The sequence below is a fragment of the Trachinotus anak genome, unplaced genomic scaffold (assembly GCF_046630095.1).
Source record: "Trachinotus anak isolate AG129_WGS33_773 ecotype Australia unplaced genomic scaffold, CSIRO_AGI_Tana_v1 ptg000009l, whole genome shotgun sequence".
Classification (NCBI taxonomy): domain Eukaryota; kingdom Metazoa; phylum Chordata; class Actinopteri; order Carangiformes; family Carangidae; genus Trachinotus; species Trachinotus anak.
In genome coordinates this window covers 16,183,705-16,255,793 of record NW_027273860.1, presented here as the reverse complement: position 1 = coordinate 16,255,793, position 72,089 = coordinate 16,183,705, and the positions used below count along the sequence as shown (strand labels likewise).

Below are 72,089 nucleotides of genomic sequence, written 5' to 3'. Positions count from 1 at the left end.
ACTGACATTGATTTGTGTGTGTGTGTGTGTGTGTGTGTGTGTCCGTCCGTGTTGTGTCGTTTATAGCTGTGAGCTATTTTCCCTGTGCTGTTTGTTACTTTGCTCATAACCAATATCTAGTTACTGTACGTCAGCTCAGTGGAAGAAATGCAAAGGTTTTCCACTGCGTTGTTTGTGTGTGTTTGTGTGTTTGTGTGTGTTTGTGTTTGTGTGTTGGTGTGTGTTTGTGTGTGTGTGTGTGTGTGTGTGTAAAAGCAAATCTGTAGTTTTTAAGTCCCGTAATAAAATGTTACCTGAGTGAAAGCTGAAGTATCGTGAGCAAAATATATTTCAGGGATAAGTCTAAGATGCTATATATTTTTTTCAGATTGACAGCAAATCCCATGTGTAGACTCACACCAACAGTGAAAACAATTGTGTGTGTATCTACACTATGATATATCATATTTCTCTGTGCCATAGAGCTCCAAAAACTGTTAAAAACACATCAATGAGCCACTCTATGGAAGCCCTGAAAGGCAAGTGACATTTTTTTTTGCAAGGATCACTTTATTTTCTATATCTGTGAAAACAGAATAACAATTTTTCTAAGTTTGGGTTATTTTCATTGGTAAAAACAGGCAATTTTTTTCTCTTTTTTCACTTACCTCTCAGGTGTTTCATCTGTTCATCTGTTTTCACAGATGAAAAAAAGAAATTCACAAAAGAATGATCATGGCAAAAAAAACAACAAAAAAAACACCTGCCGTTTCGGGCTTCCGTCGGCAAACTGTTACACTGGGTGATGTATGTTCATTACCATAAACACACACTGTAGTTTATTTTGACGCAGTCCCATACACACTGTCACTCTGCTACTGACCAAAGAGCCAAATGTGTATTAATCCACAGATGTAAATAGTCCCACAAAAATGCAGTATTAAATTTGTTTGTAATCTTCAGTGACTGACTATGTTAGGAAACTACCGAGCATTTTCTAAAAAGGGAAACTGCTGTATGTATTTGTAAGATATTTTTAAAGATTTATATCTTCATCAGGAACTAGTGGGTTCTGGGCTGAGAGCTGCAACCGGAAGGGTCAGACAAACATATAGAACAGCGTACATCTATCCTTAAAATATTAAAGATAAAAATCCTTACTCTGCAAAATGACCCTTTTATCGTTAGTTTATCTTGTAGCTGGTTGAGGTGGAGCTCATTTCCATTATCTACAAGCTACTTTTATTAGAAAAGCACTTGGCTTGGTTTTTGACTCATCATCTTCCAACAGAGCGAACCAAACAAATTTACTCATCCACAGTCCCTCGGGTGAGTGCAGACAGAGGTGAAAATTGTGCAGCAGTAACATTCACCTTTGCCAGTGCACCAACACATCTGTGCATTTCCACATCTCCCAGTAGCAGGATAATGGGATTTCACTCCAGAAGCACATCATTTAGGAGGGCTCTATTGCACTGCAGCAGTCTGGATCATAGAGCAGTGCTCTGTCTTCTCACAGTGTAGCAGCTTTGAAGATAAAGGTCCACTGTGCATATAGTCTAATGTCTAAAAATACACCAAACACTGTTACCCATTCTAACAATAGGTTATAAAAAGAGAGCTGGCTGAAATTGAATGGGTGGGTCATATGTTGAATAAAATGCAAAAGAAAAAAAATAGCCTTACCGCCTCACAGTTGTATGACTCCACCACTCAGACTAGTTTCAGACTAGTTTGTATATGACACTAGCCAGTGTCATATAAAATAATAACCATTTCTGTGAAATTTTGTCCTAATTGTTGTGTGAATTCTTGAGTTATGCCTAAAAAGTGTTTTTGCAATCACACTGACCTTGACCTTTGACCTTTGACCCCCAAAATCTAATCATTTCATCCTTGAGTCCTGATGAATGTTTTATACCAAATTTGAAGAAACTACCTCAAGGTGTTACAGAGATATGTCATTCAAAAGACCAAAATCGTGTTTTGTGAGGTCACCGTGACCTTGACCTTTGACCTTTGAGAGCCAAAGTCTAATCTGTTTGTCACTTAGTCCAAGTGGACATTTGAGCCAAATTTGAATAAAATCCCTCAAGGCGTTACTGAGATACTGTGTCCACAAGAATGGGACATGTGGACAACTTCAATAAAATATACCTAGGTATAAAAACAAATGAATAAAAACAGTGACTTATTTAAGTAATGTTACATTTAAATTGGTTTTCTGTGGGAGTAAGACATTTATCAAGCCTCAATAAAATGGATATAAAGAACAGAAAAATTTAGTTCACGCAAATCATTAATGACCAAGAATGAGCTTTGAAAATGTAGTTTAAAGGAGCAGTTAGACATTTATGGATTTGTTAATGAATCTTCTCTCAAGTCGTAGTCCACATGAGAAGATCAATAGTAATATATCATTAATTATGAAGCTAGAACCAGGAAGCAATCAGTCCAGGTTAGCATAGAGCAGCGGAGAAAAGTTAGCCTGACTCAGTCCAAAGTCTCTAAAGATTCAGCACCTCCACTCCAGCTCACTGTTGCTGTATCTCATTTTTTAAATTTTATTTCACAGACTGATGTGAATATGCACATTTCACAGCAATAAAGTTAACTGCATCCTCACCATATCATTTCATTTTCTCCTTTCATTCTCTTCCTCTCTGCGTGTGTCTGTTTGTCTCCTTAACATATGCATCACTCTGATCCTTCTCCTGTAGCTGCTGTAATGAAGAATTGCAGAATAAAGCGAGGACAAGTTTACTGTTGCCGAAGGCGGCGTGTCTCATAGTGTGTCTTGGTGTCTTTAGAGAGCGGTGAATGATTCTGCGTATGTGTGTGTTTGGCCGTTGCTGAATGGCGAATGAGGGAATGCTTGTGCGCATACATGTGTGTGAGCATGTGTGTTCATCTCCGAGAGATAACAGCTGTTTTGCCCGGAGAGAGATTGAGAGGGAGACAGAGAGAAGGGGACAGTCAGAGAGAGAGAGAGGTAGATGTAGACATGAGAAAGAGAGAGAAAGCGAGAGACTCCCGGTGGTGCCTCTGGGTGCCTAATAGTCTGAGAGATTCTGTCACAAAATATTGCGCCCACTGTTCTACAGGGGAGCTTTAGGGAGATTGCGCAAGTAGAGAAAGATGAGATGGGGGCGAGGCTGTGGAGAACTTAACATCCCATGTAAGGCCCTGTGTAATGAGACTGGCTTCCTGCTGGCACACCATGCCTTTCTTAGGGGCACTTTGGGGCATTGTAGACAAACTCTCTCCCCCTGCTGCTGGCTTGTCACTGCCATTAGGACAACAATTGTCTCACTTATCTTATAGGACTATAAATGTTTCAATAAAAAAATAACATTTCTTTTTCGATTATACAAGATGCTGATGCTAAATTTCTTTTCTGTGTAAAACGCATCGAGGTGCATTACAGGCAAGATGCGTCTCATGCGATCGGGACACAAAGGTTTTGTCTTCATTTGGTGTTAGGCTGTTAGGCAGGGTTTCTGTGCTGTACTTCAGACCTAAGCCTACAGTGTATGGTAAATTCTACATACTCATTTAACTCATGTTGAACTTTTTTTTTTCTGGGAGCTTCTTGGAGTGCTTTGACCACCATCCACAAATTGCATAGATTGTTTTGGAGATGTGAGTAAGAACAGGACAATGGCAGATCCATGCAAACCTGGTTGGAGACAAATGTAATGAAAGCCACAGATTCCTGTGTCAAGTGGTCTGTGCTTGTTGAATAAAAACAATAAAACTGTGTGGGAATATGTAACTATTGGTGGCCAGTCTGGCAAAAAGATCATCTGACTTCTGGGTAGAATCGCAATCCACGCTCTGCATCCAGTTTCCACTCTGATTTTATTGTGAAAGTCCATCTTCCTACTGCTTTGACACTTCTTTCAGGTATTTGTTCAGTCACCACTTCTCTTCACCCAGAATGCTGTCTTCTGTTTACTAATTGTATCTCAACCGATCACACTTTTTGCTTAGTTCATATGGACTATTCATATGAACTATGAATACATATGAACAATGCTTGTACGTCTCTATGAGGTGCTATATGTAAGTGTTTTGATTTGAAAGTTCAGAAACGCTGCTAACCAGCTCACCCCGGCTTGTGTTTCCCTGCCTGCAGGCAGCGGACTGTCACTCCATCACCATCTTGGTCTGCAGCTGGTGACGACAGTTCTTGTTCTGCTCAGGTGGAGAACTAGTACATGGTGCCGAGCTTGCTGAGCCTGCAGAGCAGACCAAGGACTGCTATCGCCAGCTGCAGTGAGCGAACTAGCTGTTTAACAGTTAACGACGGGCTGGTTAGCAGCACTTATCAAATATCGAAATATAGCAACTTTAAATGAGAATATATGTAACGTTACCCCAAAATATGAACTGACAGGTGTTGTCTTATAGAGTCTCCCTGTGTCATACTCCATCAGTAAGACCTTCATTCTTTCAATTTTCCTCTTATTTCTGAGTAATTCATTCAAATTACAATGCACCAAATCCACAGACAGTGAGAGGAATGGGGGACTAACGGGGCAGAGCTATTCATTTATGCCCTAGTGTATACCTCCTTTAAAATGAGCTGAATGGATTATATAAGTGTGAATACCAACATGAGCTACAGACATGTCGACAGAAAAAAAACAAAAACAATGTCTCTGACTCATCATTACAAGTCAAAGGGTAATGTGAACCGTTCTTCCCAGCTGCTCATAATTATGGTTTAAGTCATGTCAACACTGAATGATAACTGATGTAGTACGTACTGTATACTTAGATGATTAAGTGTGCTCTAGTGTGACACTTATCCACTGTGAAAAACACCACACGCTCACTTAGATTTGCATGCAGGATATGCATGTTAAAATGTGACGTCTCGAGAAATTTAGACTGTGTCTAAAAAAAACATTATTAAGCTGGGGAGAATTTCTCCTTGAATATCTGGAGAGACAATAAACGGTAATATTGAATGATTAACTAACCTACTTATAACGTGTTTTGCTGCATATGAGTCAAGTGCAGCGAAACCCATGTGTTGTGCTTTGTAGAGAGGATCCGTTCACACTGTGCTGAGGTGGAGCTGGGCGTGGGTAATGAAAGGCTGTGGACTGCTGCTGGCTTCCACCTGCGTCCAGTGTGGCCACATCAACTCCTCCTCTTCTTTCCTTCGGCTTCTCCCTCCCTCCCTCCCTCCCTTCCTCCGGCCTTCAGATGGATCGATGAGTGCAAATGAAATGGACAAGAGCGATTTCCTTCTATCTAGCCTGGATAACATGTATCAATCACCCAGCAGGCAGCTCACTTCATAGCTCGTCATGTTGCAACCACAACACAGCCCACTGATGCCCAATAAGCTGCAGTGATCAGAGCCAGTATCCACCCACTACTGGAGAAGTTGTAGCAGATCTATGTTCAGTGCAGTAAAATATTCATCAGATGGATTTTCCTCTCAACAAAAAGCCTTTAATTAGCCACGTGGCTGTAGTCAGAAAAATCTCAAACCTCTTTGGTCCCTGTCATTATTACAAACAAGAATATTCTAAATCATTTTAAGAAACGGTTCGTTTTTGATCAGTTTTATTGTTAGTATTTGTTTTAGATTATTGTGGTTTCATAAGCTATAAAATGAAATGCATACAAATTGTTTATTACACCAGCTCTATACTAAATCATTCTGGCATTTCTAATGAACACAAATATAGTATATTCAGCTTCTACTGTCTAACAAGGCATTCTTTATGAATGGTTTATGAATTGTGACTAATGGCTTTATTAATAGTTACTGAGCCATTTAGTGCTGGTTTATTTATCAGGCATAAATAAAGACATCTATTTGGGTTGGTTGGTTGTGGCTGGTTTATCCACTTCAATCAAGACACTTGGTTTGTCTTTTTGGCTGGAACTGACTGAGTAATGATAACGTTACACCATTGGTTGGCCGGCCAACTGTTGGAGATTCCCCATTGGCAGTTGCTCTTTCGAAATGAATTGTTGTGAAGTGTGAGTCTTTTACATCATTAGGGGAGCGTTTGCAGGCATTTTTCAGAGTATCTGGTACAAAATCAATTTGAACAATATAAACTTTTGCAACTGCATCATTTTTGGGTTACAGTAAGAAAAAAACTTGAATGATTTACCAGCATTTGTGAGTGTATTGCAGAAAACTGTAGTAACCATTTCCATTATCCAGCGAGTTCTCCATCACCAAGCTTTCAGTCACTTTAATACTATAATAATAACGGTGCTCTGTTAATTATTGCATCTTGTTGCACTCTCTTCTTCTGCAGCAGTATAATGGCACCTGACTGCTTTACTGCCACCGATTGCTTTCCTTAATGAATCTTCTCCTAATATTGGAACAGCAGAAGTGGATGGAAATGCACATAAATTCACATTTTGATTTTGCAGATTTTCTGAAAATTCTGTGTAAAATCGGTGGTACATTTGGACGGAAATCCGACCTATGAGTTATATTAAAGGTGCCGTTCATAGTTATGAACTAAAATTTGCAAACTGAGGAAATATTTTAGCGTCTTTCAGCACCTTGTGTTGATTTGCAACCCACTGTTATCATTGTTGTTTCCTGCCATTCTACACCACCCGTTGTTCATTTACTGGTTCCAGCCCTGACTCAGCATGATCCTGATCGTTCCCTAACCGTGGTTATTACTGTAACCTCTAACCTTAATGATCTTTCCTAAAAGATAACCAAGTTATTTTTATCCCAAAACCTGACCTTACATTAGCCTTCCACAGTGTTGTCACATTATAAATCTGATTTATTATTCATGAATGAAAAGAAAAGGTTTTGGAAGGCAGAGACAAATGCCCTGCTGTTAGGAGCCAGAGACCAGAAAACAAGTCTTTGTCTCATTCTAGAGAGCATGGACTGTTGTAATAGCTTATGACTGAGCATTATTGACAGATTTTTTTGACCAGGTACTTAATTAAAAATTTTAAAAATGACCGCTGAAAGTGACAGTTTTCAATCAATGTGAAATCACTAATATTAACTCAACAGGTCCTCCTCTCAACGATAAATGATTTGGTTAAGGTTTGTGGTAACCAAAGCTACTTGGTGGTGCTCGGTGAGGTTGGGGAAATATTCTGGTCATGGTTAAAATGAACAAATCCACGCACCCACAAGAGGTCACTTGTCAGCAAACTGTGACAACAGCACTGTTGTTTTGTTCTGGGTAAGACAAGTCTCCTCCTTTTTCTCGTTTTGTCTCAATATTTTTCATTCATAAAGGATTTAGTACAGCAAGTCTGCAGGGAGATTTTCTAGTCCTCAGAAATATTTTAGCTTTTATCATACTAGACAAGACCAGAAAAGGCTGTAATGACTCCAAGCAATACTTTCCCCCAGATAGAGTCCTGCAGCTTTGTTACAGTCACATCTGAACCTTCCTCTCAGTGCCTGCAGGGGATGTTAACAGTTGCCAGGATGAATGCATAGTAAGTAGCAGCGAAGGAGAAGACACTGTGTGAGCTGTGTGCGGTGTGGAAAACACATTCTTATTCAACTCTAGCAAATGTTATGTTAAAGACTTTACTCCCTGCCTTTATTCAGGATTCCCCCTCAGACCCCCAAATGTCCTCACAGCTCACTGCTGATTTTCTGAAACTATGAGTTTCGAGAGTGTTTTTACTTTTAGTCAGTGTGTGTGTGTGTGTGTGTGTGTGTGTGTGTGTATGAGACAGACCAGACAGACCGATTTCATAACTTACCAGGAACTCCAGCTGCGTCTTTTCTCTTTTTCTCCCCTGTCTTGTCTTTGGAAAGAAGGCAGGAAAAAGAGAGATAGGGGATGGCATGCAAAAAAAGTCCCTGGCTATACTCTTAGCTCTTAACTTGACTCGTCTTTGCCAAGAGCAAAACCATGTCTGTTTGCCTCTTTCTGTGTGTAACTGAACCTCTGCATTTTACATTATGTTACACTGGAATTATACATGTAAACATCTCTAAGATCCACACAGAGGAGGGTGTTATGAGTAACTGTAAGTTCATTGAACAAGCTAACTGGTTTGTGTTTGCCAAAAATCATTCCATATTTTATTCAGAGAGGGAAAGCCTCTAAACTTTCTCACAAACACAGCATAGTACTTAGAGAGTATTGCTAAAAAAACTGTTTATGATGGCAGTCATCCCAGATCTGGCTCCCGACCAAATGAGAATAAACTGATCTTTGCGCTGAGAGCTCTGTCCACCACATTCCAGCCAAATCTGTTTGTAACTTTTTGAGATGTCTCGCTAATAAACACACAGAAAGACAGATACAGAAACGGAGGAGTGAAAACACAACTTCCTTCCAACTTCAGTGGTGAACTGAATAAATCTGCTTACTGTAAAACTGCATGATCATTGTTTCAGAGGGCGAAAGAACTGAATGGTCTAGATGGGAATTTTAAAGGTCCCATATTTTACACTTTTTTTTTGTTTTACACTTTTTAGTTGAAGTTTTGTTTTTGTGGTTTTAAGAACCAAAAACCATCTGAAATTAGTTTTACATCTCCTCCTCTCTCTGTAGCTCTACTAACAATAGAGTGGTGAGCCAATCAGAAGAGAGGCTCTTAGGCTCTCTTCTGATTGGCTGACTGTTTTCTGAGCAATCAAACAAAAATATAGTAGATTTCAGGTAAACACTCAGAATCCAAATCCTGCAAGGTTGGATGGTGAGTCCAGGTGGAATGAGCTCGGGGCATGGCTGAGGCTACGTCCACACCACTATGTTTTAGTTTTAAACCCCATCTCTTTTGCCACATTTTCACCTGCCGTCCACAATACTCCTGAGTTTTCAAGTGCCAAAAACAGAGCGTTTTGGAATCACGGTTAGCCCTGTTTTAGTCTAAAAACTCCAGGGTTGCACTGTTATCTGGACGGGCGGAAAAAGAGCCCTTTGGAAATGATGGCATAAATGCTAATGGTCCCTTCGCTAGCAGCCGTTGTGCAGTTAAATTCTGCATTTTAATGCTACAGCAGCTTTTGTTGTTCCTCATTTATAAAATTTTCCACAACTAATCAACTAAAGAGTAGGCAATCTGCTTCCTGCGCATGCCCAGTGTATATGAATGGTCACGTATGATCGTATGGACGATGGGTTGTTTTCGTTCAAAAAAGTGGTTTTAAAATGAAAATGTTCATGTGTGGATGTAGTCTGAAAGCGATGACTGATTTGTTGTGAGGACACAAAGGTTTGTTAGTTTCTGAATATGGTGTGTGTTTCTCTTTGGACTGAGTGCTTTAATATTTTCACAGAATTAATATAGAACCTAGACCTGCTTTACGATCCAAAAAAGACATGGAAATCTTACATTACACAATAAGGGGCTTTTAAAAAATACCTATATTGACCTCGTATATCTGCAAGCCACTATATCGGTGTATTACTAGATGAGACTGGCTGTTCTCTCCAACAGCATCAGAAACAGCTTTCAGTGGCAGAGTGGGTAGAGAGCAGTCTCTATATATGTATATATGACAGATCACAGGCATTGGCTAAATAGGAAACAGAAGGCTCCATTTGGGGTTCACCCAAAGGTCTGCCGCGTCCCGCTGCCACAGCCATGCATTTATTCTAAAATGGCTGCCGGTTATTTGTGCATTACAGGCTCACTTTGAGTGATACCATTCTCAGTTTAATGTGGGAGAGGCGGGAGGCGGCGAACCATCCGTCATAAGCTCCTAAAAGTCACAGAGTGAGAAATGACAGAGTGCTCCCAGAACATTGTTCAAACCCCCAAAAAGGCCAACCCCTCCATAACTGCTCTATAAAAAAAAAACAGTGAGGCTGGTAACCCGTCTGTCTTTCGCTGCCTCTCTCTTTGTGACAGGAATTAGATGGTTAGATAAACAGCGTGCAGAAGAGAGCTGACATTTCAGAAAACGGAAAAAAATTGTAAAAAAGAAGGGCACTGAGCCCCGTGTAAAAGGCCACACAGTTAAACTAAGCATTTGTTTATTCGCCCTATTTGTATTCCCATCAGAGTGAAAGCGGACGGAGGTCAGCATGCACCACGTCAACATGGTACTGTTTAAAACTCTGGCTGGGTATTAACATCTTCAGGGCAGCTCTCCGGACTCTCGACACTGTACACTGCGACAATAGGCAACAGTCACCCCTCACATATTAAACCTTTTTTGGTGAATCAAACATGTCAAGATGCTTTAGAGCTGGAGCAGTTTACAGCAGGTTCTCACTGATGAAACACTGATAGTTACCCCAACATGTAAGTTGATTACAGGAGTCTCCTCCAAAAATCAAAGATAATTGAAGTTTTTCAGTTAATGTATCCAGTGTTTGTGTGACCCAGATGTCAAGTTTGGAAAAAAAAACAAAAACAAAAAAAAAACTTAAGTTGTTTTTGTGCCAAATACCAAACCAAACCGTGACAGTCCCATAACCTTAACTAATTAAAGTTGCACCTATTGATATTTTCAATTAATACATGGAGTGGAAAAGCAGAACGCAAAAAAATTAATTAATAAAAGAAATAAATAAAAATATCACAAAAAGTTTTTTGGCTTAGAAGAGGGAGGAAAAGTTGGTGCACCAACAAAAGGTAAATGTGACTAAATGCAATGGAAACAGATTCAGGGTTTAAATGATGATGTAATAAAATCACCTGACTGACTGAAACATTTTCTGAATTAATAAAAGAAACAACCATTTCCAATGTCCAGTGTGCTCTCAGTCACCAAGCTTTTCATCGCATTAATACCATAATAATATTGGTGCTCTGTTAATTACATCCTGTCCTTGTACCCTCTTCTTCTGCAGTGGTATAACGACACCTGACTGGAGCATTACTGCCACTAACTAATTATCTCAATGAACACATAAATTCACATTTTCATTTGCAGATTTTCTGAAAATTCTGTTAAAATTTGCGATACATCTGCATGGATACCCAACTTATGTGTCACCTTAAAGGTGCTGCCCGAAATCTTTTAGCCTCTTTGTGCACCTTGTTTTGGTTTTGCATTAATAATTTTCATCCGTGTTGTTTCCAACAACAACAGGCAGCTATTTTCAGTAAAAAAAAAAAAAAAGCTGTGATAAACGCACTTTGCACTACCTGCTCAGCCTCAAACAGCATCAGGCACCGTTAGACACTGGCTGGAGAACATAGTGGAGCATTAAGCAGCTAAAGGGCCAGATTTGTCAGGAGCTGGTGGAGACCAACTCTGAGCTAAATCACAGATTCTGGTTCAGTGGGAGGAATAAGTGGATGTTGCTTTCATCTTCAATGATTGTATGTGATGTGCATTTAAATAACATGTGGACCGTAACGACTATGATGTGAAGGTTTGGACGAAAATGGTACTATCTGACCTTAAAGCAATATATTTTAATTTGTTATACATTTTTCCACTAAACTCACAAATTGCTTAAAATATATTAATATATTACAGTATGCAAGAAAAGTTATTTTATTCACTCATAATTTTTATTACATTACATGTAATTTTTTTTTCCGATACATTTTCCACACGAGGAACCTGTTTACATTTAAAGTGTGCTGAATAGTTCTCTCTGACAGCACCTCTACACTGTTGTGATGTGATGAGTGGGGACATCAGACTTCTGGGTATTTTAGTTGAAAGATCAGAGTCGTGGAAATAGAAACTTAGGAACACCATGAAGCGAAAAAGAGAGAGTGACAGTAAATTTCTTTTTAGTTTGACCAAACAGATGCTGCAATCTGCTGTAATGTTTTTGAACAGCTGAGCAGGTGATATCTCACAGAGAGGGAGGGAGAAAGGGAGGGAGAACGGGGATTGAAGAGCAATCACAGTAGAGAAATGTCATATTTGCATATCTTAAAAATACATCACAGGACAGCCATAAAGGGGCCTGTGAACACAGGTTTGCATATTGAGAGAAATTTCCTCTGCTTTTCAGAGAGCACTGTTTATGTGCAATTTTAAGAGGAAGATAAAGGTTATATTGGAGAGGAAGGAAACATATCACTACCACTTGTAAAAACTAAAAGCTGGAATCCAAGAGAAGACATTTTTTTTTTCATAAAACACACTACATAACAGCCACACACACAGTGACACAGTGCCCGATGAGGGCTATCTGCTGGGGTGATGGTGTCCTGTCTTGGACTCCAGACAGACTGAAAACCTCAGTGTATTTTTGGAGCTGCCAAATCATTTTCACTGGATGAACCTAAAATACGAAATATGCTGGACTTAAAAACTTCCCACGTTGCCAGCAGGTCCGGCAGAGTTGGATTAGTGTGCATTAGTAGCCTCTGGTTAGCACTGCCACTCAGGCCTAACTCCCCCTGTTAGAGGAAGTGTGTTAATGAAGAAGTCAGTCAGCCCGCTCTGTTTGGCACCAGTCATCTCTTCCTTCTTTCGACCCATCTGGTTCAGTCAGACGCTGCCAATATCTCAATTAGAGCTTTCCAAGACAGGTCTCACACTGAAGCCCTGTAATTTCTCCCATCACCAGCAGCCACACTCCTCTCCAAACAATAGGACCTTGTTTTGATTTGATTAAAATAGATTAATTAATTACTGTGCGCCAAAGCTGTTGTTTGTGATTAATGAGGCAGCAACACCTAATCAGCTGGCAGAAGAGGGAGCCTGATTGGATGTCCTCCCTGTCTCACCTGACTGTTTATTTCTCGACTAAACTGAACCCTCATTGGATTCTGCCAGGATGGCGTTAACTGATTCCAGATACTGACGATGTCTCGACACGCTCTCATACTTACGGCTGCCAGGAAAGTAGTGATATTTGTTGACCCGTGAGAATTTTTTATCTTGCAGCCAACTCTTCAGAAGGAAATGACAGTGACAGGTAATGTAAATCAGACAAACAGGTCCCCAGTGTAATTATAGACACAAGCAAAAGCACACGTAAAGAAGTTTTCACATTATCTGTTTTCTGAAGCCAAAGTTTTATTTAGGAGTCCCTTCTTGAATTTAATATTCTACAAGTAGAGACTAGTAAAGAAAAACTCCCTTCCTCTAAGGAAAGGGAAGACACCTGTAGCATACACTGGTTAAAGTATTCAGGCCCCTTCGTGTTTTGCACACTTTATTCAGAAACAACAACAGTGGAGAGACATGACGGTGGCAGCTTCCCATCCAGTCTGAAGGAGCTGGAGAGGATCTGCTAGGAGGAATGAGATAAACTGCTCAAATCCAGGTGTTGCAAAGCTTGAGGGGACTTACCCGTGAAAACTTAAAGCTGTATTTGCTGCCAAAGGGGCTTCTTCGAAGTAATGAATTAAGGGTCTGAATACTTTTGTAAGTGAGAGATTTCAGATTTAGATTTTATAATAAATGGTCGCTTTGTCATTATGGATTATCGAGTGTAGATAGATGGGTCAAAAACAGCAGTTTTATTCACTTAACATTAAATAGTGTGCAAAGGTCTGAATACTTTCTGAAGCCACTGCACATCTCACAGAAGCCATTTCAGCGAAAGGGGCAACCCAATCATGCACATAATTCATGCACCGTATCATGGTGCTGGAAATAAGGTGGATATACTGAAAATATCATACTCTTGCAGAGTCCGCTTCAGAAAAAGACCAAAGCTAAAACCATAAACAGATATTGGCAAAGCCAGTTAAGGCTCTGATATGACTCTTTATTCTCCACATATTTTTTTTTTTTCATTAACTGTTTACAGATTGAAACCTTATATTACCCATTAACTGTTTTTCACAATACAAGAGTTTCTGACAAGACAAAGCCTGTCTGTAAGTTGCACAAGATGATAATGCCATTGAACTTGGAAGTGAATGGTGATTCATTCGCATCATAAACCCCATATTGTGAATTTGCACAAATTCTTAGGACCTCAAGGCTGACTGCTGAATTTCATTGTCTGTAAAAGTGCAGTAAACTGTGTAGCACACAGACCAGAAAACTGACTTGTTCAGCCTGTGCCTTCCTAAGCTCTCTCCCAGTCTTAATAAAGAGCAACATATGGACGCCTGCTTGGCAGAGACAGAAGGGGGGAAACAGAATGAGAAAATGAACAGATATAACAAAGAAACCGGGATGAAAGATTAGAGGAAGTGAAAAACATAAGCCAAACGGCAGCAGCAGCGGTGCTGTGCTCCGACTCTGCCTCCTTCCTTCCGCTCTCTCCCTCACTCATGCACATAAATCACAGGCAGGACTGTCCTTGCATGATAGAGCCAAATTATTATGGCTAAACACACAAGAATACAGGATGATTAAAGTGTCTGGGGAGTTCTAAGAAGAGATGGAGACATGATTTATTACCCCCACACAGCAGCAGACTGAAATGTAAAAAGGAGTGGATACTCAGAGTATTGCCTGGTGGCTTCCTGAGAGTCTCAATGAAAACAGTCTACAGTAGGTGGACAGTTGTAAGAATAGTTTGTGAACGCTGTTGGGATTTTAATACCATTCATGTCATCCTTCCACTCCTCAGTCTGTCCAGAGGTGGACAGAGAGGCCAAGACAAACCATCAGTCATCAAGTAAAAGTATTGTCACTATAGGACTAGTAGTTGAAGTGTCATCAAAATCGAATAAACGTACAGTATCTCTCAAAATGTCAAACTATTCCTTTATTTGTATTCATTAAATTCTTGTGTGTAGCCCCCGTAGCACAGCGTAGGTAAAACATTTCTTATGCCAAATAACAATGTGAGGTCTGAATGTAAATCTTTTATTTCTTAACAAATTTTTACATAATAAGACTCATTTAGGCTAGTCATCTAATGTTGAGGAAGTACTTATATTAACCCAAATAATGATCTTTACCTAAACCTAACCAAGCAATGACTGTTATAATAGTAACCATGGTGACAATGGTAGATATGCCACTCTCTCTACAGTCCATGTGTTTATTATTGCAACCATGACAACCAAGGTCCGGTACACCTTGCCACCGTAGGGGCACCATTTCAAGCAACACTCCTAGGGGTTGTGTCAGATGGTTTGAAAAAAATAACCTATATGGTTGTTGAGGTTGGAGGAGTTGCTGATATCATCTATTAAATACAGCTGTGTCCAATTCATTATCTTTACCTGAGGTGTCGGCTGAGGCCACATACAATTTAAGTGGTTTGTTGTTGTTGCTTTTCTCTTTTTTGAATATGCATTTTTGTCCTCTCTCTCTCTTTATCAAGCTCCATGAATGGTGAATTTAATGCCGCACTATTTCACAGACAGACATCAATCCAGTGTTCACGAGTGGAGCTTGACGTAGTCTGAGCTTTGGTCAGAGCTCCAAAAGAGGAAATGAGGCCTCCCACTGCGGCTTCAGCCATTATTCTACTGAAACGTGACGTGTCGTGGTTGTGTGATAATAACAACTACAGCAGACCTGGGATCAGCTGACTACAATCCTTTTCGCAGAGCATGCAATGCCTTAAAAAGTAGGTCTAAATAAAAGAAGGGGAATGAATATCCAAGTTTATTGAGTGAGTTTTGATTTTTCTCTAAAAATGTATTTATGCTAGAGAATAAAGTATGCTGCATGAAAACTACTGTAGCTGCTGTTTCCTGTAACACTCAGTACTCTCACGTGGCCACCAGGCATTTTTCTTTATCCTGTACTGCCTGATGGTTTGCCCTTTTAAGGCCATAAATTGCGATTACTCCTTGCGCTGCTAATCTCAGCACAATGCTTTTTGCACATAAATTATCAATAAGCAAAATGTCACAGGACAATGAGAGAAATGGTGTCTGGTTAACCCGTCTCTGTGGCCTATTGGATAAACACTCCCTGAGTTGTAAATAATCCATGCATCACTGCTGCCCAAGAAGATTTATTAAACATTACAATTGCATCAGACTGTGCCCTGCATCAGCTCCATCATGATAGTTTTGGAAGGTGCTTCTAAGCCACAGTGTTAGAAAGAAAAGCTCCACAGGACAAAACCCAAAATCAAGAGGGCCAACAACAATGTTGCTGATAAAGAAATGGCAATAGCATAAATGTGTATGCATCAAAAACCTCACTATTCAAAATCACATGTACAAGTTCAAGGCGTAAACTAGTTTTCTTCAGAAAGTCAGTCCTTAGACACCTATCTAATGCATTAGTTCATTTTTGTCTAAATAAAACAAAAGCTCAGTCATCTCACCCTGACTGAAGCTGGATTTATGCTTCTCCAGGCTGCATGTAGGCAAAGGTACATTGGGGTCACCCAGATATGTTCATGTCTTTTATACATATATGTAGGCGTTGTACATTTATGTTTTTTTTCTTTGTTTGTGCTTTTGCATCAGTGCCTATGCTTTCTGTTTGTTCTGTCTGCTCTACTTCCCGGACCAGAACAAATGCTTCACTGGCCACACTCCTGGACTCCCTTATTCCACAACTCCACCTCCATTGCTATTTTCAGCAAGGTGTTACTAAGCCCAGTGAAAGTGGCCACTAAACACACAAAGTGAAGTGTGGTAGGCAAGAGCTAGCAAGAGCAACATTTGCTGAGCAAATTCATAATGGTGGCAAGTTAGCTAATGTTATCATGGCTACTGTAGCCGGTCACTAATAAAAAACAAACATGTAAAATAATGTAGCCATCAAGTTACTTACACATGGAGGAGAAGAAAATTCAGTTGTGTGTAAAGTTGGATTCCTTTAGCATCTCACAGGATTCTCCATCTCTGTAAAGCCAGATCAGTATTGGCTCCCCGGTTGGTCTGAGAAAGAAATTCAGCCTTTGACTTACCTGCTGGGACCGGCCTAATGAATGACACTGATGGAGCCAGTAAAAACTTAATGAATGTTTTGATGCACCACAGGCCTACCGGGATTTGAGCCTGGGATTTGAACATGGCCAGCCCGCCTGTGCTCTGGTCTTACATAGTTTGTTCTGGAAGGTCGCTTTCACCTGAACGCTGCACTGCACTGTGACATTTTGTGTGTCGGCAGTTACTGAACTGAACTTGAACGTTTTAAGCAAAAATACACTACATTAGATGATACTATTGGCATCATAGGCTTCTTATTAAAGATATATGGTGGAGCTCTGCTGCTTCTAGCATCAAACCACCTTGTTACAATGCAGTGTTTAGTGTTTCGCTTACTCCCTGACTGGTATAATGGGCTGCAGGTGTGGACTGTGATTGTAAATGGAAGTAAGAGTGTTCACAGTACAAGAAAAGATTTGTTTTGCTAAGAGCGCTTAATGGCACTAGCAAGAGGAACACAAACAGTTCTGGCGGCATCTTGCCACCAGGGTGCTTCATATCGCTGTGCTGGGAGTTAGATGTGCTTCCTTCAAATTCAAATGAAGCATTCCCAACAGCACTGGGCAGAATAACAAAAAAAAAAAAAAAAAAATCACCCTTGGGTAGAGATGCAAATTGCACTTTCGAAAGTTTATATTGTGCAGGCTCACTTGCTTCTTAACAGATTGCCCTTATATCCTTAATTTTCTTATATAGCAGAGAGCTCTACACAAATAATACTTTAGCTGCTTGTGGAGCCATCGTCTTTACAGTGTGCTCTCTATTAGAATGTATTACATTTAAAGAGAAGCCAATTGTACTGAGGGTGCTCAGGATGATTTCCAGCACGGAGACAAATGTTTATGCATGAACATTTTCCCCTCCTCCTTCCCCGCTCTCCGTCGAACGCCATGGGAATTCTTTTTGGCATTATTCAATTTTACCCTTGACCTCTCATTAACACACGACACTATGTACATCGAGGAATTCAAACCTCCAATCTGCAGTTGCACTGATGATTTCTCAATTGACATTTGGATGCATCTGTGTAGAAAACATATGGAAATAAGCTTAATGATTATTAATTTGGTGTGCATGTGGCAGTCATCCCGAGAATGACATGGTTAAGTGTTGGACTGATGGGTTTGCAGAGCAGCAGCTAGGAATCTCACAGGATTCAAATTGAATTATGGAGGTATAATAGCCAAGTCCTCCCTTTTATCACTGTTAGAAGAAATCAAATAATGAAGAATGTGTGAAGGTAAAAGTGCGCTGAGGCTGCTCAAGATGAAAATCCACTCAATGTAGATCATGCTAGAGCTAAAACACACAGAAAATGTCATTATCAGGTCTTTCCTGCAACAGTCTGTCAACCCAGCAACTCAAACACAGACGTACGCTCCACGAGAGTGTGAAGGTAAGTCAGTGAGAGGTAGATTAAATTCTGGATTGTCAATAAGCCCGGCTGATAATAAAAGTCATATATGAGAGAGTTTGTGATGTTCACCTCTAATATGAAGAATACGGTGACCTTTGTTTAATAATACTGTATATTTATTATAGAACTTGACAACGTGAAAACCAGCCGTGGAAAGAGTACTGGAAAATTGTGCTCAAGTAAAACTACTGTTACTAAAAAGAAATTTGACTCAAGTGGATGTAAAATTGTGTAAAAATGAACTTAGATAAAAGTACAAGTCAGTTAAAATACTGTGTTATATTTTTTAAAAGGGGGAAGGGGAGGATTTAAAATATTGTATGGTTATAATGATGATTATATGATAAAACTATTACATTAAAGGACATCTTTAAGCAACTGTATGAATTGGTATTTTAATGCATACATATGCCATTCCAGATAATTACAAACATATACTCAGTTGGCAGTTTATTTCATACATCTAGCTAAAATCAATGCAATCTAATACAACGGTCTTGCAACAAATCTTCCCTTAGAATGTTCGGTTTTATTAAAATGTTGTAGAGAGTTGTTGATTTAACTGTGTGATCATTTGGGGGGACGTGGTGTCCGGTGCTATTGAGCTGTATTTCATTATTCAAAGAGGTGTTTCAGTTATTTAGCCTACCTTCACTGATGTAAATGGGACAAAAATCATCAGGACACCAGGACATCTCAGCAGGTGTCCATAGACTTTATGTAGCAATATTAAGCTGCATCAATCAAATATCTGCTGCTTCTTATAGAATTAACAGAAGAGTGAAAATACAAAAAAGGTAAACAACATAAACTCCACAGCGGCTGCAGCCGACTAACACAGACAAAATGCTAAGTTGCTAGGCAACACCGTAGTTGACGATGAGTTACAACAATCAAAAAAGGTGAAAGATCCACCTTAAGTATTTTAGCACTTAGCGTTTAGCCAGACCCAGCATGCAGCTGCTCGTCACGCGACATGACAGGTGTGTTTGATTTGAGACACTTGCTATACGCTTACTATGGCACCAAATCAGCAGCTTCTCCTCTGGTGCAGCTGCTGATTTGACTCGTTTCATTTGTTGCTTTCTAACACGGTTAATCATATCTTCATTGTGTGACTTTTCTTTTTACTCTGTGATGATTTTGTTTTTAAATTAATTTAAGAGTGAAATTACAGATTCTTAATAAAATGCCCCAAAAGGTACAAATGCACCAAAACCAACTTTGGCACATTAATGGGAGTATATGTAACTCCTTAGTTCCACCCCCAGTGAAAACACTAACAATGTGAAAGGGGTTGCTCATAGTAAAGAACCTCTAGAGAATCATCAGCTGAGTTTGCAGTTTCCTTGGTCTTTATGACGCTTTTCAAGGGGTTTCAGCTCATTGTTTAGCTCACCAGACCAAAACTGTACTGTTTTGGTTCACTCTCACAGCTCTCTAGTGCTGTTTTATTGCTGGTTTAAAGTGCTGGAAAAGATCACGCGATGTACTCAAATGCTCCAGCACAATTTTAAAATAGATCGCAGACTTTCCAACCAGACATGCTGACATTTCTGGACAACTGTTATCTTTGTTTAGGAGGGAGGGGGGGGTTTCCTGTGAAATATTAAATTCTACCTCTTCCAGACTATACAAAAAGGGGTAATTCATAGATACATGTACAACCTATGATGAGGGAGAACAAGTAGGAAGTAAAAAAAAAAAAAAAAAAAAAAAGTTGGGAACCTGTATTCTAACCTTTGTTCAAAAACACAATAATAAAAGCAAACCAACCAAACACATCTCTCATGGAATCCTATCAAAACATAAGCACTGAATGGGTTCATTGCATATAATAATTCATAAGATATCATTATAGATACAATTCACCTGCAGCTCATATTAGTATGCAAAAAGTTAAAATTAGGACGTTTAGCAGAAATGTAGCGCTCTTGTCAGGGGTCACACTGGTCCAGAGGCTAATCAGGTTTTGCCAAAATGTCATTTGGTCTGATTGTGTTAAAGGACAACGTCATCATTTTTGGCGGGCCAGCTATGAGCTGAATTACATTATTTTCGGACACATGGAGGTGCCATTGCAGCAAATGTTCGCTCCCTCAGTGATAATATATTCAGACACGTTGTTTGTTAAAATATGGGTTTCACATGAAGTTGTATTGAGGGATTTATGTTTTATTACACTTGCTGTAACACATGAATACTGATCATTTTCATGCAAAACGGATGGTTTTAGTGCTGTAGAGGAGGATTGGCTATTTTAGTGCAGGACATGAGAAAAGGATATGAAGGTCAGTGGCCCCATCTAGCCTCCGCCAACCGCCTGAAGGCTCCTCTGCAGGCCCTGTGACTCCACCTCTGGCTCATATACCATATTTACATTGTAGCACCCTGCTTCCAATGAGCAGAACAAGCTTGGTTACTATCTGTTCAGTCCACTGACCATGAGAGGTCGTAACACTGAGGAAAATTCATCAGCTGGTTGTAACACAATGAATAAAATAAACTGCTGATTTACAAACATGGCATGGGGAAACTTATGACGCAGCCACATTCAGACTGACTTGCGTTACTTTGAAAAAGACAAATGTTCACCTTGCGACAAAAGATAAAATACTTGTGAGTATTATAAACACTCTTGTACAGTGTCTGGCCATCTGAGAAGCCTTTTAACACATTCATCTGTTTCTCTAACTGGACTTCCTGGATCGCATTTCATTGTGTCACAGTATACAACTTGCTCCCAACAAATCAGCCCCATGAGCTGGTCCGAATGTCCACTAACAACTAACTTTAATTAACCAAAAATGGTGAAACAAAAAAGCCTGCACTAAATAACCTTTACTATTTGATCAATATCATAAGCAGTACCTCTCTCACACACACACGCCATGCTGGCAGGCTAAGCTAATGTTGCTGTCAAAGCAAGCCTAAGATAAAGGTTACATTAACCCAGCTAACATTAAACAGTTACGATAACTCAGCGTCAGCTGCAGTGAAAATGGAGCATTTAGGAACCATCATGGTCTTACTGGTTGGTAATTCAGCCTCAGCTATTTGCTTGTTTTTAGCTGTATAGTACCTTGTATCGTACCTTTTTTATAGTATTGTCAGACTGCTTGCTGAAATTTTGTTGTTTCCATGTTCCCAGCTTCTTGGCTCTCAGCTACTGCTCCGGTTAGTACAATCATGAATGATAGATATGATGGCCACAACTAAGAAAATAAGACCCAAATTATGATAAATAGTATTATATTTTAAAGGGGAACAGAGATGCAGTGAAAACATGGAAAACCTTCGTGTGAAACTTCTGTGAGACAAAGCTGCAGAACAGAGTGAACGGTCCTCACGGTATACAAAACCGTCATTTGTTGTCAAACCCTGGGATGCCAGGAACAGTTACATTATGCTCTATCCTGCGCGCCTTGTTTCAGCACATTCAATTTACTTTGGCTGCTCCTGCAAAAGCCTGTCTGCACGCTGTCACCAGGCCCCACTGGCTCACAATGACTGCTGTGGCCAGCTGTGCCCCGGAGGCTCCGCCATCACAGGAAACCCAGGGAGCCTCAGCAGGATCCTTAGGCTCAATGATCAGCACAACTGGAGTTCACCTGTCACATGGTCTATGTGCCTGTCTCTGTGAGTGTGAGTGTGTGTATCTGTCTCTGTGTGTGTGTTTTACTTCAGAGAATTACTTAGGGTTTTCTTAGTAAAACAAATGAAATGTGTTTTCAGCATTGTCAACATTGTTGATAATAATAAGTTAGAATTTCGCATTTGTGCTCTCACTGCTAAAAGAATGTGGCTACATGTAGCCCAGACCACCTCTGAATGTGGTCTCCGAGTGATCGTCTCTCAGATGTGTCCTCAATGCGTCCTGGGTGCGTTCTCACCTGTCCACTTGTGACTGGATCACTCAGGACGGATGTTAATACCAGGTCTGAACAGGGTCTAAATGGCCGTAGCGGTTTCGGCCTACAATAGTCCATACTGACTGAGCCCCAGTTTGAAACTGTGAGCGAAGCTGTGTCTCTACACTGAAGGGTAACTTGTTGTGACAAAAGAAAAAAAACAAAAGAGGCACTGAAACCAAAACAAAAATAAATGAATATATACACCATTTGGTAGAAAAAAAACATGCATCAGGTGAAATAGCTGAGATTCACCTGCAGCTCAGAGAGAGAGAGACTGAGAGAGACAGAGAGAGAGAGAGAGGGAAAAAGAGGTGATGATGGCCCCCAGGAGACAGCAGACAGCTTGCAGTTCTCTGTTTCCCCTCATCTTCATAATCATAAGACACCCTGGGTGCTGCAGCTGTGCCAATATTGTGCGAATAGGCCCCACGTCAGTGTGTGTGGGTAGCGGTCGGGCAGGGTGGGCGGTAGGTGGGCTGGTGGGTGATTATATTACTCTATAAGCCTCAGCGCTTGGGCTTCTCTGCCTGTCACAGACTGGAAGGCAGAGTGGAGGGACCTTTGAAAACAGGAGGCTTGAGAATTACGGAAATTGGATCAAATTTTGAAAAATGGCTCTCAATTCGAACACCCTCCTACTCCCACACACACACACACACACACACACGTCCAACTCACCCGCCCTCACTTTTCATTCACTACCCCCGACTGCTTGGTATTCAGTTCCACTGGTAAACAACCTAATAAAAAAAAAGAGACGAGAGGAATATGAAATGCAGCAACCCTCAGCACAGACACTCGCAAGCACATGTTCACGGACTGACGCACATATATCACCAAATACTGTACGCTGTGAAAAACAAGTGGCTGGAGCTGGGTGTTTATGTGTTTTCAGATGTAATGTATTTCTTCATATGTGCACACACAACACGTTTTTGTGGAAATACTATAAATAAAATGAAAGCAAAATTAACATTCTGTGTATTTTTTGCATGTTTCATGTATTTCTGAAAGTTTTGCCTTTTTAAGTTTAAGTTGCCTTTTTTTCACGTGCAAAAATAGATGATCACATAAACGAGACCCTGATAATGATAAACACATAAATTTAAATGTACAGACATGGTGTAAATGGTCCAGCCAGCCAGGAGTTGAATGTGCGACCTGTGCAGTGCACATCCTAACCACTCAGCTATCCAGTCACCCTTAATTTATTTTTGTTTTTTCAACATAACCATAAAATTTAACCTGAAAACTCTCTATCACATCATGTTGCTCATCACAGCCACACCTCTACCTGTATTTGTATTGAAAAATGGGGAGCACTGTGCAACACTTTGGAAAAGAGGTGCAGCCTTTGCCTCAGTTACCCCAACTTACCAACCAATTATCAGCCTGGCCAATTATTGGAATCATTACCATTTTTAACCAATAACCGATAAAATTAAGTAATTAAAAATTATACTACTTTGGCTCTGATGCAGCTGCATGACGCCTGTCTGTAGTCACCATTCTGTGGCCTTGCGCACCTGGCCCACCCGCAAATAATACATCACAGGTAATATCCTATCAACACTGAAGGCTAAGGGCACAGACTGGAGCAGCTCCAGTTAGAGAGCAGAGCTGTGGGTCAAAGGTAAGACAGCAGACATTGTTGAAGTTGTAATAAACATCATAATCCTCTATGCTGAAGTTACAAAAACGTCATCAACTGGGTTAAGATATAGCAGCAATATATGCTACCAGTAACAGAAACTACAGCAATTGAGACACTGCAGCAGGTCAGCACATTACTGTTACTGAAAAGACATTTTCCTCAACTAGAAGTAAAATTATTTGTGTAAAAACGTACAAGTACAAAGTGAGTCAGTTAAAATGTACTCTGAGTATATGTGTTACGGCATTACATTTTTAAAAGGGGAAAGGTTTTTGTAAATACTTAAACTATAGTCAATATTGACATGCTGTATATCATTGGATCGGTTAGTGTCAGCACCGTTAAAATGTTAAGTTCATTTTGCAGTAACCATGAGCTTATAAGTATAATTCAATCATATGTACCAGTATCGTAAACCAGCCAAACCAGCCAAATGTTGATGACTCCCTACCTTTGAAGAGGTCATGAATTCCTTTTGTCTGTCCATTCCTTGATTATTTTTATTTATTTAGTCTGTAAGGGTCCACGGATAAAAAGTTTTTCATGAAAGTGTTCCAAGTTATGAATATTGTCATGTGCAGTTCATTGCAGACTGTCAAGTGACTTTATTCGTATCACTTCTCTCCGCATTTCGTCCATTTTCTCTCCTCCCAACTGCCTGACAGCAGGTATGTTTGCTTGTCTTCACTTACTGGCTACAAACTGGAGGTCTCCCTTCAAAGATCTGTTCAGATTTCACTCCAGGAGGGTGAAGAGAGCATAATGTTACACGTCTGTTTTCACTTTGGCTACAGTAACATGATGACGTTAGCTAACTTGCTGTTACCCTTATTATGAATTTGTTCGGCAAATGTTGCTGATGCTAGCTGGCTTACTGGGAGCGTGGGCTAATGGTTGTGGTTAGATTGCTTTTTTGTTGGCTTTAATGTACGCGATAACTATTTAGTGATGCCTCTTGTGTGTTTACTGGCCACTTTCACTGAGCTTTGTAACACCTTGCTGACCTGAATGTGAAGGGAGGAGGGGGGATTGTGATCGAATGGAGGCTGGAGGTGTGGCCAACAAAAGATTTGTTTTGGTCTGAGATGCAGGGGATAAAGTGCATCATCTATCAGAACTTTTAGAGAGTTAACGCACAATTTTCCATTTTAGGACCCTTTAAAGAGGTTCAAGGATGCCATAGCTCCCATGAAGTTAGATCTATGATTTTCATGGTTCTTGCATTAGGTATGACCTAGTTATTATTACAAAATATGACATTGTTTTTACTTTACATTAATACAGATTCAGTGCTTCTTTGCTTCTTCTTCTTGATTATCAGTATTTATTTTTTGCTGTGTATACTGGATATCTTTATCAAAAAAAATAAATATTTTGGATGAGTTACATTCTATCATATTTTAGAGGAAAAATGTATTTCTGTTATACTTTTTTTCAGATGTGTTCATAAGGTGCAAGTGATGTGTTTTCAATAGTTTTTAGACGCCAGTGGATCTTTGTGGCACAGAAGAATAAGATAATATATTAGGCTATGGATACACACAATACTTGTTAGTAGGATACAATTAGTGGCAAGAGTCATTTATGATATATAAACGTTTTTTTTTCTTTAGTAAAGCAGCACGAGAAGCTGTGGGCAACATTTTACTTTAAGTGCACTCTGATGTCTTACCAGCAGATTATAAAAGCATTAGAAGCAAAGATCAACTTTCATCACACATCAGGGAGAGCATCATCAGCAACATCAGAGAATCACATCCAGTTTAATATAGTGTCATTAACTAAACAGTTTCCCCATAAACTCTTCAGATTCTTACAGTTTTGCACATTGTGTTTATCATAACTTATTGGGCTAATTATCATTATGCGGTTATTATCCAATGTAATGTCTTATGAGCACCACTTTCTGTACAATGTTAACCAACATTTCTGTTTGATGGCTGATCTCACACCCAGCAGGCTCACAACCAGCTGCAGTTGCAAAATACTTAGGCCAGAATGTCTGTAACAAAATCCAAACACTGGCTCCTTTTCTGGACATTTTTTTTCTCAAGCATTTTTTCATGCAGCCATTATTGAAGCTTTTTTGTTTATATTCAGCCACTAGAGGGCAGTGGAACAAACTGAAAACACAACTTCTAACATATTAACACCTTATAACATTGTTATGGCAAACTCGCTGTTATGGCACGCAGTTACCTATTTACACATCCAGCGGAAACAGAGTAACAATAGCATTTAAGTATGGGGTCAAATACTGTGCCAGTTCCATGCCCTGGTGAAGACATGGAGTTGGGTTTGTGTCCACCTGATGCAAGTACCATATTCATTCTCTTCTCTTACTGTATCTATCTGGTGTTTGATGCTGTGCAGGTAGCATGCAGTTGGTTTATCAGAGCTTTTACACTGAAAACAGTTGCCTGCTGCTGCTGGAAACAATCCTGATGTGAGCTGTGACCAAAAGGATGGTAAGGTTGTTAAATCCAAAACAATGAGCTAAAGATGTTAAAATATTCTTAGAGTGGAAGGGGACTACAGAATTGGGTAATAATTCTCCATTTATTCAACAATATGAACAAAACACCTTTCACATTACACATTTCATCCATTGTCAAAATAATCCAGCCATCCATCCATTAGCTATACTGCTTATCCGTACAGGGTCACAGGGGGGCTGGAGCCAGTCCCAGCTGAGATTGGGCAGGTTACATCCTAGACAGGACGCCAGCCTATCACAGGGATGACATAAAGACAACCATTCACACTCACGTTCATACACATGGATTTACTTGGAAAACAAGTTCCATCTATCTCTTTATAAATTTGAACAAAAAAAAAAAAATCTGTACATTCAAATGTAATTTTTCACAGGTGTATATCTTAATTTACTTATACATTTATGCTTTAAAGGTAGAAGTCAACTGATGTTTGACTACAGTGAAGACTGTAGTAAACTGTGAGGACAACAACATAAGAGCATGCAGCATTCCTCAATACCCCAAGGCCCTCCATGCACTCACAATACAAATGCTGTGCTGCCTCCACAGCCCACTGGCCAGTGGATAGACTAACGTCCCCACTGACAGCCACTCTCTGTGAAGACAACTGAAGAATGATGTCTCCAATCAAGCACCAAATTGGAAACAGAGCAGGGGAGAATATTGAAGCTATTGCCTGGATAGCGACACATTGATTCAGTACAGTGTGGAGGCAAAAGAGACAGCTCTCTCTGGCTCTCTTTCCCCTTGGAGAGACATGGTAACTTCTATGTAGTCATATTGGAAATCAATACATGTTTATAATCACTTGTTTTAATATCAGAGCCAGAATGGGAAGCTGGAGGCACAAGATGTGTGTCAGTGTGTATTGTGTCTATATGATGACGTACTCAGTACATAGTTATGCTATCATAACTGTAATGACTTTGCTGTCATGATCTTTTTCTGAATGAGATTTATATATATATTTATACATATATATATATATATATATATATATATATATATTACTTTCAGTTAAAGCTGTTTAAGAAACATGACATGAATAAGAAACATGACATTAATAAGAATATGTAGCCAAGATTTTTGGCTGGACTGCCTCAGCCACCAGCCCTTTCAATGCAAGTCAGCATGTTGCTGATTGATTGACGGAGTGATGAAGTTATGCCACTGGTCAGCTGGCCGACTGTTGGAGTTTCCCCATTGGCTGTTGCTCCTTTAAAATGAATTGGCACCAACAGTTTCTATTTCGTCATCAGGGGAGCATTTACAGGCAGTTTACAGCGGCTGTTCCACAGCAGTTTTCATTTACCATACACAGTCCAGCTATATACAAGTCTTGTTCATTTTGACAATAGATAATGACTTTATATAATAGGGAGGAGCTGTTTATAGGGATAAACCCACAAGCTCTGCTGTTCCACTCAGCTCTATAAAGCATTTTAGCATGTTTTAGCTCTCTGTTTTGGTATCATGGCACACAACTTAGCTGTTCAGTTGCTTGTTTCCAGCGGCAGCAAGAAGCTGTTTTCATTGAAAAAGCTCTGATAAACCAATTGAAAAACCACCTGCTCAGCAGACAGACACACTGCTGAACATGGTGTAGCTTTTAGCAGCTAAAGCTTTTAGCAGGAGTTGGTGGAGACCAAAAACAGCTAAAAGAGAGTGTCTGCTGGACTGGTGAACACAAACATGACTCTAAATGGATGCTGATGTATTACGCTGCAATAGCTACCATGTTAGCCATATTTACGTAACGTGGTGATAGTATGTCAATGTTCCGTTTAGCAATTGCTCTTAATATGTAGCAAAAACAACTTTTAAAGGTTCAAATTTTTAAAATACAATAATAATAATAATAAATAAGTAATAAATACATAATCAATATATAGAAATTAGTAACCAGCTTTGTGAGAATATTGTCAAGGGTCATCAATATTCAGTGAAGTAAAAAAAACCAGAGTTGTTGTTTTTTTTTTTCTTTTTTGATAAAACCTTTGAAGGAGTGTACTAAATTGTGTAGAGGTGCTTTTATTCTTTATTGTTGAAGGACAGGCTCCTGTTGGGCTCTGGTCTGGTTCGGACATAATAAAACAGAAGACCTTCAGGTTTGGGGTGGGCTAACTAGTCTCCCAGAGTGGAGTCAGGTTTGGACAGAAATATGCAGCCTGAGCTGCATATTTCAGCTCAGGCCAGCTCAGGCCAAGATGAACATTGTGTTACTTCCTTCAAATGTCTTACTTTAAATAATCTAATTTGGGTTTTTTAAATTTTTTTTTTTATAATATAATTTTGAGACAGTCGATATCAGCACAAATTATCCAGCATCAGCAGCTTCAGGCACTAAAAAATAGGTGTTTGTGTCAGCCCTCCACAAAGCCCATTTCGGTCAGAAATGGTCTGAAAGCTTCTTTTGCTGTCGGGATGAATGAGTTTGCTTTGACAGTAACTTACAGGTTTGATCAAATAAAGTGGGGAAGTCTGCAGCCATTCTCTCCTCTCATTCTGCAGCTTAGAGTGCAGTTTTTTGTGACAGGCATTCAAGCAAACAGGTCAGTCCCACATCATTAGTTATTCAGCACAGTGTCAAAGCACATAAAATTCACATTCCCCAATGCATGAATGTTTGTGATATTCTACTGAATACATTTGCATAACATCAAATTGACATTCTTCGTACTGCTGTTGTCAGCAAATGATGGATCGCTCAAATGCATGCAGACATGGAGAAATGTGCTTTGAAAAGAGCATTTTGGTGTCGATATTCTCCCTGTCTCCTTTGTGCCGTATCCAAGAAGTCTCAGCTTCAAAAATCTCCACTGGGAGGCAGCGAGAGAAGAGGTCAAACATCACGAGAGTGAAGTCTTCAGTAGCAGTGGGGACATGTTCTTCCAAGGATGCCTGGCACATCTGCAGTCCCCACTATGTCACCTGTGGCCATGTTGGTGTCCTGACATTTCTGACATTCACTTTTTCCTTGCCTTTTAGGATGGGCGGCTTTTATTCTATGGCACACTTAAACACTCATACACGCACACACACGTACAGGCATTCACGCTGTCGCTCTGAGAGAAAACTGGAAAGAACAAAATGAGAGAAAAATCAAAATGTCAAGCTGGAGGGTCTGTGTGAAACATGACAGGGAATACTGTCTCTTTAGCAAAGAGGCGCCGGGATTTTAATAAATCGGTTCTTTGACCCCGCAGAAATATTCATTCTCAGACAAGATGATATTTTATCTTTCTGCTGGTTGCCATGACACAAATGACATTTGATGACATTACTGTTCTCCGTCTAAATGTTTCAATTTCAAACGTGAAGGGCTAAATTACCACCCGAAATACCGACTGTGCGTCAGCCATGATGGCTCACTCAGGGGGCTCCACTATAGCTCGACTATCTGTGTGTGAGCGAGGGTGTTTTTGCGTGCGTTCCTCGCCCTGTGGAAGCAGCAGCGCACCTATCAGCTCACACTCAAAACTAATGTGGCTGATTTGAAGTGAGGGAGATATTGGAGGCGACACCCACTGACATACACCTCGCACCTCCAGCAACACATCCAGTCCCTCGACCCCCGCGCCGACAGAGACAGCCCGATGGGATCGCAGTGCCCTCGTCCTCGCAGGTCGCACTGTGATGACATCACCTCTGACTGAGCCTGTCACAATCCTCCCAATGACGCCTTCACTGTGACACCGCTGTCAATGAGAGATGAAAGCTGTGTGTTTGAATGTGAGGTATTCACACACACACACAGAGAGAGTCTGTGTTCATAGATTTTAAATAACACCCTATTTTAGCCAGCAAGACCATGCCGTAGACTGTAATCTCTTAGGCCCAATGATTGCCAGGGGTTCTGGGCCTCTATTGTCAAGCATATGAAGAGCAGAATATTAACCCTAACAGACTAAAACTTCTGAGAGTGATGCATTTTTGCTACTACTTGTAAGTAAAAGCATTTTATTAACTTCATTCACCCTGGTAATGACTCCTATCTCTGCTGATATCGAAGAGATCTCAAGAAGATGGAGTTCAGACAAAGATAAACAAGCACATTCAGAGGGAGACAAGATCATATTTGTTGACACTGAGCTTATTAAAAGGTAACACTTCCTTTTTTTTATGTTCGTGGGATGGAAAGAAGAGGACATTCTCTCTCTGCAAATACAGTGTGTTAATTGTAGCCTTGCAACATTAATGATCCTGACACAACTGCCAATTTTGGCAGTAGTAAATCAAATTTCAATCTCTTGCAACCCACAACAGCAGAGAAAACACATAATGATATCTGAATTGTGTTTTATACTCAACATGAGGAAACGTTTGTATTGGCCAAGTCTCAAAAAGTTTGTACAAAATGTACCTGCCAAATATTCAATAGTATTTCATTTGTTTTTGAAAATCTGCTTGATCTGCAACCACAATAGGATAAACATGTTTTCATTGTTATTACTTGTGTTTAAACAGTCATTTATTAATAGTTAAAAAGTTAAAGGTGACATGGTGCATGAGACAGGAGTTTTTATTTAACCAACAATACCATCTTTCCATAATCTTAACTAAAGTCACTGTGGTCCTGCACTGTGTTTGCCCATGTGTTGCCTATTGCAAATGTCTTATAATGAGATACAGTATAAGCTATGTACAGTCACATTTTTGGATATATGGCTTGGATAGTTTAGTCCCTCATATTAATTGTCTTTTTACGTAAAGTCTACTGTAAATGTGACTATTTTCTGTAATTTAGATTTAACAATTGTCTAATATTTCATCCCGCAGTTGTTCGCAAAACTACAAAATGCCACTGTAATTTCTACCTTGCAGCTGAAAGTGTAGAACAGCATTGTTTCTTTCACAGCTGTCCTTCTCTTTACTGAAAGTCAGTGCTGAAGCTTCATCAACTCTGAACTCTGACGTAGAAGTTTCACCTTTAGCGCAATTGTTAGGAGTGGATGCCGTGTCCCATGTCAGTTCAGTAGCATTTCATTTTCCCTCCTCTATTTTGTTTTTAATTCTGTTGAGGACTGTGAGTGGCACTCATTACAAAATACAGAAATTTCAAGTCATAAAGTATGCCTTTGTCAGAGGCAGAATATGCCTGTGCTGACTTAAGGGCTCATTTCAGCAACCCACTCCTGTATTTAGCTCAACCATATTGTTTGTCTCCATATCACATTTGACAGGCTTGGTTTTTTTTTGTCCCCCTCCTTCTGGTTAATAACAATATGACTTGTATCGGTGGTGCAGTGGGCACCATGCAGGATGTCAGTCCACTGTTATTTCCTGAGCAGCGAGCAGGACTGATAAACGGCAGTGATTTGCTGAGCGTTTGACAGTTTGCTTATTTCCCTTTGGCTCAGAGGGCCCCTCATCAGCTAATTTCAACATGGCAGCTTCAGAAGCGCATGTCTTTGGGGAAATGTCATTTTTAATTAAATCCCAGGTCCTTTAAGATAAGCAGTTAGGCGTTAATTTCACCCAGGGTGTGACGTTGTCAGGAGCCCAGGAGCATGACGTATGTCTGTCAAGATTAATCATTATGCAAAAACTGCCCTGTTTTTCTCTTTTTCCTTTACCTTTGCATGAAGGAGTCCCTAACTGCCCTGCAAAAAAAAAAAATAAAAAATGTCATCTGAATGGACCAAATTAACAGTCCCTAGGTGTTATAGTGTGTGGTTCCCTTGACATTCTGGGAATGCTTTTCATAGAGTTAATCAGACATTTTCAGGAAGTTATGATTGAACACAATGTTATAAGAACAATAAGTAAGTTGTAGGGTCGCCTTCCCTTCATATCCTGAGATCACCTAAGTGCTTATGTCAATCAGACATTTTGAAGCTGCACTAATCAATATTTTTAAACTGTATCAAATGACAGCACTGTGAAATCAGTTACTTGTAAGGCAAGAAAATTATCACCAACTCTGCAGGGAGGGAGAAAGAGAGCAAGAGGGAGAGGGGCAGACGGGGCTGTGTCATGGTGATCGGCCCAGTCGAGCAGGATGTGCGGCCCACAGTGCTTTTGTGTCATCCTCTTCACATCTGTCTCCACTCGGAAAAGTTAAAATCCAGACAAATCTAAAAGTTTCAGGTATTTGTGCATTTGGCAGCAGTAACTCTGCAGACCACAGAGAGGAGGTGCAGAGCAGCACCACAGGACCACAGATCCGAGACCAGCACAAACTTCACTCGAATGTCACATTATAAGTGGTTGGCAGAAGACAATGAGAGGTTAGTCTGTGTATAGGTTCACTTTCTTTCATCAGAAATTCTAATATGCCAATTAAAGTACTCAAAGTTTGTGTCTGTGCTATTTTCTTTTTTTTTTTTATCCTTATTTCAAAAGGTTCCAACATTAAAAGAAAAGTCACTAAAAGTTATAGAAAATGGAGAGTGAAAAATGGAAATACAATTTAATACAGTGCAGTGTTAATTTTTTGTTGGTACTCAACTTAACCCTAGAACACGAACGTCAGGTGATTTTCACCCACACGATTCTTGTCATGTGATTTTCATTGTGTTGCTGCTGTCTGAGTTGCATGGGTCCTTGGGTAGCTTCAGGCTGCTCATTGATGTCATTAATGGTATGTTTGTTTCCCTCCTCTCATCTATGGTTTTTTCAAGAGGCATGCGTTCAGGTGATTTTCACCCGACGTTAGTGATGGTGTTACTAATTTTAACGTTAGTGTTCTAGGGTTAAGTACGTAGTCATTTTTTGAGGCTGTAGCTACTTTGTTGCCTTTGTGGACTGTAATATGACAAAGTGTGTCTGGTACAGGCTACAGTTTTTTCTTCACAAACTACAGTCATGAATTGCATAAATAATATGTTGATTATAACATTACAAAATTATTAATGATGATCTCTATTCCCACTCTGCCTCTGTGGAGAATTTATCACAATAGTAGAGAATTTAGCAGCTAAAGAGCCAGATATTTTTCTCATGAAGCTATTGGGGTGTGAAACATGTACTGCACATGTATGTACATGGAAAAAAACTGATATTATCATGACATATTATATAGTCATGGGATGATAAAACAATATCCAGGAGATAAAGTTATGACGCTATTCTTAAACCAGTGTTCTTGTTGAAAGGTCCTGTATTGTCTTGGCTACAGCCTATTTTTACCTAATATGAGACATATGTATTCCAGATACATTCGTAACCACACAATAACACTATTATTCCTATTCCTGGAGATTAGGTTATCTGGATGTTGCAAATTAACTGGGAATTTCAGCCCATTCTCAACATGTTGTACGTCCTCTATGGCAGCCATCGTCTTATAGTACAAAAAACAAAATTAACATTGATGATAATACCCCAAAAATAAATTCAGACATCGTGAAGTCTAAAACTGTGACATGCAGAAATGTTTGCTGTGAAAAATTTGCCTGTCCGAATTTCATAAAAATAAACCCCAACAATCGAACCAATTTATTATTTTATTTACTTGACACATTTTATTTATTTCAAAAAATTAGATACTTTATGGAATAGGTTTGGGTCATTCAGCTACTTCTCTCTTTGCAGTATTCTCATGTGGGTGAGGAGGATGTCATTATTTATTTATTAATTTTTTTATCACCAAAATTCATCCTTTTATATGTGACTTTTTTTTTTTTTTTCTTTTTTCTCCAATATCACAGCGTTTGTCCTTGCTGTGCTGCCGCTTACATTCAGATGTTTTGGCAGCTAAACACAGTTAACTTAAGTTACAGTGAATAAGCTTACTTTTACTCTTTCCTTTACTTATTTCATGTCTATTGGAGGTTTTGATGGCAATGGGTGGCATAAGGACCCTGGCTTATTCACTGTCCTGTCACAATAAACCAAGAGCAGCATCTTCATTACTAATACAAGTGAGATGTTCCCGTGTACATGGCTAATATCTCATCAACAAGCTACAAATACAGTGCCTTCGCTGCGATCAATAGCTTCGGAACTTTCCGTTCATTTCCGCCGCGCCGTCGTCTTGCCTCCATTTTGCTCTGGTGTGTGTGTGTGTGTGTGTGTGTGTGTGTGTGTGTGCGCAGTGTAGGTGTAAACTGGAGAGAAAACAGGACTGAAAGCGGACGCGTTACGAAATCTCTACAGAAATGGACGGGTAATGTTTTATCAGTGATGCTAACTACATCTTGTTACAGATTGAGGCAGCACAGAGCCTTGACTATGTGAATGCGTCATGTTATGGGGACGAGGAGGAGTGGTGGGCTTGTGTTAACGGGTTTCCATAGCCACGCTCTCCCTGCCATTAAGGAAGTGCCTAATGTTAGCATGTTAGCATAACTTAGCTAACGCCCTGTGTTTATTACATTAGCCGCGTTGTAACTCACATGTGATGAAAACATGCTTGGTATATATGGCGACGTCCCAGCGAGACGTTTTGGTACAGTTTCATTATCAAGTCCTCCTCCGGAGTCGAGATTTACAACTGCGTGCTAATGAAGCGGCTAGTGATGCTTAGCAAACCGTTGTGCTAGCTAATGTATAGTGCCATTGGTCCTTTGTGTTGTAGCTAGCCAGTTTAGCTTTAGCTGACCGAGCGTGTCCAGTGGCTACAACTAGTGAGTCTTAGATAGCATAGGATGTGTCTGCTTTTAAATCAACATGTGAACAAGCACTTGTCCAGTCCAACGTTAGTAAAACAGCACGGGTGAAATGATACAACGTGCTAAATGTCAACTATAGCTGTTATCACTCCATTAGCGATATACTGGGTTGGCCATAATATCAAATGTTACAATAAGTGTACTAGGGTGTGTCATTCAAAGAATTTAGGTTGACCATCCAGTGCTGTTTAATGAAGCATGACCTCAGCGGTACTTGAGAATGGGTCCTTTGGGAACGAGTGGATGAAACCCCAAAACAGCATGAAGCCAGATAGTTTTGATGTGGTGAAGAAGAGGTTATACAGGCATAGCTACACCGTTATAGAGCTACACACTTAACAAAATAGTAACTTTGATGCATTAGGGTAAGTGTGAATTAGAGGTATATTGATAAGCACTGAGGCATTCTGTTCAAAAGACTGGGCATGTAAAAGTAGATATTCATTCTGTGAACAGTATACAATAAAGTTCTCAATGGGACTAATAATGTTATTGTGCTTGTAGTTGGAGTTACATAACTGGCATCAGTTTTTAATATGTTTGTGTCATCTGGCTTACTCTAACAAAATCTGTTTAAATTACATCATGCCACTTTTAAATACAGTGTATGATGCATGAGAACATAACTTTGTCACCAAGTAAAAGTGAAAGAGACATTAAAACTGGCTGACTAGTTACTGTCTACAAAAAGTGAGGTGATTGAGATCAAATGCATGCGTATCTGACCGTGTCTTGTTTTTCTTACTTTTGTATTTATTTGATTTTGTTTTTCCATTTTTTTTAAATCCCTTCATTTTGACTAAATGGAAATTATTTGTCTTTCAGCATCAGTGATGTTGCAGTTGGAGTGAAGGTGAGTTTTCTCCTTTGGATTTTGCTTAGTGTTCAGTCCACAAATCACATGAGCCTGATTTGGACACTGTAGGTGTTTTTGGTTGCATTATGAAACAACATCCACACTGTTTTTACTTGCACACTGCTTTGAACAAAAAACACTTAAGATTAGACAACAGATACTGAAACAATATTAGTGAAGGTCTCAAAGAGGGAAGCTGTGAGTGGTCAAATAGCTATACTTCTGACTTGATTAAAAGAAATCAGCTTTTTTAAATTTACCTATGAGACCCACATTCTAATGTTTTTATTCATTGTCTGTAATGTGAAAATATTGGATTAGTTGTTCTGTATTGTGTTTCCAGCATCCTTTTCTGCTTCCATCACAGTTAGTTTTGTGGTTTGGTCATTTTGAGACAATGTGTGTGTGGTTTACATCCTGTCGTGCCGTTGCTTTTGCATTGCTCCGTATATAATCACACAGAAAAAAGTGCAGTGATTTGACTGACAAAATGCAGGTTGACTCTAGGTCTTTTTGACTCAAGTCCTCAAGGGACCTCAAGTCTTTGACTTTTAGGCCCTGTTCAGACCTGGTATTAACATGCGTCCTGAGAGATCCGACCACAAGTGGTCAGCTCTAAGTAAGTCTGTTCACACCTGTCTTTAAAATGCGTGTCCACTTGTCTCCAGTGACCACTTGTGATCGGATCTCACTGCCCCGCTTCATATGCAAATAAACAGGTATGCGGTGTTGTTTTTAGCCAATCTGAGGGATCGGGTCCATTGTCAATGTGCTTCTGTTTATGTGAGAGAGAGAGAGAGAGAGAGAGAGTGAGCGCTAATGAAAGGTTGAGCAAATCAATGTGTTGCGCACAGCTCTATAGTGAAATAAAGTTTTATCCATTACAAATAGTAAAATATTTTCAGTTTATTAAATAAACTTGATGGGACTCATTAGACTGTGGCAGAGGACGGAGTAGGTGGTCCCTCAATATGGCCAGGATGCTAAAAGAATGTGGCCACATGTGGCCCAGACCACCTCTGAATGTGCGTCCTTGGTGCGTTCATACCTGTACGTAGAGTTGTCCACTCAGGATGGATGTTAATACAAGGTCTGAACAGGGCCTTAGTCAGCTCTAGAAGCTGTGATTCTTTTTAATATTTTTCTGTCCCATTATCTTTGAAGGGGGCTGTATAAACTTCCACCAGGCCTTAAATAGTGATTATTTTCATAATTGAATTATCTGAAGGTTGTTTTCTTGATAAATTTATTATTAGGAAAATATTGAAAAATGCCTGTTACAGATTACTAGAGGCCAAGGCAGTGTCTCCAAATTGCTTGTTTTCTCCAGAAGAAGATACTAGAACTGCAAAGATTAGTAGATGAGTTAATTGAGAGATTGATAACTGTTTTGATAATTGAGTGATCACCTTGGGCTTTAGTGAAGTAGTTTTTTTCTTTCTGATTGATAGACAAAATGATTAATTGAGAAAATAATCAGCAGATTAATCCATAATGAAAATAATAGTTAGTTGCATCCCTCATCAATTTACTATCATATAAGACTTCAAAAAATCTGCAAAAAATTGTATTTTACACACTGGAACAAATCATTTTTGGCATTTTTTGTTCAATTATTAATTAAACACCATAAATGTTGTCTATTAATCAGTTAAGTTCTAATGTTACATATACTTTCATCACAGTGAGAATTAGATTTCACTTCATCATTGTGTCATCCCTCTTTCCTACATCTGAGTTAATATAATTGTTGATATGACAATTTGTTGGAGTGGTGGTTACAATAGATTTATAGTAGATACTACAGAATAGAAGAAAGAAAACTAATGGCTGTATTCAAAACCTTTTGTAAGACAACACACATCCATAAAATGAAAATGAAGAGACATGCCATGAAAATTAGACCACAATTCATTTTAGATTCCTATTCTCAACACCGTAGCCACATGTTAACACCAGAACAATCTGATGTCTTTAAAATATTTGTTTTGAGGTTTTATAGCATTAGGGTGTCTTTAATGAAATGGGTCAGGCTTTTGTCCCTGCTGATCACTGAACAAACCTGTTTCCCTGTGTATGTGAGTTGTTGTTCTAGCTACCTAACCAGATTTGTTGAGTGCCAGCTGCATTTTTGTCAGCACAAAACAAAGTTAAAGTCCTCTTTCGAAAGGAAACGGAACAGTGATAAAATACTGATTCCTCTGATATGGTGGTCTTTGCCGCCCTTTTTATTTCATCAATATTTCAATGTCAAAAACAAAACAGAGAGGGTTGCCAGCTGTTAGGCAAGAAATCATGTCTTGGGATTCTTGTAGCTTGTGCACTGCATGCTCACATTTTGACCTAAGTCAGACAACTTTATTACCCTTTCAATTTATTTGTGACATGCCGCTGTAGCAGGGCCTACAACATCTAGTTTATCGTAACCATAAAGAATGTTAGTGACAGAAGAACAATTGGTTCAAATTCAGTCAGACAGAAACAAGGAGAGGGTGTATGAAGCTATTATAAAGTTGTGTGTGTAATGGGTCCCTAGCCAGGTTCTTCGTCATCCCATCAGTCAGGTTTAAGAGCACAAGGCGCCCGTCAGCTCCAGCAAGCCTTCTGGGACCTAGTGTAGCTCAGGATGAAATGACACATCTTGACATCTTAAATTCAGCAAGATTAAACCCACACCAGCAGAGGAGGAGTCAGACCACTCTTCTGATGCTTTATGTCCCTTTCCACCTACTCCTCTACCCTCCTTTTGTTCCTTTAAACTGTCTTCAGAGAGCTCTGTTTTATTGTTGTCTTTGAGGGCCAGTCTGGAAAATGAAAATGGTTTTTCCTATTATTTCACAACTGTGTCTGACTGTCTCTTTGTATTTTTTTCTTTCCACAGAGAGGATCAGATGAGCTGAGTATGTACAACAGTCCCAACTCTGGCATGAGCAGTATCAGTGGTGAGTTCGTTCCGACCACCCCTGAATAGGGAGGGGATTGACAGAATTAGCATGAAGCCATTTGATCGGTAGTGACAGACGGCATTAAGAGGAATCAAAGCATTAATAGGTGTTAGAAGAGTGAAACAGGCTGCGCGAGTTGAACTGTTCTCTCATGGGAGCTTTTTAGTGTCTGAATAACATCACGCTCCTCAGTAGGTGGGCACCCACACACCACAGCATGTGACTAGAACAGACATGGTGGATACCACTGCATTTTAATGCCTGCTCACTGGATGATATCAGAAGCATCTCAAAGAAAACTGCAGAATTAAGGATGACTGAAAGAGCTGTTCACACTGCTACAAAGAGAAGACGTACAAAGTTAGACTATTAAACAAGCTGCCAACAAAATAAGAACAATGTGAAAGGCATACACTAGGGTTCTGGGAGATTGTCTCTTTAATCAACGTCCCAGTCTGCCATTGCTACACACTGCTACTACATATCCAAGCTAATGTCACCCCAGGGAACTGTCAAATAAAGTGAGATAAAGATTCTCAGACTGCCTTTGTGTTTGGTAGCTTTACAATGTCAACTATTGGTGATCTTGAATAACCAGTCTTGCAGAGATGGATGGCAGGCATTTTACTAAATGCAAGACTTCACAGTCTTGCTACAAGAGCTTTCAAAAAAGAAAAAGGAGGATTTGTAACAGATGGCCTCTTAATATTTAACATAAGTGGGTTAGGTATTGTTTGACAAAACCAAATGATCAAATGGTCAGACACTGATTCCCCTAATCCACCAAATAAACTTATTTATAGATGCATGACTAATTTGGCTTAACTGCTACATGCAATTAGCATTTGTTTGTGCATTCATTCACTGTTAGCACAACAAGTACGTCGGTTTAAAAGGAATCCATGTTGTGGATTAGGAGGGAAGATGTCACTTTTCGGAAAGTTTTTATTCTGCTTGTACAAGAGATCAGTTGCTCGTATTGTCTCAGCTACTGATGGATTTTGTTGCACTCATATCTAATGAGCATTGTTGTTGTCAACTCAGGGAAAAGACAATCGCAGATCTGCCTGTTGCTTACTCTGTGGCCTTTGCTCTCTCTTGGCTATACATGTGTGAGGAGCTCAGCCTGGCAAATAGTGCCCAGAGTAATGGACACAAGGCAGGTGAAGGGGGAAGAGGCAGAGGGGTAGAAATCACCACTGGGAGCCTGGTTTTAAGAGGCATTCCCACTTCACAGGACGCGTCGCATTATTGGCAGTAGTTGTCGGCTGAAATTCTGTTATCGGAACATGAACAATAATTTCATTTTCCTGCTTATTGGCCAATGATATATTGGCCACCGTTGCGTTGTTCATCTACTTGTGCAGCAAATTTCTTGGCTGTGTTTGTGACCAAAACAAATGCAGTCTGGAGAGTTGCCTTTGTGATCAACTAGTCACAACAAGATTTCAGGCCCAAATCCTTCAGAATAAAAGCTTTTATCTTCACAAATGTAAATTGAATAAATTTGGTCTAATCACCAAGCTTATGTACACAATAAGTAAGTACATACATAAGTCTGCACTTTATGTAGAGAATTGTACCAAGAGTGTAAATGTTGCCAGTAAAGCAAATAAAGATTAAAAAGAGCTACACCCCCTGTGTATTAACTCAGAGAAGAGTCTCCCAAAACCTCCTCATACAGCACTTAACATGCAAATACTGAAGCTGATAATATTGTTGCAGCAGTCAAAAACACATTCAGAGTTGAGTTTGATAACATTATTATGGCCTGGGAGGAAATTTTGAGGTTTGGGGGAGCTACTGGGTAAAGAATAGGTTTGGTGAGATTATATATTTTTCTTTTTGTCAACAAATCTCATGTATAGAGAGCTGAACCAACAACGTAAATATCCTACTAACAACCGCTATGTATCTTAAGTCTGATCTGTCTCATTCCTCTGTACCATATAGCTTCATTGTTGTTCAAATGTTCCCCCATTACAATGAACACACACTGTAGTTTAGCTTGATTCAAATATACACCATCCTTTCGCCAGAAATACTACCTAGAGTGCCAAATGTGTGTTTGTCCACCACTGAACTCAGTCCCCAAGTACACTGCTTCCTTCTGTTTGACTGATGTTGCTAAAAATGACCATTACCAGCTGTTTTAGAGCTGAGAGTCACAGACAAAGTAAAGAAGTCAAAGTATGGAGTAATAGATTAGTAGTCTGTTTTGTTCTTTTGAGCAGAATATTGAATGACTAGAGATGGTCTGTAGATCTAGAGAGGGATCTCTGGTTTTGGTCCTTTCAGGGGATTTTTTGACACTAACAAAAATACTGAATATCGCCAACCTTATCGTTTAAATGAGGCTGACTGTTATTGTATTGATTAGTGTAGTTAATCAGTGCTTATGCTAAAATTGTAGACGGGGCTTCCAATGGCAGTGACAGTAAAAAGCTCAGGGTGGAGGAGGCCCCTCCGTCTCGTGTGCTCCACATCAGGAAGCTGCCCAACGAGGCCTCAGAGACTGAAGTCATCGCCCTCGGCTTGCCTTTTGGCAAAGTTACCAATATCCTCACGCTAAAGGGAAAAAACCAGGTGAGTGGAAGAAATTCATAACAAGGTGCATTTGTAGATTTTCCTGCAAAACAGTTGTTGAGCATCCGTTTGACATAACAGATAAATGTATACAGATGGAGCCAGTGGAGGAGGGTTGTTATAAGTGGTTTAAATTGTCTTAAAAAAAAAAAAGTCAGAGTAATCCTTTTCCCTGGACAACAGTGGTCAGATTTGTCTTGTCTTGACCTGTCAGCTGACATCTTGCTGTACCACACAAATACTTTGGACACAGTGAGTCTTGCTATCTCAATCCGCATCTGAAACTTGCCCATAGCTCCATAGAAAAGCTGGCCTCGAGCCTATTGTCTGTCTGCTGAGGAGGGCTGTAGAACATACTTGGCATTTGTCCCTGAGATTCCTGTAAAGTACAGCTACATTGTTCTCCTCACAGCACCAGCGTTGGTGTGTCTGTTAGTGTTGATCGATCAACAGCTGCCTCATCTCAACGTTCATACAACTTGTCTGTGTTGGTCTGATAATGTTTGTGTTGCCACCACAGTGGTGAATTACAACTCACTCAGTGAACACTTCAAAGTATTGACCTCTGGCATAGAGGTTATATATCAGATGTTGCTGAGGGCAAAATCTCAATTGAACACATTCAGTAAAGGGGGTGGAGTGTTTTATAAATGATCAGATAATTACTTCTTGAGTGGTAACAATGTGAATTTTGTTTGCTCTACTTTCAGGCATTCTTGGAGATGGGGACAGAGGAGGCAGCCATCACTATGGTTAACTACTACACCACTGTAACTCCTCATATCCGCAATGTCCCCGTCTATATTCAGTACTCCAATCACAAAGAACTGAAAACTGATGCTGGCAATCAGGTATGGCTACAACTAATGATTATTTTCATTATTTATTAATCTGACGGTTCTTTTTCCAAATAATCGATTAGTTGTTTTGTCTGTGCGATAGTGAAAAATGAACACACAAGGTTTTCAGAGGCCAAGGTGACGTCTTCAAGACGTAGCTGCTGATTTAATTTTCTGTAGGTTGACTAATCACACAGTCAGGTTAGTAACCTGACTGTATGATTTGTGAACCTACAGCCAGGTTAGTAAGGTTAGTAACCTGAGTGTAGAGCAACCTTAGTGGCTGCCTATTTTAATATTTCGCAAGTCTGGACATAGATGTCAATTGCTGTTATCTGGGCTCGCAACTATTTTCACCATTCTTCTTCATCACCATAACTGTCCCACATTTAAACATTTTTTTAATTAAAATTTTTTACATTGTTATTAGTTAAAGTCAGAATCAAAGTGACCTTAAAGATAAATAAAACACCGCACAAATGACCCACACATAAACAAAACCCTGTATTTATGTAAACCAAAAATGGAAAATGATGTTATATATCTGCATTTCAGCATTGTGGTACAATGACATTAATGATTTTGCAGAGGCAAACAAACCTAAAAACCTTGTATTGGAAATCACAAGAAATACATTCTCTTGATGTAAAAAAATTGCAGTATCCCACCACCACGGGACACCATTATCACCAATGGTAACATTTGTGCATGTGCATGTTATCAAGATGCTTTAATGAGGATTATGTGTGCCACAAAACAAATTTGGGGTCAATGTCATTGTCATTGCAGTTTATTGTTATGTCACCAATGTCATCCCCAAATTAATTGACATCCTCTCAGATCCTGTTTTTATCAGTCTTGGTTGAGCCTTGCTTGTTAAGGAAATGGGTTATCCGCTTTTCTGGTGTGCTTCATTGTTTAAAAACAGTGATTGACAGCTTGTGTTTGGCCATAGCGGACCCAGGCAGTGCTGCAGGCGGTCTCAGCAGTCCAGTCTGGTGGGTCACCAAGCTCGGATGTGCAGGAGGCACTCGCTGCAGCCTCAAGTCCTGTGCTGCGGATCATCATTGACAACATGTTCTACCCTGTAACGCTGGATGTACTGCAACAGGCAAGCAACAGTTTTTGTCACCCCACACAGTAAGAAATTGTTCAATTGGCATGTTAAAAAATATTCAATGTGAAAGTTTGTATTGTCTTTGTTTCATTGGCAGATTTTCTCAAAGTTCGGTACAGTCATGAAGATAATCACATTCACCAAGAACAATCAGTTCCAGGCCCTTCTGCAGTTCAGTGATCCTGTCAATGCACAGCAGGCCAAACTGGTGAGTGGTCACCTGCAGCTCCCAATACTCATGTTATGCACCTTTATTACTAATCACCTATCATCAAGCTAACTGTTTGTTAGCACTTTGCACTAACAAATTCAATAGTTGACTGTGGAGGATGATGATTTTTCCCCTGCCAGGCACTGGATGGCCAGAACATCTACAATTCATGTTGCACGCTGCGTATCGACTTTTCCAAGCTGGTTAACCTAAATGTCAAGTACAACAATGATAAGAGTCGTGACTACACGCGACCTGAGCTTCCAGCTGGTGACGGCCAGCCCAGCCTTGACCCCACAGTGGCCGCTGCCTTCAGCAAAGATTCCAACTCCCTCCTCGGTAAGATCCCAGGTAGATCACACTTTTATATTTCTTCCTTTTTATTTTGTTTTTGTTATTGTTGCCTACATGCTAAATGCTTTAACTTGTGGTCATGACCAGACTGTTGTAAATTACAAGGCCGCAGGATTAGATTTCACATAGTATGAATTTATTCTTTCAAGGCTTTGATCAGATTCTGTGGAAGTCTGAATGATTTGTAAACACTGTGTAGGTTTTAAACACTGTAAATTCAATTAATATATACTAGGTGATGGCTGCTGCTGTTGAATTTTTAATAGAAATTTAAAAAAAAATTATTTGGCTGGTTTAAAAGTTATATCCTGCTCAGTGTAATGCCGCAGTTTAGTGGAAGTGCTGCTCTCCATTCCATGATTGTTTTGTCTCCTTCCTGTCAGGAGCCCTGAACCCCCTGAGCGCCGCGGCAGCAGCTGCTGCTGCTGCAGGGAGGGTGGCCCTAGCTGGACAGACAGGGTCCAGTGGGGTCCTGCTGGTCAGCAACCTCAACGAGGAGGTCAGTAACACATATCCAAACACCACCAGTAAAATGGACCATCTAAGGCTTGAACTCCACCACTCCTACCCACCACCTTCATCCCTCTGTTCTCTCTTTTTTTTTTGTTAGTTACGCCCAGTTGTCCTCCTTTTGCTACCATTTTCATTGTCTTGTGTCTGCCATTCAGGATACATTAAGAAGGTCCATGGTGGGATATTTTGTACATATTTGACCTGAGAACTCAACTTGAATCAATTAAACTAAAGCACTTAATTTTAAATGTATTTAATTTACATGTGATCTTGGACAGTTACAATTTTCAGTTCATTTTAAAGTAAGTACGTTAAGTAATATAAACTTGTGAGAACAAGAGGGCGGTTTTAGTTCCCACAGAATTATTTCACCTTTTTATTCAACAAAATTTCGCTTTGTATTCAGGCTGATAATATCTAGTCTATGTGTTCTGTCATTTATGAGGTAACATTTTGAACCTCTGAGGAGCTGCCAGTTTGGGTGCTGTTTTATAGTCTGCTCTGATAGTCACTAATCACTGAACTGTCCTAGGACACAACTGATGTTCCACTTTTGGAATCGAAACCTTTTTAAAAGAAATGGACTGGTCCTGTTGTTGTTCTAGTTATTTTTAATATGAAGCAAGAATTTTTGTCTAACCTTTTCTTTGCTGTATTTTCTAGTGTCCTTTACATGCCCAGGGCCTTGCTGTTGCTTTTTTTTTTTTTCTTTTGGTCAGGACTCATTACGTCCCTGTAAGAGAGGGAGATTTGTTGTTTCTGTCACCACACCGAAGCCCTCCCCTCTTTCCTCCTCCGATGTTCTGCCCTTCCCTTCTCTTGTCAAACTGTATCTAACTCGGCTAACTGTCTCTCTTCTGTTTTTCTCTCTAAGCTCTCCTCACCTCTCCTCAGCTCATATGAAAGCTCATATGAAATCATTCTGTGGTCTCCTAGCCTGTGTTTCAGTTCTGGGAACAAATACCTGCGTCTCTGAAAAGCTCACTTGCTGTCTTTTCTCCCTCTTCCTCTGCCTTTTTTTTAAAATTGTAACTTATATAGCATCTAATTTGTCCCACCTAATGTCTCTCTTTCCTCATCAGTCTGTTCTCTCTGGCTGTGAATGAATGTGTCATCCTGGAGCCTTTGACAGTATCTAAACCATTCAAATGGAACCTGTGACGTTAAGATACTGTGCTTAAGCCTTCTTTTAGCTTCTTGGACTTGTGTGAATGCCACCTTTTACTCAAATGGCCTTCACATCAACTCTTGCATGCCAAATTGTACTGCTAGACAAAATTTTAAATGCATGGTCTCTTAACTAATTTTCCCCCCTCAGCTTCTCATCTTGTTGTAGCACCATTCTCCCTCGCTGAAAGATTGTAGATCTTCAGATGTCTGACCTGCTGCATGTTGTTTTTATCCCATGGTTATGACTTTATATTGTTGATTTTATTATGATTTTGACAAGAATGTACCTTTACCCCATGCTTGTCCAGGGTGAAATACATTTTGGCACAAGTTATTTGCTGTATTTTGACTAAAGAAAACATTGATCCAAGCCATTATCTCTGACCAAACTACCTGCATTATTCCAGTGTACTGACCTATATTTTATTTTTTGTCCCTCCCCCCCCTCCTCACTTTTTATTTTTTATTTTTCCCCCCAATTTGCATTTGCCTCCCTATTCATCTCCCCCCTCTCTCTCTTCTCCCACCCCTCCTTCTCCCCTTCATTCATCCTGCCTCCCCCTCCCTTCATGTGCTGCTGGGTAATTTTTAACCCCTCAAATCACCCCTTCCACCTCCTCCTCCCACAATAACCACCCTCCTCCCCCCTCTTAATCCCCCCACCATGACTCTTCTGCCGCCTGCTCCCCTCCTCCATGACCCACCACCTCCATCACTCTCCGGGGGGAAAACAAAAACCACCATTCCTCCTACCTACCTCCGTTCTGGATCGATCTGTCCATCTCTACCTCCGCTCCGCTCCGACTCTTCTACCTCTCTACCTGTCTCACGCTGCTTGTTGCTCTTCTCTCCCTCTAAAGATGGTTACGCCCCAAAGTCTGTTTACCCTCTTCGGTATGTTATCGTTAGCTCTCTCTCTCTCTCTCTCTCTCTCTCTCTTTCTCTCTCTCTCTCTCTCTCTCTCTCTTTCTGTTTCTCTCTCTCTCTTCTACCACCTCTTTTTGTTCTATTTCCATTCTATCTTTGACACATTTGTCATTATTATTATTATTATTGTTATTATTATTATTATTATTATTATTATTATTACTATTATGTATATTTATTTGCGGACAGTAGCTTGTACCTTTTTGTCCCCTGTTTATTGGTTTGGGTTAATGTTTATTACTTTGCCCTAAAATTCCTTTGTAATCTATTAATTTATGGTTAAGTAATTATTTTTGCATGCTGTTTTTATTTATAGACATCTGACACAGCTTGATAACTTATCTGTTTAGAGGGTGTCTCTTCTGTCTTTACCTGTTCTTTCTACACACCTCTCACTCTTAAGTCTACTGTAAATTTCTTGTGTGTACCCTATTCTCTCTTCTTAGCTTCTTGTCTGTTAATATCCTTTTTCTCCAGTGCTGACTTTTTAATTGTCTAACTGTCTGCCTTCTCTCCACCTCACCTCTTCTCCTCCTGCCTGCGGCTTTAATGCAGGAGTGTATGGGGATGTCCAGAGGGTGAAAATCCTTTACAATAAGAAGGACAGCGCTCTCATTCAGATGTCAGATGCCAACCAGGCCCAGCTAGGTAAGCAGATGTCATACCTGACCAAATTTAGCCATTCAGATCTAAATAGTCTTTGATCCAAGTAGGGCAGGGCGATATGGCCTTCAAATAATATTGGTAATCACCACAGTACGATTCTAGTCCGAGCAACATTTGTCTGCATTAAACCATTTTTGCAACAAGGGGGAAATTGCCACAAGTTAAATTTGACCTGTAACTAAACCAGAGCCCAAAGCAACAAAAAAAGTGCGTCCGTCCAGAATCATTGAGAAAGACATTAAAACAAACCCAGTGCGCTTTCTTTTATGAACTAATTTGTCCGCCTCCATCTTCAGTTACCACTTCTGAACACATATGAACTCACTTCTGTGCTTCACTTCTTTCACTCTCTCCAGTTCCCTCCGCTCCAGATACAAAAACACACACTCCTCACCTACGTCACACGCACGCACCCAGGAGAGTTTTCTGGATGGGCGGGGGAGTGTGTTGTCTGTGGGGGAGACAGCCTTATGAGAGAGCAAGAAAACCAAAGCGCCAAAGTGAATTTCATGCCCGTGGCTTAAAACAATTGAGTGACAGTTTTTACTCGATGTTCGTGATGAGGTCTTTTACTACATTGAGTGTATTCGTTATATCGCCCACGCCTAGATCCAAACAGCTTGGTATGGAGGATACTTGCATCATGGCTCATCATCTAAACAGATTATCCACCACCAAAACTTGGAATAAATAACTTCAACTATGGTTGGGCAATGACAAAATACTGTATGTACAGTGAACTACTAGACTAGATAATTCCTGCAGCATAATCTAATGTCTAAATCTGTCCTAAACAGTCACAGTCAACCTATGACTAGTTGATAGTTACTGTATGGCAACTGTTAGTTGTTTGAGTTATAATTAGATGAAGTATTACTTGTGCAACCAGCCAGGTGAATGTGTACAGATTTTAACGGTAGCTGACAGCATTAACTTTCTGAAAACAACGGGGATGTCAGTTTAGGTTTTTCATAATGCTTAAGATGTAAAAACAAGCTGTTTTTCATTTGGATATTGGTCTAGTTTTGACTGTACAGTTTTTTTTCTTATTGTTGAGTTCAGTTAGAAGAGCCAGTGAATACCTCATGACAGGCTGCAGCATCCTCATTACTAACCTTCCCTTTCTTTGCCTCGGCCAAAGCAATGAGCCACCTGAATGGCCAAAAGATGTACGGGAAGATCATCCGGGTGACGTTGTCTAAGCACCAGACAGTGGCACTGCCTCGTGATGGCCTGGACGACCAGGGCCTGACCAAAGACTATGCCAATTCCCCGCTTCACCGCTTCAAGAAACCTGGATCCAAAAATTTCCAGAACATCTTCCCTCCCTCTGCCACCCTCCATCTCTCCAACATCCCGTAAGTACCACCTCAGTCAGCTTGGGATCAGTGTCTTCTGTTGTCAGGCGCTGGAGAAGCTGTGTCTCAAATATCCGTTGGAACACCTGGGGCTGTTAATGCAGGCCCACCAGGGAACTGCAGTAGTTTGTAATTGCAGGATTGCAAAATATGCAACATGGGATGGAACATCAGTCTCAGCAGGAAGAGCAGATGAGAGAAAATTCATGATGACTCAGTTCCATAAGTGTCTCAGTAAACCATGACAGTGAGTCATGCACAACACCAGGACTTTAAATGGAGTGGTCAGCCTCTTGGTTTTGTTTAGTGACTGTGACTGTGATTGTATCTGGATAAGGTCCTTGTACAGAGTCAATCACAGGGATAACATAGAGACAAACAACCATTCCCCCTCACATTCACACCTACGGGCAACGAGTCACCAGTTAATCTAATGTGCATGTCTTGCTGTGAGGTGACAACGCTAACCACTGCACCAACCACTGTGCCCTGTCTATCCCTTGTGATAAAACAACATCAAACAGATCTTGAAAATGTTGGCTTTTTGTTTTGTGTTTTAATGAAAAAAAAAAAGTTAAGCAGAGAAAAAAAAATATTTTTAGAACCCAACAATGTCAATAAGGCCAAAAATTGACACTAAAACCCCCACCCCTAAATCCAGGTGAAATATTTAAATGATATTTAGCCTTGTATAATAGCTTAGCGTAAAGGGTCAGTTCACCCAAATTACAAAACGTTCACTCAGTTGTCAGTTTATTAGGAACACATAGCTAAAGCTAACGCGGTCTAATAAAACAGTTCCATAATAAATCTAGCCATGCAGATAGTTTTTGTTTGATTTGTCCAGGACTTCAGATATCAAACCTTTCTTTAGATTTTTGCCTCAAGCCCAGTTCAGTGGAGGTGAATGGAAATGAGCTGAAACCAATGAAAAATGACAAATAAATGTATAATGTTGATGTTTAGCTGTCTTTCATTAGAACTGCATAATGCCAAAGCCCTCTGAAAACTGTTGATGGTGAAGTCTCTGAGTGACCCACGGCTTGTCTGAAACTCGTTCCCGACTGTTAGCTGTAATCTGTGCCCTTCATTTTAACAGACAAGATGTGACGGAGGATGACCTGCGGCTGCTCTTCTCCAACGCTGGAGGCACTGTGAAAGCGTTCAAGTTTTTCCAGTAGGTAGACCTTTAAAAAATAAGCCACATAAAATACATCACATTCCCGTTACCCACTGAACTTACCTGACAGGGATTTGTCAGGGAAATTATCCTGGGACAATTTGTGATTCTTGCTTGCATTTCTTATTTATGGGTGCCCCATACCCCAGCAACATTTGTTTTCTGTGGCACTCAACCACTTTGTCACAATTTCCAGGGATCGCAAAATGGCTTTGATCCAGATGTCAACAGTGGAGGAAGCTATCCAGGCCTTGATCGACCTTCACAACTACAACATGGGAGGCAACCAGCACCTGAGAGTCTCCTTCTCCAAGTCCACCATTTGAGAATGTGACCCACAAACTCCTGACAGTACCAGGGTGTACTGTCTCAGAGCCGGTCAGCAACCTTTCAGACTGTGTCTGGACACTGGGGCGAGGGGGGGGGGGGGGGACCACATTGATTTCATCAGTTTTGTTGTTGGGGTTTTGTTGATCCTGTCATTCCTTGAGAGACACTGAAACCTTTGACTTGCATCATTTTTTAAGAAAACAATTGAATATGTTGCAGATACTGGATCCTCCCAGCTATTCTTAACTGTACCTCTGTATTTTTATGTCAAAAATATTGACATGATTGATTGTCCCCCTCTACGATAGTTTGATGTAGATCGATGTTTAATTCTTGATTTAGTTGAAAAGATAAAGTACTTATGTGCCTTACTTGACATCATCAGCTGTTTATACAGATGGACATCTTCATTAATACTCATCCTATGCTTTTGAGGCACATTGGTATTGAATATTTTTGGTGGCTGGTGAGAATGCAAGCTGTTTTGTCATCCTCGAGACATTATTATTACAGTTTTTGAAGCTCTGCCACCAACCAGGCATCGCTTTTTTTTGTTTTGTTTCAGAGTTTTAGATTCATAACATTTTCCTTTTTAGTTTAGCAGCAGGAGAGAGGTATAATCCTGAGGAAACATTTAAGAGTTTTTACAGCAGCCTGTGACAGGCAGTTTAACTTGAATTCCATTTTTCCACAAGTATGTTCAGTGTAAGATTGAACTCCCCCAGTTTGGGCTTCACAATTCATGCTTAAGATGAACTATCATAACGTGGCTCACGGCTAAGTATTTCTTTATCTGTGTTTTTTGAAGCCTTCCATGCTTTTCATATCAGTGAGATGTAATTGTCAGTGACAAAGGTTTTCTAAGCATGTATAGTGACAATAGGATCTCACATCAGAAAGTGTTGCATGCTGTGGAAGCAGATAGAAGATGAGTCCACTGTGATTTCATTGTCATGTGACAGTTTACTCGAGAGGGCTACTCGGTTGGACCAAAGTTTCTGTGCCTTTAGTGTTCCTTTAATTCATTTTAACAAAAAAAAAAAAAAAAACAAGCATTTGAAAATAATGAAATGTTGCATTTCAGGAAAAATGCCCAGAATGTTAAGTGTTGAGTTAATTCCCACTTGTTTTTTTTGATACAAGAAAACTTCTTGACTTGAGGTGTTTGCTCAGAAATAATAATTATGTATATTTTTTCCTCTAAGTCTGATTTTATACAGCTCAAAATGTAACGATTTGGTATAGTTTTGAAGAGGCACAATTAAAGGTTGGATTATTTTCTAACAAGGGGAGGTGCGACTTGGTTTCCTGCTTTTTGAGTTTTCCCTCTCATGGTCTTTTCGTGTACACTGCATTACCTCTGTAGCATGCCTAATAAAACTCTTCTGTAGCGCTGCATTCACCTCCTCTGTCTCTATTCTCTGTTCTGTCTGTTCCGCTCACTTCTGAAACCACCTCAGTCCCAGGGTGGGAAGGAAGCCAAAATCCATTTTGGAGACACTTGAAACAAGCTCTAATATGCCAGATTGAGCCCTCTGATGGTGCTAATTCATAGGACAAGAAGTACATTTTCTTGATGCGTTTCCCACCCTGCCAACTGACACAATCTATTCCTCTGATGTCTTGCTCTTCTCTCCTCTGGTAGGTACCTAATCAGTCTCTAAGGGCCTCTGCTCTCGTGACAATCTGTCTGATCTATCAACTTGCTCTCACACCTTTATCAATTACATAAATGGCCTCTGTTGTCATTTTTCCAAGCTTTCTGCATGTTATGCTAATGCCAGCTTTGGAGCATCTTTGAGTCACATTGCTACAGGCACAAGTACAGATAATAGGATGTGCTAAGACATCAAAAGCCTCATGGTATTGCTGGTGAATGCAACTGATGGAGGGATGGAACTTGGACGAGTTTACATCATACAGTTTGAAAATTAGTAAACTGATTAAGGTATTGTCTAGGCTCTGTGTTTGAATTTTTGATGTCACAGTGGCGGAGTGGTTAGTACTGTCACCTCAGAGCATTGAACCTGCTGGACAGCAGGGGCCTTTCTGTGTGGGTTTTGCATGTTCTGGGATCCCCCCACAGTCCAAACATTTGCAGGTTAGGTTAAATAGCAGTTTTAAATTGCTCATAGTTGTGAATGGTTGTCAGTCCAGGGTGTTCTGCATCCTCACAACCCTCCAGGATAAATGGAATAGCTAATACGCCATAACTACTGTGTAAGGTGATGGTACGTCTTCGCCGTGTTTACAGCTTGTTGCGCTGGCCAAGAAATCAAGGGGGAACTACACTGATCTCACACATTAAAGTGTGTCTGTAGGTGTACGTAAGTACTAATGCAGATGAGAAGAAAGTTGTATAAAATCTTTTCTGTCCTCAGGCAGAGCTGCATAAAGTCTCATCAATGTCCTCAGGTGAGGTCATCTGAGTCAGTGTCAATTGGTTCTGATGACTACATGTCTGAAAATGAAAATATCTGGGGGTGTGGAGTTAGAAAGAAATGAGCTTACCAGACTGCAGCCCGCTCCTTTGATCTGCTTGAGGCTAGAGGCCCCAGGTTACTTTAGCTGCTACTACCACAACAGATCCAAATGTCTGACTGATGTTTAGCTATTCGAGTTGCATTGTGTGTAATGTAGGCAAAAGGTTTTGATAAGGAAGAAGAATGTGTGGAATGAAAAAAACGACCATCTATCTGGTTCTGCTGCATCGATGTTGATCCGTTTTTTGAAAACTGTCCATCAGGCTTGGGCAGATATTGTCTAACTATCGTGATATATGCTTTATCTTTCTTAATATTTTTTTTTTCTCAGAAATAATAGTTTTGCACTGCCTTCCCTGCTCCAGAGTCTAACTCATTTCACTGCTTGCCTTGGCGTGTGACAAATTAAACTCGCTAACACCTGGAACATAAAATACAATCATATAAATATATATTATAAAAACAAAACACACACACATGAAATATGTCAATCGTTACCTGACTAATCATGTTAAAAATGAATTAATATACATATAATAAACAGTTTAAGATACTTTAGTGTCTGGTTATGGAGACTTTGAATCATGACCTCAGTATTTCTTATTTTTTGGCTTTACAAGACTTTTATCAAACGTAGTTCCATTATGCAGGAATCGAATATGAATAAAATCACTGCATGTCTCCAGCTAGATGTTGGCTTCCTCTATGATTTAAATTATGCACATCCCACACTTTCTTCAAGTACACAGCCTACTGAAATATTTTTCAAGGTTTTGAAAGTGTGGCGCATGGACTGAACACAGGGCAGTGGATCTATCATCAGATCCACCTCTACTATAGGATGGTCGTTTGTTTGCAGGATTTCATCAGGGCTATTCAGCAATGTTTCTTTCCTTTATGAATTATAAAGGAGACAAACAGGAACTCTTCAGATGGCTGAAAATAATGTGTCATTAATTGCACAAGACTGTAGCCAATGAAAGTGTTTCTGTGAAATTAAGCTTATCAGCCGTGTGGTGTTGACAGGTTTAGTCACTGAAGAGGGAGGTCCTGCAGCACTGACATAAATTAATCAATAAATAATTAATGCAAATGGAATCTCAGTGTAATGAAAAATGACCTTTTCACATTATTAGCTATAGCTCTTTAACACAGTAGGAAAAAATACAATTGTTTTAATATTAACATACATATGCATTTATTTCTTGTGAAAGTGGATTTTCAATTACGGAGGCCGAGAAAGGCCATACTTGCCTTTTTTTTTTTTTTTTTTTTGTGTCCCTTTATCTCAAGATAACAAAGCTCATTATCTTGAGATAACAAGATATTATCAAGAGAAAACACATTTTTGTTATTCAGAGATAACAAGTTATTATCAGGAGATTTCCCGAGATATCCTGTTATCTCAAGATAACTGAGCTTTGTTATGTCAAGATAATGGAATAAATATCCCGTTATCTTGAGAAAACCAAAAATCTTCCTTCCTTTTCCATGTTTAACCTTATGTTGCACAGAAGACATTTTTTTTTCAAATGAAGAAGACAATGACGCAATTATGAAAACATAAACAAAGAAGCTGTAGCCTACAGTCAGTGTTTCTGGTTTTACATTATATGTACTCATATGTACTTCTTCACAGTGGTCAGGAAATGATGGGTCAGTGCTGGACTCTCTAATTATAATCTAATTAATTTGCAGAGATCCTATTGGAGAGATGAGCAAATCATGAAGCTACCAACTGTCACATTGTAAGTGGTTAGTTTCACACTAAACTCACCACTTTGTTCAGTCACACCATTACAAGACTTGTAACTAGGTTGATTATACAGTCAAGCCTAGTTACAACTGTACTAAGCGGACAGTAATCAAAGCTGTCAAAAAAGTAATGTTTCATCCTGTGCAGCATTCAGGTAAAATGGGAAAGAAAGACATTTTCACCTAGTGATGGAAACTGATAGGAGTGTTCCAGCGGCAGGCATACCGGATCATTGTCGTCATGGGAGCAACAATAGGAGTGTGCCCACAGCAAGTGTGGTGGATCTTCATGCCATGGTTATAACAACCACGTTTGTGTGGTTGTGGAGCGGTCATGGATGAAAGAAATAACACTGGGGAGTGAAAACCAGTTTCCCATCTGAAAGTCCCGTATATTGTCGACCCATCCCTCCACACCAAGCTCATCTTAACACGAACTTTGTCACTCGTTGCACCAAGTCAGCTGACTTCCTCCTTTGCTCCCATCATCACTACTACAGCCACTAGCAGTTGCCTAAAATTAAACGTTGCTGCTTGCACAGACAACCAATGGGGTTGAGTTTTACTGGAGGACAGTTTTATTTATACTTGTCTGTTATGAGGCTGTGATGTATTTCAGATGGCCACAGAAATCCTCCTCAAAAATGGAACTACACATTGTTTTTTTTTTTTTGTTTTTTTCTTTTCTACATTTTTCTGATCATAATCGTAACCTTTACAGTAACACATCTAAAGTAATTCCATTTCCATTTCCAAGTGAATGAATGAACAATGAAGTTAGTGAAGAAGAAGGTAGCTAAAAAGAAGTTACCTGGATGTAGCTCCAGTTATTTAAGGTTTTGTAGCTAAATGGAAGAATGCAAGCGTGCAACAGTACAAGAGGTGTGCAGTTCATGAATTAACACATTTTTTAATACAGAAACTGAACTGACTGTGCTGAATTTCCATTGCCACTGACCGTATCAGTAATCATGGTCAGCTCGCAGTACGTTACTCTGTGGTTAAAAGTTCCGTGAAAGACGGCAGAAGCCACAGAAACTTACACCATTTTATTTAATCATAAATAAAATGTTCCTTGAATCAGCACTGATTGGCGCAGTTACTTTTAAGAAATGACAGCAAACCTTTTGATCAGAGTTATGGAATTAAATTCATATGAGCTCTGTTACGTTTCTACCCCTTAATATACTTAACATGAGGGAAAAAAAACATAGCAATCAACACCAAGTTCTGGCTCAAGGAGCTTCATGCCTGCTGTATGATTGGCAAGCAGAGAGAAAGAAGTTATGCAAACCCTGAAAATGAAATCTCTACATGTTAACACAGAGCCGTCTGAAATGAGAAAAGAAAAAAAAAAAAAACCCTGAATTTTTCAATGTTGCTTTTCATATTTCAGGTTGTCAGACACTGACAGGAAGCTGTTGGCTGATTTGATTCCTTCTCTGAGGGAAGCAGCACAGGCTTTCCCTTTATGTGCACAGAAAAAAAATTATGAATAAGGAAGGAAAGTAAGATCCCCTCAACATACTGTAGCATGAAGCCCATGAGGCCAAATGTACTGACTGCATTCAGACGTGTTAACATTTGGTGGAATGCGAGAGAATTCTCCATCCACTTGCCCCGAGGGAGCGCAGACACATCGGGAAGAACGCGGATGAGATGACTGCTCGGGTGTTTATTATCCACTCTCATCATTTCTGCTCTTATTTGCTTTTGCTGTTTACAAATCACTCCGCTGCCCCCTTAATAAACTTTTTCAAATGATTTCAATGCACCAGCCTCGTTGACTCCTGTCCTATGAAGGACGAAGATTTTAGGAATGCATCCTATAATTTCACACCTGCCTGCCTTGTTGTGAGCTGATAATGGGCCTGCTCATCATTTGCTTTTGTAAATTCTAATTTAGTCTTGCACTAGAGCTCTGCTATCTGCAGAAATGTTTCTGTGACCTTGCAGGTGGGTGCAGGTTTGTGCTGTACTAAGATCAGTACAGATCTCACGTTAACCTGCATATGAAGCTACCAGCGACTGCTTAGCCTAGCTTAGACTGACAGAAGGTAGCGACGCCGGCTCAGTCCATACGCAACACGATTTGCATGCCACCACTTCGCACTGTTTTTTCACGAAAGGATCTTAACTCTTCTTCCTCCAGTGGATCCCAGCAGTGATGGAAGAAGCTGCCCTCTCCACATCTGTCTTCTCATTTACCATGAATGTGACACCAATCGAAGCACGCATCATACACGCCTCAGTGCCATCAGCAGGATTCAGTATTTACAGTGGTGTCGTCTCTCATGTCCACTGGAATTCACATAAAATGCTGCCTGCCTCATAATCATCAGATTCAGATTTTTCTGTCAGTATCAGAGTAATGCAAATCCTTGTCACAGTGTGAGTTTATGCCAGGACAAGGTCCACTGCACCGCTGTCAGCTACATGTCTGTTTCCTTTGTTTTTGGCTGCCAGCAGTAGCCAGTGGTAACATTAGCAACATGGCTTCCGCTATCAGCCTTGCTACTGTCCAAAGCAAGAAAGGTGTGTATGACTCCCAACTAGAAACTCCGATCTCAGTGCTATGATAGAGGCAGAGTAAAACACAAAGCAAGTAGGCAGGTTTTGTTACTTGATCTAGGAGAAATAATGAACACTGAACCCTTTCTCTGAACCCTCTCAAGTCCCGGAGCGCTCTTCATTGAGTGAACGCTCATCTGAGGTTTTCTCAGTTTTATCTCCTCTTCTTTCTCTTCTTTCACTCTCCCTCTTCACCTTCTTTGCCTCCTCTGGCACCGCCACTCTTTTTCTTTACTCCAGCTGTGCCGCAGTGGCAGACGTACTTCCTTTGTGCCGTAAATCGAACCTTCATCTGCCCACTAAATTTCGTGCCCGGTGGCAGACAGAATTTAAATTTAAATTCTGAGAGGTATTTTTTCCACCTACCTCCCATTGTAGTTTCACTTTCCATCCAGCAGTTACACAGCTTTTATTTAGTCATCCCAAGTTTTTATTATTTCTATTCATTTATTATTTTGAAGGTGGGGTTTAAATATTTTTTATTATTAGATTAATTGCATTATTCTGTTAGTCGCTAAGCATGTATAAATGGTAGTAAAAATTCAGCTTCCTATATAGACCACACCCACTTCCTTTATAATATGGTAACGCTCATGGGGAGGAGTATACTCTACATAGAACCCAGAACCTTCTTGCTGTGAGCTGACAGTGCTAATCGCTGTAAATACAGTGGATATGCAAATATATTCAAATACAGATATTTTGATAAAATAAAAATAGTACCTCTATGATAACACCATTCGTAAAAGTACTCAACTACAAGTTATTTTTCTGCAGAGAAATGTCTCCTGTGGTTGACTGCATTTCAGCTTCACAGCATTATTGTTATTCAAGGGATTGTTAGTTTATCTGTTTTATATAAAGTTAGTCAGTGATGTCCAGTGACTTCCAATCTGTGGGTCTCTAGATCAATCTGTATAATACATTTTTGTACACTTTTGTTGTTTAGATTAAAACTTGGGGAGTTTAGAATACATTTTTTGATGTTAATTTACAATCGAGTTGAGATTGTGGAGCCATGTGGACTGACAGCTGACAGGATTTGACCATCTGAGTGGGAAGGGACTAACAATCCACATTGATGGCTCGCAGCAGTAACACAAATTGAGTCAAACTGTCCTGGGTCGGGATATTATCTGGTAAAACAGGTTGAAAATGTCTGGGATTCTTTAAAAACCGACTGACGTATAGAAGTAAAGAAATTAACTATACATATATACATACATATATACATAGCCATAGTTTACATAGGTCGGCCAGTCTGTAGGATACCACATTATTGAATATAAGGAGATAAATGGTTTGTTTGTGTTGAAAATAAGCATGGTACTTGTAAAGGAACTGAGGACTTACAGTAGGTCTAAATGCAAACACGAGTGATTCATCACTTTAAAAGCCAGTAATAGCCAAAGGTTTCAGTAGTGAGGAAGCCAGTGAAAACCCAGGAGGGAGTTAAACACCTGAGAGAGAAGCCTTTGTCCCATCTTCTATGAACAGAGTGATGGAGAACAGGACCACAGTGTCCTGCCCTGGTGATGCATTGGCCAGACTAGCTATTGATTGGCTCTGCCCTTCTGCCTTGATACATCATCTCATCTTTGTTTGGAGAGCAGGACCCAGGACACAAGCACTTCCATTGAACGCTTGCAAAATAAAAGCCCCTTGCATTGGTGGTAAGGAGCAGTGTGTCTACGTGATGATGGATCAGGTCATCTGCCGGGTCCCAGGGCCTGAGTGTGGAGCGTCATCTTCATCAGACAACGCTTGACAGGATCTCCATCATCGCAAAGTCATGCCGATGGGCCCGGTCCCTGATGGAGCAACGCCTGCTTACATCAACACACTGGCGGCAACTTTATCATTTTCAGTCATTTAGAGCGCGACACAAATTGAACCTCAGAGGTCGAGTGTCGTCATCAGGAGCTCAGGTCTACAGGGTCTAACTGTTTAGATACGAGTTTATTATTGTATTTTTACTTTTACTTTTACTGCCAGAAACTCCACACTGAGAATCGTGCGCTATGACAAATTAAGGAATACGCATTGTAATTACATTTCAAATAGACTGGAAATTTTCATCTCCCATACTGTGTTTTATTGTCACTGCACTTTCATCATTGATCTTTCATTTGGTTTTTAAAAGTCACTCGAACATTCACACTAAAGAGCAAACAGCACCAAAGTATTACCTCATCTTCTTTGACGATTTGGATGAGATTATATGTCACTTAATAAGAGTGAAATCAATTAAACCTGATTCTGGGTGTGTGTAAGAGTCAACTCAGTTCAGGTCTAAAGGTATTTTGATGAGTTTTTGACCACCACTATACTGCAATGATTTCAAGAGTGAACCTGTCTTTTTTTTTTTTTTTTTTTTTTTTTTTTTTTTTACATACAAGGACACAGGTGTAGTGTATCCCACAATTCCTCTTGCACCATCTCAGACCAGTTGTTGGCAGTAATGATGCATCGAAACTGGTTTTGCAACCAATGACAAGACGTGGAGAACAACAGACATCAAGAAGTTGAAGTTTATTCATGTTAGATTAAGACCATATGCTACACAGTTAGGCAGAACCTCAGCAGATGGTAATATTTATATACAGCGTCAGTCCTCCTTGGCATTGAGTCTCTGAACTCTACTGGTGTTTTGATGATAACACATCTGACATGTCAGCCCAGAATCTCCTATAGGTGTTCAGTTGGGATGAGATCTGGTGACTGTAAAGGCCATAGCATATGATTCACATCATACTCATCAAATCGTTCAGTGTCCCCTCGTACCCTGTGGATGGGGGCATTGTCAGCCTGGTAGAGAACACACCCATCAGGATAGAAATGTTTCATCATAGGATAACTCTGTATTGATTTGCAGTGACCCTTCCTTTTAAGGGGACAAGTGGACCTAGCAAAATGCCCCCCCACAGTAAAACAGAGCCACCAGACCCTCTCACTGTCAAGGTCCAGCATTCAGGCCCGTACCATTCACTTAGTGTACACGTCATATGCACTCACCCACTCTTTTTCTGCCTTCCAGACAGGAATGTGTTTTTTAATGCATGACTTGTTTGCTGACCTCACTGCCCCGTACCCCTCTCCTGTCCCTCCTCACCTCCCCCTCCCTGTAAGACTGGCGCCAGCCCGCAACCACTTCCACCCAGTGGCTGTCGCCACATGTGGTCTGGAGCAGGGGATGAGGAGACCGCATGTGTATCAGACTGCAACAGCTGTACAGCAATCAACACTAATGGTTATACCCTTTGCTAAAATATTAGAAACATCTCGTAGTGGATATGTGATATTATTCAACAGCAGCATAAACTACATGGTCCAAAATGAGCAAAGGTTGAATCAACATTCAAACATCCATGACGGGGCGATTTATTGCAGAACTGTTGCTGTGTAAGGCCCTATACAGCAGCCATATGTCAGGGGCATTTAGCTTTAGTTGAGCATCACGACATGTTGCTGTCCACCATGATGAATACTACAGTGTGGCCACCAGGTAGAAGTACAGTTTAATATAATCTATGAAAAATCTGAAATGTTCAGTATCGTTATTTTGCAGACATTTTTTTCAGCTAAGCTAATTGAGGCTACATTATATTAAGTAAGCTTCAGTCTATCACATACATATAAGTGCGATCATATGTATGTACAATGTGTACACATGTGCATACATACATACATACATACATACCTTTGTGATGTATAGTGTTCCTGAAAATGTTTTTATTGTGACTTTAATACAGACAAGCCTGAAGCTAACAGAGACCCAAATAAACAAAATCATGCTCTGTTTCTTATATAACTGCAATGGTGTTGGGATGGTATAATGTTGGGACACTTGCGTCAGGTGAAGAGTTCACTTGTATAGCATCACAAGTGGAGGGTGAGTTGATGGCCCTTATGGTTAATTATTGATAATTATAAAGGTTTTGCTTTATATCGGCTATCTGAAGACAGCGGATTGTGATTTTGTGATTTAAAATACAGTTAAAACTGCAGTAAGTAACGACCCTCTGGGTTTTTCAAACATCACTGGTCAAGTAACTGGACTCACACGTCCAAAATCTTTGCTCCAACCACTAATTAAACCCAAAGACTCCTCATTTTTCATACACATTGCAGAGATGGTTGAATTCTTCAGTTGCTGAGGCTGTAGAATCTGAACTCCAGACTGAACTGAAATAAGGACTTCACACCGTTCTGTATGGCCACACAGAAGCTGCTCTGTGGGGCATCACAACATTTTAACAGAACATTTAATGTACTTTTAAACCCACTAGATAAATCCTACAACAGGTGCTCATCATCCTGAAGGATTCCTCAAGATGAATGAATGAACCAGCTTTTATGATTAGTTTATTAATCCAGGTTTTATCACTCACATTAGTGCAGCCACACACCTCACATGCCACAGTAGTGGATTTTCTGCTGTGGTCTCTGCTGACTGGAAATGACTCAATGTCCAAAACATATTTATTTACAAAGCAGAGACTTTATAGATTTAGATGACCTGCAAATTGCACATAAACACACTGTTTTATCACATCAACAGATCAATGAGCATAAAATGAAAGCAAATTTGCATTTATTAGAGATGGTTGTGTTTCTATTGCATGACAAATGGAATATCTGCCAGCACTGAGGCCAGAGCAGTGATTAAGTCAGATAACCACACTCGCAGAAAAGGAACAAGCCAAACTTAATGCTGATTGCTCTCTTTTATGCTCCCATCGATCTACATTATCAGATCAACAGAATAAGATGTCCACTAGACATAACATCATCAGCACCCTTCCATCTTTACATGCCACATTACTAATAGGATTTGTCACAGATGGGAAAATATGATGGTCCTTTTTTCCCACATTCTGGCACCATTAAACTGCCAATGCTATTTTTTGTGCGAGACACCCCACCTTCTGAGGTAAAAAATTTTATTACATGGTAATTTAAGACATGGTTCGTTCATCTCAAGTGTCGCCCCTGGACATACAAATCAAAAAGAAGCTTGCTGATATTTTCATTCCTCATCTTCTAAAGCCCACACATTATCCTTTTTTATAATCTGTATTTTATTTGCATTTTTCACCCCCGAGGTGAGGAGAGAAATCCGGCAATAGCCATGGAAACCCGCAGCCGCCTGCTTTTATGTGTCTTGCTTCACTGAGGACCTGGGAGATTTATCACTTCTTTATGTCACAGTGCCTTTTATGACTTACATTGATCATCAAGGTGTACCACCATTATCGTGCGGAGTACATTATCACCCGGACATTTTCACCTCCCCCCACTGCCACGGGATATGGATAGAAAGACATCTGATTCACATCTCCTTCTCTGTCTGATTCCAGCTGCTCCACATTGAAACACTCTGATAAAGAAGGACAGCAGTCAGAAGTCATGTGGAGAACAGAAACATCACTCTTCATCCCCCGGAACTTGTATGTTTTCTTAAGAATTGTTGCAAAACTTGTTTGAGTGAAGTTTTCCTCCAGATTTCCAGAAAATTGCCAAAAGATGTTTCTTTCCTTTCACAGATGGATTGCTAAATGGGCCCGCTGGGCACAGTCTCACCCAGATAGCAGACACATTTGGGCCTAATCTGGGCCACTTTTGGTACTTACAGCTCAGTTATGGCACTGGAAGGGGCCAAATGTAATGAGCTGGGTCTGACTTGGGTTATGGTGAGTACTGTGTTTGAATTGGGCTACAGCATATACTATGTGGGCCAGGTGTAGCCCAAATGTAATAAGCCAGGCATGACTTTAGTTACAACACCTGCTGTTTGGCCAGAAGTGGCCCAAATGTCATGAGCATTGTATAGCATTTCTCTGGCCAAAATTTGGCCCAGACCTTGTCTACAATGGCCCATGTAAGGTAAGCATATGGTGAATTTACTGTATGTAATTGGTCAACAACACACCCGTCATCTGGCCCACATAAGGTGGTCCTGTGTCTGAGCTGAGGCAGCCACACTGACCCTGAGTCAATGTCATCATTCAAGGCCAAATGTGGGACATAAGATAACTGCAGGCCACATTTGGGCCAAATGTTCTTTGCTAGTGTCCAAAGGGTCAGGGCCCCGTTCGGCTTCACCTTTAAAATGTCTCTAAAAGACACACAAAACAATTGCTAATGGAGCAGATGGGCCCTCTGCATTTCTTTCAGTCTGTGTGTCTTTCTTCCATTTGAAAGGGTGGGGACCTTTTTTACATGTATTTGCGCCCTTCGTCTCATAATTTGCTAATTCATCCACTGCTGCTAGTCGGTGTTGGTGCATTGAGATAAACAGCTGGTGGAGCTAATTATCAGTCTGTGCCATTAAACCATTTCAGAAGAAGAGAACATGATGAGATGACATCATTAAAGGAGCCTTGTCAAAGCTCAAATGACAGAAAACCATGTTGAAAAAATGATCGAAATATGTTCAACAAGTTCTTCATGCTATATGGCCACAAAGGTCATTTGTCCTTAAAGGAGCTATTGTAAGCTTTCTCTGCCACCAAACATGGTTTCTTGCCTGGAGTGGGTGGGGGTGATTGTTGCTTGACAAGAGCTTTGGCCATCACTGCATTTACAATACAAGAGGTTATGATACATGTAAGAATGAGCAACAAAAGTCCAAGGCTGGATCAAAAATCCCACAATAAATATCAATTACAATTTAAGGAGTGCAGCTAATCCCAGCTGTGTGACTAATTTCCTGATTTACTATCCGCCAACAGCAGCACTTTTCTAATTAGAATAGATGAAGTTTGATTCATCTTGCGCTTCAGAGGTGCCTGCTCTGAGGAATGGAATCAAGTGGGAATAGAAAATGTGAAGGTCCACCTTATATACACCTGAATCACTTCCATAACATGGTAACCTCTGCCTCTCTTCCAAGATGGTCACCGGTGTTAGGTGTGTATGTCCTCCGTCTGTCTCCGATCGTCCCCTTACTCCTAAACCTGATGCGGTCTGTCTCCGGTGTTCTTTCAGTCTCTTGTCCAGGGTCCTTATTGTTTCACTGATGTCACAACTGTCATGTGATGTCATGTTAATGTCACACACCACTCCAGTCTCCCTGTGCCTCTCAGGGGGGCTCCTGTCTTTAGGGTGCACCAGCAGGTAATCTTAATGTGTTTGATGCTTTGCGGTAACTGCTCAGTCCTCGTGACTTGAAGATGTTCTGACAGCTCAGCCATGTAAGGGGGTCCCACTGGGATGCCTCTGGTGGTTAACAGTGTGAGTGCCCCCAGGAGCTGCTGCAGCCCCCCTCTCTCTATCCTCCTCCTCCTCCTCACTGATAAGATGTTGTCCTCTGTGTAGGAGGCTGATCTTTTTGCAGTTAGAGTTACTGGTTACATAATAAATAACATTTTGAACAGTATTTACCATTTGCAGTAATTGTTCTTGAGTAATTTGGGTTTGTTATGATTGTGCTTAACACAAAAAAGTTAATCTACCTCATTGAAATATCTTAACATTATTTCCTCATCATTTCTGTCATTGAAATATCCAGAATTATGAATATGTAAATATTATACATTTCAAAAGTTTAACTGCTGGACACAATGTGTAATCTATTTCAATTCAAAGTCCATTCTCAATGCACTTGAATAATCAAAGATGAACCATGTCCGAAGTAGCATCAAACCTGTGTGAGAAACACAGGAGACAAGGGCAAATGCCTTGTGTTAACTCCATGTTATTAATTCAGTAATTGCTGAGCAAGAATTCATTCATTCAAAAGCGCTATTTACTAATTCATGTGCACCTGTTATTCATTGGTAAAATCGTTTGTGCACACACATTATGAGAAATTTTACCCTTTGTACTTGATTGGGCACTGCTGGAGTTCATTCATGTAGAAAACGCAAACAGTTAGATTAGCAGGCACACTGACTCATTTCATGAATCATCTGTTTTGAAGAAGCATTACAAAACTCTAGTGTTACTGACCAACTCCCTTCACGTCTGGAAAAAATATTCTAAATTTTACTCCAGTGTAGCTCCAGGCCCAACACTGCTCATCAACTCTTGGCTTGGTGTGTGTCCGAACTGCTTGCTGGATGGTTCAATAACTTAAAGTTAAAAAAAAAAAAAAAGAAAAAATATGGCAAAGTAGAATAGTCTGAAATTGATTACTGAATGAGAATTGTATTTCTGTTAAAAAGAGAACCTGATGTACTGATGGAATTAGTGCTATGGAAATGTTCATTACACTGAATTTATTATGTGGATTATTATACTCCTAGTAATTCCACCCCCGCCCAATATTTTTATCTGACCTTTATTTGTTATTTGTTATTTGTTAGTGTTGGTTTGACACTTGGCCATTATTTCAATACCATCTTTTATTTGACATATTTGTATATTTTGAATTTCTGAAGTGTTTTAGACTCAACACTGATGCTTTCTCATCAAGGCTCATTGGTTGTACTCGTCCACCACATTCACCTCCCAATCCCCTGTTCACCCACCCGTTCATCAACCCCCACATGCTTGTGTCTGATATATATGTGGGAGTGAGTGTGTGTGTGTGTGTGTGTTAGAGGTTGCCGGGCAGCGGAGAGAGAGGTCACAGTGGTAATGGGGAAGCTCAGAGAGAGACTGACAGGAGTGTGCATGTGTACATAATCTATTAATTAAAGGCGAGGCAGCAAAACGAATGGAGAACCTTTTCCTGTGTGATATCTCCATCCCTCCCCTTCCTGCAGCTCTACTCCCCCTCACCCACTCACACTCAGGTAGGCAGAATAAAAAAAGCGCACAGCGAGACATTTATTGAGAGATTAAAACCAAATCTTCCAGATTGCCATATAAAAAGGTAATTTACAATATTAAACTGACTTTTATCTATATACAAATGACTCCCCCTCCCACAGCTATTTGAATAATTTTTTTTATTTTTTTGAAGTGACGTTTTTTTTTATTTTTTTGTCACCACATCTGAAATAACACAGTTATGCTATACAGGAGACTATTAACTTCAAATTCTTTTTTCCTTCAGTTTTCTTTTTCATCCTTTCCTTTCTTTCTTTCAGTAACACCAATAGCTTTCCCTTCAGGTGGTGGAGTGGGGAGCTAACATTCACAGCTTATTGCTCTGTTCCCTGATTTTTTATTTTATTTTTTTCCACCCTGTGGGCGTTTCCCTCCTCCTTTCTTTCCTTTTTGCCGTCAAGTGCAGTGATGATCAGGCGCAGCAGCTTCCTCCAGGCTCTGTCCCACTGAATGTCATACATTGAGACATCAGGCGGCTGCTGGTAATTTCATCTCCCCCACTGCCTCTGTTTGTTGTCATTTCTTGCTTCTTATCAGCTATGACTAGCATCTTCAATACCTGAGCTGTCAGTCTACTGTTAGCTGATCTGAATGAGAGTAGCTCTGCTGATTGTCATCAGGCCTCATCGCGTCCCTCCCTGCTAACACAACTCTTACTGCTGCCGAAGGATCCCAACCATCCTGAAAAAAAATATATCTTTGGTTTAGTCAGAGAATATAAACACAAGTGTAGTGCAGATTTAGACTATGTCTACACTAATTCAGTGTTCTTAAATGAAAAAAGATCTCCGTCCAGATGACCGTTTAGCTCTGAATCAGAACTGACGCCTGAAAATGCATATCACATGAATATTCACAAACACAGGGCACATGCTGTGTAAACAGGAAGCAGATTGTCTACTCTGCAGCTGGTTAGTTGCAGAAAATTCTACGAATGAGGAACAGCACAGTCAGTTGTGACATTAAAATGCATAATTTAATTGACAGCTGCTATAAAAGATAACATGGCCAGCAACATGTTGCTTTCACCAGTGGTAGTCAAGGCTGATAAGACCCAATCAGGAGGCAAACGTGGGTGTGTGCGTCATCATTGACTACAACACAACCCCAGAGTTTCAAACTAAAATAGGTTCAGCAACGTTTCCAAAAGTCTCTGTAGGGGCTCGAAAACTCCCGGGTTGCGTGGACACCAGGTTTAAATGTAGCAAAAGGGATGTGTTTTAAAACTATAACTATACAATAACTATTACATTGCTAATAGTTCTGAAATGATAGGAGAGATTTTCCTGAAATAGAAATGACATTATTTCTCCAGAGCAGAGAACTGACATCAACGTAATAAATAATGTTTTATACATTATTTTTTAAAAGACAGTGACGATTGAGTTCCTTGGTAGCCAAATGGTTACAGTGAATGCCACTTCCTGTGTGATTCAACTAGAAAATCTTGTCTCCTCTTGTTTTCATGTCTTTACAAAGCACAAGCTTAGATAATCTAAATATTTTGCCAAAACAAAATGGAAGAGGCCATCAGAATCCAACCCTCACTGGCAAATTTTAGGTTTTTCATTAAAATAGCAGTTTGTGTTTTATAGTGGCAGTTTAATTGCTGGACATGGTTTATCTTGGAAACAACACAATGTACCACCACCTGAAATTTAAAAGTGTCTAATACACACACACACAACCATGGACATTCAGCTTCTCTAAGGGCAGGTGGGAGTTAATACAGGGGGCGCGTGTGTCTACATTTTGTTCAGTCTATATATATACATATATGTATAATGTTTTTTATTGGTTGGCTGAGGCCTGGGGTCGGTTAGCTCCAGCTCTATCTGGCATGAACAAAAACCCACCTTACACAGAAGAGAGGGAACAGATGGAGGACGTAGAGTCTGTGGCTGAGCTGAGGAACAAACTCCCTGTCTGAAGCAACAGCAAAGCTGGAAGAAAAAGATGAGGTCATAATGTAGTAGTCTACATGATTCAAGTTTACTGACCATTAATTTTTAAGCTATCATGGTTGCAGTCTGTTCAATACAAGATTCTTCACCATTTAGAGAATCCAGGAGCTCACAAAAGCAGAATTTGACTTTGATTCTATTTGGCCAGCAATCTAAGAGCTAAAGAATAAAGTCTGAAATATTACCACTCAGAATGGGAAAAAAAAAAAAAAAACAAAACAAAAGAATACGCCAAACACTTGTGCTTAAAAGCAGCTGTGGCTAAATATGATTTCACAGCTGAATATGATTTCAAGGACAACTTCCCTCCCTCAGATTTTATTTCTGTACAATCAAAGCTCGTCTCTGGTGGACCTTCAAGAAAGTGATTTGAATGGGCCCACTGTCCACTGACATACTTGAATCTGCATCAGTGTCAAATGGTAAACCATGCAACAAGCAGTCCTTGAGCTCAGTGTCCAGTATATTTACAGTGCCTTGTTGCTTTGTTGGCTTACATCCTCATTGTCTTGGGTCCCACAGACCTCACTGCTATATGTGTAAATAAATAAATGATACCTTGATGATACCAACAAAAGATGGACATTGGCTAAAGGTTACCTCTTAAGATTCACCATTTTGAATACCCTACAGTATATTTGCATATTCAAATGAACAAGAAATGTAAGACCAAAATGTAGTTATGAGACACCATTTGAAAGGTAACATCTTTAAGTTTCTGAAAGCGTGTTTATGGTACTCAAACCCAACCTAAACTATATCATTCATATATTAACTTGTTTGTCCTCTCCTAAAAAAAGCCCTAATGTGACAGGTATTTTTGCATCTTGTCAAAAACATCTGTGTGTAGTTGTAGTTTGTTTTCACTTCAACTCTTTAACCTGAAACATTAAAAAAAACCTACCGAAGCATTTCAGTGCCTAATCTTTTTACATCATACAAAATAGTGTTGATTTTTCTTTTTTTATTTTTGTGTCATATATTTCCTCCTGCACCCTCTCAGCAGTGAGGTGGAATATTTCACACCTTTCACAGACAGTTAGTATTAATTTAGAATTTCCCATCCCCATTGTGGCCTAATTCAACAGGGGAAATGTGAGGACAGTAACCAATGGCAGTGCTTTAAAAGAATGACATCATCGGTTTTTTCTTTTTTGCTTAGGTATGCTCACTGTCCTCACCCTGGGATCCTGGAGTGAAATCAGTAAGCTAAAGAAAACAGGCATACCCACTGACAGGTAGTAAGTGTTTTAAATGTGGAAAGAAGTGATGAGAATAAAGTTGTTTGACAGTCTGCAATGAACTTCTCATGATGATATTCATAACTCAGAATACTTTTATGAAAAACCTTTTTGATTTTTTTTAATCTGTGGACCCTTATGGACTAAAGGAATATAAATAATTGAGGAATGGACAGACAATGAAACTTCTCAACCTCTTCAAAGGTAGGGAGGTGCCACAGTTTTGCAGGTTTATGATGCTGGTAAATATGAATGGATTATAGTTATGTGGCTAGAAAATGATGTGGATATTTGGATTGTGGAGACCCTCACTGATCTAACCAGGTTAGCTAGCGGTTGAATCATATAGGTATAAACATTGACAAAAAGTCAGTCGGGTCGCTGGTGACCTGGTGGGTGTAAAGACATGACCACAAATCCCTGTTAACACACCAAATTAGGGAACATTTCATGCTTTATATCTCATATTGGCCATGGAGGAATATTGTAATGCCACACAGTGATTAATGTTTGGGTTAATTGGACCCCAGGAATGCAGTCCTCTTATGTGAGGTTAAGAAAACACAGAGTATCTGAGAGCCCAAGCAGAAGTAATTTATTTGGACTGCAACAGTGGAGCTTTCATTTACGTGAACTTCTGAAACAGGCCTTTATTCCTAATTTCCCAGTATAATTGTTCATAGAGGCATTTCAGTGCGAAGCCTTGTTTTGATTTGCTCCTCTTAAATTATGCATTAATACAAACTCAACACTTCCTGTAACCATTTCAGATTAAAAGCTCTACAGCATTTCAGTGGACAGAAACCCTTTATTTCTTAACAGGGCTGTTATTGCTGTGCTGCAGTGAGTGTATTGTCTCATTTTCAGTTGCTGGCATTTGTTGTTGATATGCTATTCAGGTGAGTTTATTTCTTTAGCTTAGCATTTCCAGATGGATCCTCTCTCTTCCTCCCACTCTCCTGCTCTCTCTTTTTCAGTGTGTCTTATATTGAGTTATTGGTCATCCTCCTTTCTTCCTTATAATGGTATATGTGATAAATGTAGTTTATGTGCTGTAATTTAGGCAGGGTTCAGTGAATTGGAAGTGCAACTCTGCTTCCCTGCAGCTTCTGAGCAGCCATGAAGCCAGAGTGGTTGGATGACTGCTTGACTGCCCATGGCAAGAGGCATAGCCTTAACACAATACACGGTCCAGTCTTGTACGAGGTTTATTCTTATTTTATTCTTTATATCTTATGTTACACCTAGTTTATACCTTTATTGTGTTGTTTTTAGACTGCAGTCTCCAGAACACCAAATTATGATGAATGAAGTACTCAGTATATCACAAGAAAAAGAACAATCAAACAATCACCTCAAAAAAAAAAATCCAAACCATAATTTCCATACACAACCATGGTGTGGTTCGGGCTTTGTTCACTGCACACATTGGGTGTGTAGTGAAAGCAGTATATCAGCAGCACAGCAGCAGTGGTCCTCTGTCAGTATGTACACCAAATGCATTTCACACAAAATTTTCATAGGGCCGAAGCTGAAGCCAGTACTTACTTGGGGATGACACAGAAATTGATATCCTGACCCATTTTTTTTTTTTTTTTTTTTTTGGAGACAGTGGTCACTGTTCTATGTGAAAGACATTGTATGACTATATGATTATATGACAGGTCAAACTGCAGTCACTGAAACTGATTTCTGATTATTTTACTGTCAGGGACGACTGGTTTTATTCCTCTGAGGCTGAAGGCAGCCAGAGAGTTGAATGCACAGCCGGAAGGGAGGGGGAAGTACAACCAGATGGAAATGCAGCCAAAATGGTGGATGGCTCCTCAAAAGAAACCTGAAAATGCAACCTGAAAATGTGGCCACTTTGTTGGCAAGACTTTAGTTCACTTAACATGAATATTGACCAATGCCAGCGTCAATGTAGTAACTTGCTTAGATCAAAAGAAAATACAGTGTTCAACAAAACTGAGTACACCACAGTGCAATATAACTACAATGTTAAATGATTATAAACTGTCATCTTACAATATTTACATTATTTTTTAAGTTGATGTATAGGATATTTGATCTTATGTTATTTATAAATCAAAAGAAACTGGTTAGGTAGGCATTGCAATATATTGTAAATACAGACTCTAAAGTGCAACCTCATTGCAACAAAAGTGAGTACACCTGTCACCATTGCAACAAAAGTCATCACTTTAACAGTTTGACAGTTTGATTACACCTTTGATTGCCAATTAAGGCTGATTCCATGAACAAGGTTGTAAAAATAAACCTGGAAACACCAAAGCTTTCTGAACTTTGGTCTGGGTTCTGTCCAACTGTCTAAACAAGTAAGAAACCAGATTGTGAGACTTCATAAAGATGGAGAGAGTACCAGAGGCTAGTGAACATAAGCAGAAACTCAGCCAGAGCAGTGGTTAGCAGGTATAGGAAGATGCTATGCCATGCTACCAATAACAGAAGGTGCACTGGGTGTCCTCAAAGGAAGACACCATGCACAATTCACTATTTATGCAGCTTTGCACTGACAAGCAGACGGAGTGCTCCTGACTTGGCACAGGGATTATCTGTGGAAATCTGTGTTTCAGTGACTGATCAGACAGTGTGAGGGACATTGCATGAAGTCAGTCTCTACAGTTGGCATCCAAGACGAAAACCATTGGTCACAAAACTTTGCAAAACTGCAAAGATTAAACTTTGCCAAAGAACATGAAAAGAGGCCTGATGAACACTGGCAAGTCTGTCTTTGTTCAAACCAAAGTAAACGTATCTAATTCAGGAGTGAAGCATATTTGGTGTGTACCTGTCCAAGACTATGGCAATGACCTTGCAGAGCAAACCCGAAAACATGGAAAATCAGAGGGTGCTAATATGTGGCTACATGAATGCAAAAGGTGTAGGGGAGATGACATTTATATTTTTATAGGAACCATGAATGCAAGTTTGTTTACCCAAGCACTGAATAAAATAGATGACTCAAGGACGCGTCTGGAGATGAATGTTTCAACTTGACAGTGATCCCAAACACACTGCAAAAACCACACAAGAGTTTTTGAAGAAGAAAAAAGTGACAACTATGACCTGGTATGTTCCCTGACCTGAATCCAACAGAACACCATTGGGGTATTTTAAAACAGATGGTGGAGCAACAAAAACCACAAGTCATCCAGCAAATAACAGCTGAAAAAAATAATTTTGAATAATAGCAGAACATCTTGCCTCAGATTTGTGCAAGACTGGCATCATCCATGACCAGGTAGATTAACCCTGTAATGCCCAACCCCAGAAATAATGGACATAAAATTCTGATTTCTTGAATCCGGAACCTTTATTTGGCCCTTTCACAAAATTTGAAAAAAAAAAAAAAAAATACAAAAAAAGGTTTTTCCAAATTTTATACACAATTTTACTACATACTAAAATGCAAAAAAATATGTAATTATATA

At 39.9% G+C, this 72,089-nt stretch overlaps 1 protein-coding gene across 5 annotated transcripts; it reads left to right on the top strand.

The window, feature by feature from the left end:
- Nucleotides 1-34,160: 34,160 nt before the first annotated feature.
- LOC139625529 (polypyrimidine tract-binding protein 2-like) lies at nucleotides 34,161-51,240 on the top strand. 5 transcript variants are annotated; one of them, XM_071485578.1, is made up of 14 exons: nucleotides 34,161-34,285; nucleotides 35,616-35,643; nucleotides 38,528-38,588; nucleotides 41,005-41,177; nucleotides 41,888-42,028; nucleotides 42,972-43,127; nucleotides 43,231-43,341; nucleotides 43,485-43,695; nucleotides 44,082-44,197; nucleotides 46,242-46,275; nucleotides 46,864-46,956; nucleotides 48,116-48,332; nucleotides 49,432-49,509; nucleotides 49,709-51,240. In XM_071485578.1, exons 1-14 carry the CDS (start codon nucleotides 34,278-34,280, stop codon nucleotides 49,836-49,838), a joined length of 1,557 nt encoding a protein of 518 aa, XP_071341679.1. In that variant the 5' UTR covers nucleotides 34,161-34,277; the 3' UTR covers nucleotides 49,839-51,240. The 5 variants fall into 5 exon arrangements, with proteins under 5 accessions (XP_071341679.1, XP_071341683.1, XP_071341684.1 ...); XM_071485582.1 differs by having other exon boundaries at nucleotides 34,164-34,285; nucleotides 38,528-38,546; nucleotides 43,485-43,683; nucleotides 49,709-51,129; XM_071485581.1 differs by having other exon boundaries at nucleotides 34,165-34,285; nucleotides 38,528-38,546.
- The last annotated feature ends 20,849 nt before the right edge of the window (nucleotides 51,241-72,089 follow it).

Coding starts and splice junctions, on each gene's coding strand:
- LOC139625529 (XM_071485578.1), top strand. Junction 43,696..44,081: donor CCTCCTCGGTAAGATCCCAG/GTAGATCACACT, acceptor CCTTCCTGTCAG/GAGCCCTGAACCCCCTGAGC. Junction 46,957..48,115: donor TGCCAACCAGGCCCAGCTAG/GTAAGCAGATGT, acceptor CCTCGGCCAAAG/CAATGAGCCACCTGAATGGC.